This window comes from Chlorocebus sabaeus, chromosome 20, assembly GCF_047675955.1.
Source record: "Chlorocebus sabaeus isolate Y175 chromosome 20, mChlSab1.0.hap1, whole genome shotgun sequence".
Taxonomy (NCBI): Eukaryota; Metazoa; Chordata; class Mammalia; order Primates; family Cercopithecidae; genus Chlorocebus; species Chlorocebus sabaeus.
The window spans coordinates 124,775,583-124,836,630 of record NC_132923.1 but is presented as its reverse complement, the minus strand read 5'-3'; the positions used below and the strand labels follow the sequence as shown (position 1 = coordinate 124,836,630).

The 61,048-nt window shown below is 51.0% G+C and overlaps 2 protein-coding genes and 1 pseudogene across 7 annotated transcripts; 2 read left to right on the top strand and 1 right to left on the bottom strand.

The window, feature by feature from the left end:
* The first annotated feature begins 992 nt into the window (after nt 1–992).
* On the top strand, nt 993–32,572 carry MFN2 (mitofusin 2). Of its 2 annotated transcripts, XM_007980521.3 has the most exons (19): nt 993–1,102; nt 2,580–2,724; nt 9,480–9,658; nt 13,164–13,299; nt 16,485–16,647; nt 17,615–17,739; nt 19,386–19,494; nt 19,603–19,710; nt 21,694–21,847; nt 22,063–22,130; nt 22,276–22,397; nt 24,613–24,739; nt 25,107–25,211; nt 25,426–25,528; nt 26,291–26,511; nt 27,112–27,267; nt 27,643–27,839; nt 28,653–28,787; nt 30,585–32,572. In XM_007980521.3, exons 3-19 carry the CDS (start codon nt 9,484–9,486, stop codon nt 30,652–30,654), a joined length of 2,274 nt encoding a protein of 757 aa, XP_007978712.1. In that variant the 5' UTR covers nt 993–1,102; nt 2,580–2,724; nt 9,480–9,483; the 3' UTR covers nt 30,655–32,572. The 2 variants fall into 2 exon arrangements, with proteins under 2 accessions (XP_007978712.1, XP_007978714.1); XM_007980523.3 differs by lacking the exon at nt 2,580–2,724 and having other exon boundaries at nt 1,016–1,102.
* Nucleotides 32,573–36,901: 4,329 nt separating this feature from the next.
* Nucleotides 36,902–37,631, bottom strand: LOC103225591 (inositol monophosphatase 1-like; annotated as a pseudogene).
* Nucleotides 37,632–38,182: 551 nt separating this feature from the next.
* On the top strand, nt 38,183–55,225 carry MIIP (migration and invasion inhibitory protein). 5 transcript variants are annotated; one of them, XM_037985025.2, is made up of 11 exons: nt 38,183–38,277; nt 40,099–40,457; nt 42,263–42,458; nt 42,712–43,056; nt 43,443–43,527; nt 52,000–52,108; nt 52,190–52,248; nt 52,739–52,868; nt 53,009–53,113; nt 54,243–54,377; nt 54,712–55,225. In XM_037985025.2, exons 3-11 carry the CDS (start codon nt 42,345–42,347, stop codon nt 55,208–55,210), a joined length of 1,581 nt encoding a protein of 526 aa, XP_037840953.2. In that variant the 5' UTR covers nt 38,183–38,277; nt 40,099–40,457; nt 42,263–42,344; the 3' UTR covers nt 55,211–55,225. The 5 variants fall into 5 exon arrangements, with proteins under 5 accessions (XP_037840953.2, XP_037840954.2, XP_007978710.3 ...); XM_037985026.2 differs by lacking the exon at nt 38,183–38,277 and having other exon boundaries at nt 38,778–40,457; XM_007980519.3 differs by lacking the exon at nt 38,183–38,277 and having other exon boundaries at nt 38,778–40,457; nt 53,009–53,105; nt 54,712–55,017.
* Nucleotides 55,226–61,048: the final 5,823 nt, after the last annotated feature.

The window sequence follows — 61,048 nt, the reverse complement described above, 5'->3', positions numbered from 1 at the left end:
TCCTGAGTGCACCATCACACTTGGCTAATTTTTGTATTTTTAGTACAGACGGGGTTTCACCGTGTTGGCCAGGCTGGTCTTGAACTCCCGACCTCAAGCGATCCACCCGCCTCGCCCTCCCAAAATTCTGGAATTACAGGCATGAGCCACCGCGCGCGGTCGATATTTTTTTTTCCTAAAAATTGAGATAGTTTAACAGTCTTTTTTGTCCTAAGTCTTATAGCGCATCTTCGTTTGCACTGGCTCAGGACTCGAGAGCCACATGTGGCTAGTGGCTACTGTTCTGGCGCCCTCAGGCTTGGAGCCTTCCCTGCGGAGGCCAAGTCCTGCAGGGGACCTGTTTGCTGCGGTTTCCTAGTGTCTGGCGCATCACTGGGGCCGAGTGATCTGGGTAACCATGTGAGCTTGGGTGCCCTCCCCTCTCCGTCTCCTGGGACTGCCGTGGAGATTAAACACAGCGGTGGATGTTAGAGACGCAGTTCAGTCACTAGCATTGATTCGCCGTTGTTGCTGCTGTTCTTTGCTCAAAGGCGACTGAAGGGCAGCAGGTCCAAGCTCGCTTCTGTCTGCCCGATGAGTCACTTCACCCTAGGCCTGGCCCTCCAGAGAGCACTCCTCTAAGATTACAGAATGCAGATCTGGATTCCAGAGCTGGCAGAAGTCCCAGGGTCAGACTCTAGGACAACCGGCGAAAGAGCGGGAACCTCTACTCCACGCCCTTGGTTTTTCAAAGCCGCTTGACAGCTTGAGGCTCCGCCCCGCTCTGCCCCGCCCCCCAGCTCCGGCCGACGCCCACCGGAACTACAGCCCCCATGATGCAGCGGGAGTCCGAGCCGCTGCGTCATCGGCTTAGGACGCGCCGGCGGAGGCGTCGCGCGCTGAGGCGCCGCTCGAAGTGTCCAGTCGCGGGGCCGCAGAGGCGTAAGGAGTAGGCGGGGCGAGCCAGCTGGGCTCAGGGTCCACCAGCTCACCCGGGTCGAGGGGCAATCCTGAGGCGACTGGTGACGCGCGCGTCCCTTTCCCTCCTCCCGGCTCCCCCCGCGGTGGCGCTTGCTGGTGACGTAGTGAGTGTGATGGCCACCGCGAGGCCGGGAAGGTGAAGGTGAGAGGGCGAGCAAGCCGGGGTGGCGGGGACTGGCCCGGCCCGGCCGGGCAAGTCCTGAGGAGCTCGGTGTAGGCCGACGGGATTGTGGGGCCACGGAGGTCTGAGATGCAGTCAAGTGGGGGTCCCCACTCTCCGGCCTCGCCGCAGGCCTGGAGAGGAGGGGGCGGGCCACGGGACCTGGGACTGGGAGGTGGGCTCCCCTGTAGCTTCTCACTGTCCCCGCCTTTCCACCCTTCACGGCAACGTTCTACCCCTGCCCCTTTTCTGTTTTTCATCGAGTCTTCGTTTTGCCAGCATTTACTCAGCACCTGATAGGTGTACACGTTCACCGCGGGAGCGCCCTGCCCTCCCCACTTTGGACACTTACTACCCTCTCGTTCAACCCTGTTTACTTGTATGACTTCTCACTGGACTCTAAGGCCCTGGAGGGCAGGACTATTTCTTATCCATTCCTAACGTGGCGCCTGACACACATCCAGAAGGCACACAGAAAATGTTGAATAAATAGCTGTTTAGACGCACGAAGGCAGAACTGCCCGTTACCCCCTCTCGTACTCCTTCATTGCCCTCTTGCTTTAAATTCTCAATCATCTCTCTCTCTTCTACCCAGAAAAAGGCTCTGGTTATCCGCCTCTGGTGTCCCAAGGTTTAGGGCTTGGGGGAGGAAGGCAGCTTAATGTAATTATAAAAGGAAGGAGGCCGGTCGCAGTGGATCACACCTGTAATCCCAGCACTTTGGAAGGCGGAGGCGGGTGGATCACCTGAGGTCAGGAGTTCGAGACCAGCCTGGTCAACATGGTGAAACCCGGTCTGTACTGAAAACAAAAATTAGCCAGGCTTGCTGGCACACGCCTGTAATCCCAGCTACTCAGGAGGCTGAGGCAGGAGAATCGCTTGAACCCGGGAAGTGGAGGTTGAGCTGAGATCGCACCACTGCACTCCAGGAGCTTTGGAGTCAAAGGGAGCTAATATTTCAAATCCCAGCTTAGACAATCGACTAACAGTCTATAAATCTTCAAGTATTCTAGCCTTGTGTTTGCCTCATAGAATTGAGAATTAAGTGAGATACTTTACAGTAGCTGAACACATTGGCTTTCAGTCAGTTCTTCTGTTGCTCAGTAGTCAGCTGTTCCACAATCCTCAAGCCCAGTTTTTTTCCTGGTTTTGCTCTGTCCTCCTCTCCCCTCTCTAGATGTACCTTTCCCAGGGCTCCTGCAGGGACCTCCTTGGTGCCTCAAACCCGCACATGGCAGAACACATGTTTGTGCATAGCCAGGATTGGTCCCACACCTCTGTGTTTTTTTCCCCAGGGCACTTCCTCACATGCCAGTGCAACTCCACAATACCTCAATGAGTAAGCTTCCCTCAGGGATGAGTTTGTTTGGCTTGAAACCTGATTAGACATGTTTTGTACACCAGTGTTTTTTTTGCGGGGGAGGACACCTGATCTATCTCCCTTTTCTTTTCTAATAAGTCAGGACTGGTGGAGTCAACACAGTCAATCAATAACCAACCTCAACCTGAGACAAGACAGAAGAGAACTCAGAATCTTTTTGTCTTTTGGACTCCAGCCATGTCCATGATGCCTACCTTGTGAAGATCTCTCACCATCCAAAAAAGTGAGTAGTAGTTGTGACTTCTGGCACCCTGGATTTGAGTTGACTGGACAGGGGCATGTTCTCCTGGACCTCTGGTGGCAAGTCTCTTGGATGGCATCCTCTTTATATAGAGCCACAGCTTTCTAACTTCTGTTGAAAAACTGCTGTATCTCTTTTCTGCTTCCGTGAAGGATTTCGCTGGTTGCTTAGAGAGGCTGTTTAAAAGTTGACAGTTCAGGAAGTGGCTGGGATCTCTTGGGCTCCCCGAAGAATTAGTCTGTGTCTCCCTCATTTGGTCTTCTCTGCAGTGCTGGCTCTTCCCCGTCTCTGCCCAGCACAGATTGGCTCCTTGTCACTGCTCTTCTGAGATTCTGCTCTGTCCCCTTTACCCTGTATCCTCTTTTGTTTCGATTTCTCAGCTTCTCCTCTTTTCCAGTTGTGCCAGCAGACGATCCGTGGATCCATTTTATTTTCCCTGCTAGGAGTTGCTGTACATAACACTGGGTAAGGAGGTGGTGTGGATTCAGGGACTGTGCTTGGGATCCAAACACACCTTGCAGTGAATTTTGCTACTGTTGTCTCTACTCCCAAGATACCTAATACTCCGTGACTGATAGCCTAGGTTGAGGCAAAACTTTGGACCACCTTGGAGGGCTAATAGCAGTTTCCATTTAGAACTAGGTTCATTTCTGGTCTTAGGTTAATATTTGTCAATACCGTGCCCCTGGCGCACTTTTTGGGGGTAGGGGTGAGAGAGTACCAGAAAGAATGGGCCTTTCCCTAAAGCGTTATCCTCGGGATTTTTATTTTATTTTATTTTTTATTTTTATTTTTTATTTATTTTATTTTATTTTATTTTATTTATTTTATTTTATTTTATTTTATATTTTATTTTATTTTATATTTTATTTTATTTTATTTTATTTTATTTTATTTTATAATTTTATTTTATTTTATTTTATATTTTATTTTTTTTGAGACGGAGTCTCGCTCTGCCGCCCAGGCTGGAGTGCAGTGGCCGGATCTCAGCTCACTGCAAGCTCCGCCTCCCGGGTTTACGCCATTCTCCTGCCTCAGCCTCCCGAGTAGCTGGGACTACAGGCGCCCGCCACCTCGCCCGGCTAGTTTTTTGTATTTTTTAGTAGAGACGGGGTTTCACCATGTTAACCAGGATGGTCTCGATCTCCTGACTCGTGACCCGCCCGTCTCGGCCTCCCAAAGTGCTGGGATTACAGGCTTGAGCCACCGCGCCCGGCCTATTTTATTTTATTTTTGAGATGAAGTCTCGCTCTGTCGCCCAGGCTGGAGTGCCGTGGCACAATCTCGGCTCACTGCAAGCTCCACCTCCCGGGTTCACGCCATTCTCCTGCCTCAGCCTCCCGAGTAGCTGGGACTATAGGCGCCCACCACCACGCCCGGCTAATTTTTTGTGTTTTTAGTGGAAACAGGGTTTCACTGTGTTAGCCAGGATGGTCTCGATCTCCTGACCTCGTGATCCGCCCACCTCGGCCTCCCAAAGTTCTGGGATTATAGGCGTGAGCTACTGCACCCGGCCCGGGATTTTAAAAACTATTACACAGAAGGGTTTTTTAATTGAATATATTTGTGAAATGCTGAATTCAATACAGTTAAACTAGTGTCTTTACAACAAGCCTTCCTTCACAAACTCTTTGCTGTGCTGGTGTGCTCCACTGAGGGGAATAGTAGCGTATGGTGTTTTACAAACTGATTCTACTATTGAACCTTCTTTAGGTGGAATATTGGGTGCAAGTAGAGTTCTGTGGACCACACTTTGGGAAGTGCTGCCAGAGACTATCCAAAACTGTAATCTCCAGAGCACTTATGAGGCAGTCACAGCTTGAGGTGTGACGCTTAGTGTGTAACTGATACTGGAGCCAGGCTCTCAGGCTATGCTTGTGGGATGGTCCCCGCGTGCCTGTGGCGAGCTCTGTGGTGAAGCAGAGATTATCAAGGCTTTCCAGAGGAGGAGCAGGAACCCAGCTGCCCCGCATCACTCCGGAGGAGTAGGGAGTCAGCAGTCAAAGCCTTGAGATAATTGGGGGACACAGGATGTGATAAAAACCGGGTCTGTGATGTTGTTTGTTCTCTATGAGGCATCAGAGGAGGCTTCATGGAGGGAGTGACACTTGAGTTGGGTGTAGAAGGACAGTAGGAGTATGCCAAATGGGTGGAAAAGGAAGGAGGACTCCAGGCAGAAAGCAGCTCATGCAACACAAATGTGGAATCTTAGCTTTGCAAGTTAGCAGAGCCCGATAAATCAGGCAGAGTTTGGAGGGGTTGACGGTAGGTTTTACGCCAGGGGTTTGGAGGCTGCTGCAGGCTGGTTATTGGTGAGAGCAGGGAGGCTCCTGGATCGGCTGTGCTCCTAGCAGACCTTGTAACCTGGAGCTCCCAAGCTTCTACTGGTGTACACGCTGTTAAGTCTTGCAGTTAGTGAGCACTAATGCTTTTGGTTTTATATCCCCTGGGCTTGCAAACATTGACCAGAACTTAAAGGCATCTGCTTCTGATAGTGGGGAACTTGCTTCCTGCAGCAAGTCACTTCTGGGGTGGGGTATCGCTGATCCTTCCCCAGCTGACCTGTGTATTTGATCTCCGTGGTAGCGGATAAGGGAGTGGTGTGTGTGGGGTGAGTTGGCAGACTTGCCTCTGCCCTCCCTGAAGGCTGGATTTTCATGGAAAGAGTCTTGTGATCTTGCTGGTAGAGTTTGTTGTTATTGCTTTATAACATGTAAAGCTGCTTTTAGCTCTTACTGTATATGAAGCACGTTGCTTGCATCATCAGCTTTAGTCTTCTCACAGTTGAGATGGTATTATGGTATGAGGATATGGGTTTCATCCACGGACCCAGGCCTGTAACTCCTATCTATAGCCCTTGTTCTGGTTTCATGTTATAATGTTAGATGTGGTAGGCCTCAGGGGCAGGCCTCTGACCTTCTCCTGCTCTCCTTCCACCCTAATTTTCCCCACCTTTCTGTGGGGCCTTAAAACCCTTCCCTGAGACTGTGGGCCTTAAAACCCTCCCCTGAGAGGGTTGGATCCTGTATCCTGGGGGAAGGAATGCTGATGTCATGAAGCTTCCATAAAAATCCAAGAGGACAGAGTTCAGGGAGCTTGCAAATACCTGAACACGCGGAGGTTCCTGGAGAGAGGCCTGCTTAGGGAGGGCACAGAAGCTACACGCCTCTTCCCCCGTACCTCGCCCTAAGTATTTCTTTATCTGTATCCTTTGCGATAGCCCTCATAACCCAGTAAACATAAGTAAGTGTTTCCCTGGGTTAGGTAAGCTGCTCCATCAAATTAATCGAACTCAAAGAGGGGGTCATGGGAACCCCAGCCTAAAGCCAGTCGGTCAGAAGTTCTGGAGGCCCAGACTTGTGACTGGTATGTTTGAGGCGTGGTGGTGGAGAGGTGGGGCAGTCCTGGGGACTGAGCCTTCACCCCGTGGGATCTGACACTCTCTCCGGGTAGACAGTGTGAGAACTGAGTGAGAGGACACCCAGCTGGTGTCCGGTGCTTGGGGTGGGGAAGAAACCCCCTCACATTTGGTCACAGAAGTCTCTTGTGTTGATGATTATGGTGTGAGAGTAGAGAAAAAAGACAGTTTGAGACAGTTTTTCTCTCCAATAGGTGTCTTGTTTGTTGTACACATGAAGAAACCAAGGTTCTGTGATGAAATAACTTGCTTAAGTTTCAGCAGCCCAGAAATAATATAGTCACAATTTGAACCCAGCTCTGCCTGATTACAAAACCTGTCATAGGTAGTACTATACCATGCCCCATCCCTGATCCCTTTTTTTTTTCTTTTTTTTTTCTTTTTCTTTTTTTTTTTTAAGAGAGAGACTCTCGCTCTGTCGCCCAGGCTGGAGCACAGTGGTGAGGTCTTAGCTCACTGCAACTTCCACCTCCCAGGTTCAAGTGGTTCTCCTGCCTCGGCCTCTGGAGTGGCTGGGACTACAGGCATGCACCACCACACCCAGCTAATTTTTTGTATTTTTAGTAGAGATGGGGTTTCACCATGTTGGCCAGGCTGGTCTTGAACTCCTGACCTTAGGTGAGCTGCCTGCCTCAGCTTCCCAAAGTGCTGGAATTACAGACATGAGCCACCGTGCCTGGCCCCTGATCTCTTTTCTTTTCCTTTTGGGTGGCTTTCCTCTTGTGCCTGCCACATCCCCTCTTTCTCGAACAGTCTGATCTGCCAGGCCATGGCAAGCCTGATTTCAGTACACTTTTCCTTTGCTGCTTTGGAAGAGTGAAAGTAGCATTTTCTTTGCAGTTTCCTTCCTCAGAGCTGTATTGTCTTTAAGCCCTGCACATATGGCTTCCATGCTGAGAAAACATCTCTCATAGCTGTGGCGTCATGCTGAGGAGGAATGTAGAAATGGAAGTGGGGTCACTTCCTTCCCTCGTCTCCAGAGGAATCATTAACATTGCACAAAAACTTGTTGGTTTAGGCACACATGTGGGTCCCTATCCCACTTTGGGTCGGTCTGTCTTCTGCCCACTCTTTGGGATGGTTAGTTCCTAAACGTCCGTTTTGGCATTTGGTCTTCATGTACCTTTTCTGGGTGTTCTTTCTGCTTTTCAGGACCTTCTGCCGCATACTTTGGTCCCATTTGGAAGTTTCTCGTGTGCTTGCTCGGGAGCAACACCTCATTTCTCGTCTAGAGAGAGTGAGCTTGCTGCTGGGTGGAGAACTGAGGGCCCTAAGATTAGGGTGACTGGGGACGCAGTGACAGACCTAGGCACGGTCAGCTGTGCACACGCCCCCTCATCCAGGAGGGCCTTTGCCCTTTGACTTCCTAGGATCGGTGGGCTCTGCTCAAGAAGTACCTTTCGCCATGGTGGGAACTCTGAGGGACCTGGCAGGGATCCACTTTTGGGGTCAGAATTCCCAGTCTTACCCTGGACACTACCTTCTGGTGTGTCTGCCTCTTTTTGAGCTTTTTTTTTTTTTTTGAGATAGAGTCTTGCTCTATCACTCAGGCTGGAGTGCAATGGCGCAATCTTAGCTCACTGCAACTTCCACCTCCCTGGTTCAAGCAATTCTCATGCCTCGACCTCCTGAGTAGCTGGTATTACAGGTGCCTGCCACCATGCCTGGCTAATTTTTGTATTTTTAGTCGAGGTGGGGTTTCACCATGTTGGTCAGGCTGGTCTTGAACTCCTGACCTCAAATGATTCACCCACCTCATCCTCCCAGAGTGCTGGGATTACAGGCATGAGCCACCGCGCCCGGCCCAACACTTTGTTTATTGTAAGTCTTTTTTTTTTTTTTTTTGAGACAGAGTCTCACTCTGTCACCCAGGCTGGAGTGCAGTGGTGCAGTCTCAGCTCACTACAACCTCCACCTCCCAGGTTCAAGCGATTCTTCTGTCTTACTCAGCCTCCTGAGTAGCCAAGATTACGGGCATGCACCACCACACCCGACTAATTTTTGTATTTTTTGTAGAGACAGGGCTTCACCATGTTGGCCAGGCTGGGCTTAAACTCCTGACCTCAAGTGATCCACCCACTTCAGCCTCCCAAAGTGCTGGGATTACAGGTGTGAGCCACTGCACCCGGCCATATTATCACAGTCTATTTTTATGTGACTATCTCTTGCTCTCACTCAATCCCACACATCTTTGTAGCTTATCTTTCCATATAAGAATAACATTTTAGAGGTCATGAGACTTGACTCCAAAGTCCTAGAGGTCTTTGGTCAAAGGTCAAAAGAGGTGGGGCATAGTGGGAGGGCTGGGCTGGGAGGGCTCCGCCTCTCAGGTTCAAGCAATTCTCTACTTCAGCTTCCCAAGTAACTGGGATTATACATGGCCGCCACCACAACCGGCTAAATTTTTTTGTATTTTTAGTAGAGACGGGGTTTCATCATGTTGGCCAGGCTGGTCTTGAACTCCTGACCTTGTGATCCACCTGTCTTAGCCTCCCAAAGTGCTGGGATTACAGGCATGATCCACCATGCCCGGCTGGTTTTTTTTTTTTTTTTTTTTTTTTTTTAAATAGAGACGGGATCCTGTGTTGCCTAGGCTGGTCTCAAACTCCTAAGGTCAAGCGATCTGCCTGCCTTGGCCTCTCAAAGTGCTGGGATTACAGGTATAAGCCACTGAACCCGCCCCCTAACCAGTCGTGTTTTTATGTGGTCTTGCTCTGTCTCCCAGGCTAGAGTGCAGTGGACCAATCATAGGTCACTACAGCCCAAACTCCTGGGCTCAAGTGACCCTCCCGCCTCAGACTCTCAAGTAGCTAGGACTGCAGATGCATGCCACTGTGTCAGGCTAATTTTATTTTATTTTATTTTACTTCATGTTTTGAGACAAAGTTTCACCCTGTCACCCAGGCTGGAGTACAATGACATGATCTCAGTTCATTGCAGCCTCCATCTCCCAGGTTCAAGCGATTCTCCTGCCTCAGTCTCCCGAGTAGCTGGGATTACAGGTGTGTGCCACCAGGCCTGGCTAATTATTGTATTTTTAGTAGAGACGGGGTTTCACCATGTTGGCCAGGCTGGTCTTGAACTCCTGACCTCAGGTGATCCACATGCCTCGGCCTCCCAAAGTTCTGAGAAACAGGGGTGAGCCACCGTGCCCAGCCTGAGACACTTCTTATCTCACCATCCTTTGTTCTAGTCCTGGAGGTTGCAGTGACCTGAGATCCCCATATTCTTGATTCTCCCCCAAGCATTCCACCATCCTTCCAGCAGGATGTCCCGAGGTAGGTATCACCGTGTTCGCTCACATTGGCTTCTCTTGCAGCGCAATGTCCCTGCTCTTCTCTCGATGCAACACTATCGTCACAGTCAAGAAAGATAAGAGACACATGGCTGAAGTGAATGCTTCCCCACTCAAGCACTTTGTCACTGCCAAGAAGAAGATCAATGGCATTTTTGAGCAGCTGGGGGCCTACATCCAGGAGAGCGCCACCTTCCTTGAAGGTAAGGGGGCACCTGCTCAGCCAGGCCCACTCTTACCTGTTCAGATGTTTAGCTAGTGGGATTTATGGGTGGGGAAGTATAGCTCTGCTTTTAGGGAACTCATGCCCAGATAGCCTCAGAAATGCTCTGCTCTTGAAATCATGTGGAATTGGAGTCTGGGGAGATTAGGCCAGGAAGACAAGGGAACTGCCATTTAGTAATTACTTTAGAAGTCCACAGGTTTCGTTTCATTTAATCATGAAAGATAGGTGAATCTTATCCCCATCTACAAGGCAAGCAAATTGAGGTTTAAGAGTTGTCGGATACCTTGTAAGTAATAGATCAGGGCTTTGCTCAGGTGTCTCCAACTCCAGAGCCCACGTGTTTTCCTTTGCCTAGTTCTGGCTGCCATTAATACCAGGCACTGTTTGGGTGTCAGTGATCCCTGACCGGGGCGCCCTGTCTTTTATATTTTTAGATTGGTGACAGAACTATAGGAAACTCGTGTCACTTGTGCCTTTTCTACTAGTTACTAATTTGAGCCTAACCTCTAGTTCCTTGTTTATCAGCAGAGAAGGACTGGTTCCCGGGGCCCCGCTCGTCTGAGTGACAACTCCAGCGCCTGCTTCCTCAGGCTCCCTCTTTAGAAGGGCACTTTGGCGCCAGGTCCTGAAATTGTCTGTGGAGACCCAGTAGCCGAGTCTTATCTGCCCTTGGTTTCCTCGCTTGTGAAAGGGGGCTCAGGTGTGAACAGTGGTTTCGGATTCTAGTCTGCAGAACCCTAGAAGTTCAGTGGTGGGGCTTCCGGGGTTGGCCCCTGGCTCAGGGGGGCCACCTTCTTTCCATTCTGCTTTCAACGAGAGCAGCTTGGCTTCTCGTTGTTTTACATGCCAGGCTGCTGCACAAGGCTCCCTTTGAAGAAAGAGACTGTCCAATTTCATGCCCTCATCTGTGCCCTGCCCTTTGCATGGCACTTGATGTAACAGAAGGTATTTCCTAAATACTTGTGGAACTAAAATCTGAATTTTAAAGTAGTATGATTGGTAGTTGAAATAATCCCAACTCATTGCCTGTTTATCAGTGGCTGTGGTGTGCCAGCCCTGTGGCAGGTGCTGGGCATGCAGAGATGGGGTAGATCAGGCCACTGCCCTCTGGGAGCCCAGAGTAACCCTCTTGGAAGCTCTGAGTCACCTACTCAGATGACGTTGTGGACAGACACATGCTTAATGCAGATGTTTATGTGATGCATGCTTTGATTTCTCTCTGTGTGAAAACACGAGGCCTTGCCGGGCGCGGTGGCTCAAGCCTGTAATCCCAGCACTTTGGGAGGCCGAGACGGGTGGATCACGAGGTCAGGAGATCAAGACCATCCTGGCGAACACAGTGAAACCCCGTCTCTACTAAAAATACAAAAAATTAGCCGGGCGAGGTGGCGGGCGCCTGTAGTCCCAGCTACTCGGGAGGCTGAGGCAGGAGAATGGCGTAAACCCAGGAGGCGGAGCTTGCAGTGAGCTGAGATCCGGCCACTGCACTCCAGCCTGGGCGACAGAGCGAGACTCCGTCTCAAAAAAAAAAAAAAAAAAAAAAAACAAAACATGAGGCCTCCCTGTTGTTTAAATGGAAGGGAAAGAGCTGGAGTGATCCTGAGCTGTGCTGGGTCAGGGAGGGGATGGTTCCTGCCAGGGGACTGTTTCTAACAGGCAGGTAACAAGAGCTTGTCGGCCTGCTGGCTCCCACTTTTAAGTGTAGTCACATGCTTGAGAACCAGCTTCCTCTGAGGGACATTCCAAAGGCCATGCCCAGTTGCCCATATAAGGGAAGAATATTGATGCCTCTGGGGCAGAGGTGACCGGTGGACATTGCGGGCGGGGAGATGGGGGTGTTGTTGACTTGGTCACTTCCTTTCATGGCGCTGGCTGTGGGGGAAACTCACTGGGCGGGCCCTTGTCATGCTTCGCATGCTTTGGGAGTGTTCTCAGGGCTGGGGCCTGTCAGCCTGGTAGTTCCCAGGAGTGTGCAGGGGGGGCTAAACACCTGGCTGTGTTCCAGCTTGTCTAGTGCGAGTCCTAGACAGGACAGTGGTGGGATCTCACTCAGTTGCTCCTGTATGGAGTAATTTGTTGGCCATCTTCCTCTTAAGGGCACTGGAAAAAAGCAGTGCTGTAATCCAAAGGTCTGCTCACGTAGCAAACATTTGTGCACCTGCTGGGTGCTGGGATCAGATAGTGTGGCCCTCATGAGGTAGATGACACAGACAAGTGAGCTGGACAGTTAACTTATGGTGGGGTGAGAGCTGAGATGGGAGAAGTGCAGGGTGCTGGGGCACACAGAGAAGGGGTAAGGAGGGCGGGCGCGGTGGCTCAAGCCTGTAATCCCAGCACTTTGGGAGGCCGAGACGGGCGGATCACGAGGTCAGGAGATCGAGACCATCCTGGCTAACACGGTGAAACCCCGTCTCTACTAAAAAATACAAAAAACTAGCCGGGTGAGGTGGCAGGCGCCTGTAGTCCTGGCTACTCGGGAGGCTGAGGCAGGAGAATGGCGTAAACCTGGGAGATGGAGCTTGCAGGGAGCTGAGATCCGGCCACTGCACCCAGCCTGGGCGACAAAGCGAGACTCTGTCTCAAAAAAAAAAAAAAAAAAAAGAAGGGGTCCAGGGTCCTGACTCAGGTTGCAGGGGTGGTCAGAGAAGACTTCCTGGGGGCAGTGCTGTCTAAGCTAGACTTGAGGTCAAGTCAGAATGAGTCAGGCTGCCCCAAGGCAGTGTAGTGTGTCAGTTCTTCAGAGAGTGGGAAGGGGTTTGGGCAGCAGGGAGCAGAGCCAGAGTGCCGAGGAAGCTGGTGAGTTTGGGGATATGGTGAGGGAGGACTGTGAGGCAGCGGGGGGCAAGAGGCCAGCAGGGCCAGGGCAGGGAGGGCCTCGAGAAGTGACACAGAGTGGTTAAGAGCCTGGACTCCAGAGCCAGGCTGCCTAATTCAAATCCTAGCTCTGCCTTTTACTACCTCTGGAGCCACGTTAATAAAGAGGACCAAAGGAGAGAATGAATTTGAAAAGTGAAAGGAACAGTGCCTGGCATGGGGTAAGAACTTCGTAAATATTTGTTAAGAAAAAATAAACAAGGATGGCAGTTAACATTCAGGTATTCATCTTACACCAACCGCCATTGACAGCATTTGTATTTTAATTCATTTGATTCTCACAGTGGTCTCATGAAGTAGATATTGTCATTATCTCCATTTTGTGCCTAAGGAAACTAAGACCCAGAAAGGTTCTTTTGCTTGAGGCCACAGAGCTAGAAAGTGGTAAGAACCCAGCTTCAAAACCAGGCAGTGTTGCTTCTTAGCCATGTTCTTAACCACCACACCATGGGGCCACCATAGAGGATCTGGAACTCAGCCTGTCGGCTGCAGGGAGCCAGAGGTAGACTCATTTAGGGTAAGCAGGGCCGTTGCTCTGGCCCTTCCAGACTTATGACTGTGAAACTCCTCTGACCACGTGGTGACCCATGTTCCATCCCCACCTCCAGACACCTACAGGAATGCAGAACTGGACCCCGTTACCACAGAAGAACAGGTTCTGGACGTCAAAGGTTACCTATCCAAAGTGAGAGGCATCAGCGAGGTGCTGGCTCGGCGGCACATGAAAGTGGCTTTTTTTGGCCGGTATGTCCTTGTGGCACCCACCCTTTCTTTCTTCCTGGCTAGGAGGGAGGGAGGCACTTTGTGCAAGGCCACAGAACGTTCCAGGGCAGGGACACGCTTCAGAATTCATTGCTTTCCTTTTCATTTATATTTTATTTATTTGATTTTTGAGACAGCATTCTCTGTCACCCAGGCTGGAAGCTCGTTACAGCCTTGACCTCCCTGGGCTCAGGTGATCCTCCCACCTGAACCTCCTGAGTAGCTGGGACTGCAGGTGCATGCCATCAAGCCTGACTACTTTTGATTTTCTGATTGTGGTTAAAAGGATATAAAATAAAATTCACCCCCTTAACCGTTTTAAGCATATAGTTCACTAGTAGGTATATTTGCAACCAGTCTCCAGAGCTTCTTCATCTTGCAAAATTGAAGCTTGTATTATACTCATTAAACAATAACTCCCTGTCCCCACATGTCCCTCGCCCTGGCCACCACCATTCTACTTTCTGTCCCAATGAATTTGACTATGCTAGGTATCTCACATAAGTGGAATCATACAATACTTGGTTTTTTTTTTTTCTCCATTCATAAAACTTTTATTCCACTTACATGAATTTAATACACATGTTCTAAACAATTATGCTTGTATTGTTCATGAAAATTTCGTAAGACATTAAACAAAGCTAGCCATCATCTCAAGTTATTTCCCTGTTAACTATTTTTACAGCACATGCATGTTAGGCAAGCATCAAAAAAAAAAAAATTCACAAAAGCATAAAACCTAAAAATAAGTTAAATACATGTTTTTTTGTTTTGTTTTAGTGCTATGCTTGTTGATACACATGAAGTAATGAATATCAAGCAATTCATTTTTATTACATCTTTACTTTTACATTTGTTCTTAGGTTGCCTAAAGCATTTTAAATACAAATAAAATGAGTGTAGCAAAAATAATGAAAGCTAACAGAAGATAACTTTACAAATAATGGAATGTGAACCGTTTCTGTCCTTATCCAGAGTAAAATGGGCCACAGCTTTGTCTAAAGGAACGCTTCCACAGCGGTAGTCAAAGGTGTTCACATTGAGATTGAGTATTCCACAGATACACATGGTTTAACATGTGATATCCATGGGGTATCTGTTTCTACCACAGCCTTGTAAGTGCCCCAAACCTTAAGGTACCCACAGTTACTACTCCTGTGACTGGAACCAGTGATCCTTTTTATTCCCCACCAGGACAAACCAATATATAGGCAGTTTTCTTTGCTTTGACATGGAAGCAGTTTTAACACTGGCCCTTATGAAGCCACAATGTACCCAAAGTACTATGCCAAACATTTATAACTGGTATAATGGCCAAGTGCGGCGGCTCACGCCTGTAATCCCAGCACTTTGGGAGGCTGAGGCAGGTGGATCACAAGGTCAGGAGGTCAAGACCATCCTGGCTAACGGTGAAACCCCGTCTCTAAAAATCCAAAAAAATTACCCAGGCATGGTGGCAGGTGCCTGTAGTCCCAGCTACTTGGGAGGCTGAGGCAGGAGAATGGCATGAACCCAGGAGGCAGAGGTTGCAGTGAGCTGAGATCATACCTCACTGTACTCCAGCCTGGACAACAGAGCGAGACTCTGTCTCCAAAAAAAAAAAAGTGTATATACACACACACACACACACACACACACACACACACACACATCTAATACAGGAAAAAAGACATCTAGACAGATTGTATGCTAGGCACCTAGTGGTAGCCTGGGGAATAGGCACTGTGCCTAGAGTCTTGTTCCTGATGACCTGTAACCTCAGGTGTGGTCCTCAACTCTGAACTATCATTTCTTCATCCTCACCTGGGAGGTATGACCCCTACTTAGGTGAGCTAGTGGGCTGCCTGTCTCAGTGGGTGCAGGTAAGTTCATTGTAGTTCTGCTCTAGTGATGTGGCTGGGAAACTTTAACTCAGAAACACTGTATTTAGCACAGGTTGAAAGCTCTGAGACTCAGAGCAGATGAGTCTGCTGAGTGGAGCTATTTTCAGGAAGCAGAAATGGCCGGGTGCAGTGGTTCACACCTGTAATCCCAGCACTGGGAGGCTGAGGCAGGAGAATTGCTTGAACCCAGAAGTTTGAGACGAGCCCAAGCAACATGGCAAGACCCCATCTCTACAAAAAATTTAAAAATTAGCTGGGCGTGGTTGCACGTACTTACAGTGTAAGCTACTTGGGAGGCTGAGGTGGGAGGATCATTGAACCCTGATGGTCGAGGCTTCAGTGAGCTCTATTCATGCCACACGCCACTGCACTCCAGCTTGGGCGACAAAGCAAGACCCTGTATCAAAAAAACCCAAAAAAACCCCACCAGATTACATGAAAGGAGTGTGATAGGTAAGAATGAGAAAGTAGGCTGGGCATGGTGGCTCACATCTGCAATCCCAGCACTTTAGGAGGTTGAAGCAGGAGGATCACCTGAGGTCAGGAGTTCGAGACCAGCCTGGCCAACATGGTGAAACCCTGTCTCTACTAAAAATACAAAAGTTAGTTGGGCATGGTGGTGCACGCCTGTAATCCCAGCTACTTGGGAGGCTGAGGCAGGAGAATCGCTTAAACTCAGGAGGCAGAGGTTGCAATGAGCTGAGATCATGCCACTGCACTCCAGCCTGGGCAACAGAGCAAGACTCCATGTCAAATAATAATAAAAACAAAGAATGAGAAAGTAATCTTCCCTTTAGCCTAGCAGTTGTCAGCTGGGACTGACAAGGTAAAGCTTCATGTGTAAGGAGGAGCGTGATGGGAGAAAAGCAGTGAAACATGCCCTGTGTGGGAAACACTGGGGTCATTTAGACTGAGAAAGACGCTTTGGGGGTGGTGAGTCGGTGTTTCAGGTAGGCCTGAGTTAAACTTTGGAGACTGTCTGACTGTCTCAGACAGTCTCTATAAGTGATGCTGAGGGTGGCTGTATGATTCAAGGGGCAGACAGTGCGCAGTGAGCCTCTTGCAGATTAATCTGAAATGATGAACCAGGGGTATGTCACAGGTTTGGGCCTGTGGGTGTTTATTCATTTTAATAAACAGTGCCTACTCTGTGTCTCAGCACTGTCTGGGCACTGGCAACGTTGCAATGAATAGGGCTTTGGCCTTCCAGTCTGGTGTCTGCATTGTGAAAGTAATTCAGGTCAGATATTGGTGGCTTTGCTGACAGCTGTTACTTCCTTCTAGGACAAGCAATGGGAAGAGCACCGTGATCAATGCCATGCTCTGGGACAAAGTTCTGCCCTCTGGGATTGGCCACACCACCAATTGCTTCCTGCGGGTAGAGGGCACAGATGGCCATGAGGCCTTTCTCCTTACCGAGGGCTCAGAGGAGAAGAGGAGCGCCAAGGTGAGGGTGCCAGGCTGGCTGTCAGCCCTGTGCCTGCTGGCAGAGCAAGTCCTCCATTGTGACATGGCTGACCTCACCTCTAGGGAGAGGGCAGCACTGCCCTGTGGAGGTGAATGGGAGACCCTATTTTAGACAAGCTTTTTGAAGGATGTGAGAGCTTCTGGGGGCTGGCGGGGGCGGTTTTCAGAAATGTGGATCACCAAGAATGAGGACCCTGCTGTTCCTCATACAGCTCTGAGCGGCCACTAGCCTCTCTTCACTAGTTAAGGAAGACAGTATGTGCTGTGTTCTTCCTTGGGGTATTGCCAGAGAGGGATTCCTGCATTTGCTCTGTGTCTCTGACCTATCATTCAGGGGCCAACACTCTTGAGTTTTCTGAGAGGCAGCTGTATTCTTGTTTGGGGCCAGATGCTCAATTTGCTTCATAAAGGATCAATCGGCCAGGCACGGTGGCTCACGCCTGTAATCCCAGCACTTTGGGAGACCGAGGCAGGTAGATCATTTGAGGTCAGGAGATCAAACCAGCCTGGTCAACATGGTGAAACGCTGTCTCTACTAAAAATACAAAAATTAGCTGGGCATGGTGGCAGGTGCCTGTAATCCCAGCTAGTCGGGAGGCTGAGGCAGGAGGACTGCTTGAACCCGGAAGGTGGAGGTTGCGGTGAGCCAAGATCACGCCACTACTCCAGCCTGGGCGACAGAGCGAGACTCTGTCTCAAAAAAAAAAAAAGAATCAATCAGTGCAGAACAGACAACTTTAGCGTGATATCCAGGAAAGAAGCTCAAAAGAGCAGTGAAGAAAGTAGGTTCTTAACTGACAACTCCCAGCTGTTAACTTTTTCTATGTGGAAGAAGAAAGGGTAGCAGATGGGCAGCAGTCCCAGCCACTGTGCTGTGATGCAGCGGCACAGGAAATCTGGCTTGGTGTTTCCTCCTCAGCCTCTTTCTTTCCTTCCTCTGCCATCAGACTGTGAACCAGCTGGCTCATGCCCTCCATCAGGACAAGCAGCTCCATGCCGGCAGCCTAGTGAGTGTGATGTGGCCCAACTCTAAGTGCCCACTTCTAAAAGATGACCTCGTTTTGATGGACAGGTAAGAGGGAGGTACCCTCCTAGGAGGTCCAAACCGGGAGGCGCCAGGTTTCCATTTCTGGGTAATCCGGGCCAGAGTCCCTGGGCCCCATCCATGCTCTGCTTAAGTACTACTGCCTTTCATATGGGCTCAACCAAATCCTCTGGCCTCTTGGCTTTCCTCTAGAGTCTGGTACCTATACCTGTTTACCAGTACCCTGCAGATGTCCCAGGGATGGTCTATAAGAGATAGGAGGGATGCTTAAAAGTTGGGGAGGTTCTCAACCTCAGCCCAGTGCCAGCACGTGTACTGGGGGTGGGGAGTTGTGGCGGAGTCAGGGGTGTATTTTATCTCCCTTGAAGAAACACTTTGCCCTGGCTTGGTGGACAGGTTATAACTATACCAAGAAGTGCAGTATTGTAGCATTTACCTGGACTCACATCAAGTCACACCTTCACCTTAATTATATATTGTATATTGTATGTCATCTTTTTTTTTTTTTTTTTTTTTTTTAGATGGAGTCTCACTCTGTCGCCCAGGCTGAAGTACAGTCTCGACTCGCTGCAACCTCCACCTCCTGGGTTCAAGCAATTCTCCTGCCTCAGCCTCTGGAGTAGCTGGGATTACAGGCACCCTCCACCATGCCTGGCTAATTTTTGTTTTTTTAATAGAGACCGGGTTTCACCGTATTGGCCAGGCTGGTCTCGAACTGCTGACTTCTTGATCCACCTGCCTCGACCTCCCAAAGTGTTGGGATTACAGGCGTGAGCCATTGCGCCCGTCCTGGTATATCATCTTTAAAGTAGAATTACAAGTAATTCTGTTTTTAAAAAAGCAATAGATGTATGTGTTTTTTAAAAACACTCATTTCCTCCACGCGTGGTGGTTCATACCTGTAATCCTAGCGCTTTGAGAGGCTGAGGTGGACAGATCAGGAGGTCAAGTGATTGAGACCAGCCTGATCAACGTGGTGGAACCCCGTCTCTATAAAAATACAAAAAAATTAGCTGGGCATGGTGGTGCATGCCTGTAGTACTAGCTACTTGGGAGGCTGAGGCAGGAGGATCGCTTGAACCCGGGAGGTGGGGGTTGCAGTGAGCCGAGATCTTGCCATTGCACTGCAGCCTGGGCGACAGAGCAAGACTCCATCTCAAAAAACAAAACAAGGCCGGGCGCAGTGGCTCACGCCTGTAATCCCAGCACTTTAGAAGACCGAGGCGGGCGGATCACGAGATCAGGAGATCGAGACCATCCTGGCTAACACGGTGAAACCCCGTCTCTACTAAAAATGCAAAAAATTACCGGGCGTGGTGGTGGGCGCCTGTAGTCCCAGCTACTTGGTAGGCTGAGGCAGGAGAATGGTATGAACCCGGGAGGCGGAGCTTGCAGTCAGCCAAGATTGCGCTACTGCACTCCAGCCTGGGCGACTGAGCGAGACTCCATCTCAAAAAACAAACAAACAAACCAAAACTCTAATTTCCAGGCAATCTGGAAGGATAGGAAATGGAAAGTAAAAATTGGTTAATGAGGGCCAGGCCTGATTTCTCTCCCCTCACTGACTTTCTCCTCCATGACCTGCCTGCCTCACAAGTCTCAGGTCTGTTCTCAGCAAGAAGAATAGGGCTCCTGCTCTGCCTGATGATTTGGTTTACTCCTGTCACCTTTAGCCCTGGTATTGATGTCACCACAGAGCTGGACAGCTGGATTGACAAGTTTTGTCTGGATGCTGATGTGTTTGTGCTGGTGGCCAACTCAGAGTCCACCCTGATGCAGACGGTAACTCCTCCTCTGCCTTCTCCCAAGCTCCCACACCCCCTGGGCAGGCAGCTGATGGGGCCTTGGCTGTCAGGCTCCCGCTCCACCGAGGTCTTACCCTTTGTCTAGGAAAAGCACTTCTTCCACAAGGTGAGTGAGCGTCTCTCCCGGCCGAACATCTTCATCCTGAACAACCGCTGGGATGCATCCGCCTCAGAGCCTGAGTACATGGAGGAGGTTAGTGCCTCTGTTTGGCAGTTGGGGAATGCCACCCCGAGGGAGCACTGCCTGCCACTAGGGCCACTTCATGCCCTCCTGGATCTAGTGACTTCCCTGAATTAACTTTATTGCCAAATAATTGTCCAAATACTCTTCTATGGTATCTTCTGGTGGCTTTTCCCCTCTGCCATCCACTTTGCTGGACGCACCCCCTCTTCAAGCCACTCTCCCCTAGGCTTAAAAAGGATCCCTGTAGCATTAGTGCATCTTCGGGACCAGTGCTCAGTTTGGTTTCTGAGGAATTAGTATGGAACAGGCTCAGCTCTAGGGAGGCCTCTGTGAAAGAGGCTGGAAAGAGGAATGGAGAATACTGATTCTAACCGGTGACTCACAACTCTTAGCTGTTTACTTATTTATTTAGAGACTGGGTTATGAGGCTGCCTAATTTTTGTATTTTTGGTAGAGACGGGGTTTTGCCATGTTGCCCACTCTGGTTTTGAACTCCACGGCTCAAGTGATCCACCCGCCTCAGTCCCCCAAAGTTCTGGGATTACAGGCATGAGCCACTGCACCTGGCCTCACAACTCTAAATATGTGAAATGAAAGACAAACTGGGCATGGTGGTGCACACCTATAGGCTGAGAGAGGATCCCTTGAGACCGGGAATTTGAAACCACCCTGGGCGACATAGTACAACGCTGTCTCCAAAAAAAATAAAGGGTCATAAGATTGATAATATGGGATGATAAAACATGCAGTTGCAGTCAATAGGCCGGAGTCCAAAACCTTTTTTTTTTTTGAGATGGAGTTTTGCTTGTCACCCAGGCTGGAGTGCAGTGGCGCAATCTCGGCTCACTGCAACCTCCGCCTCCTGGGTTCAAGCAATTCTCCTGCCTCAGCCTCCCAAGTAGCTGGGATTACAGGCACCTGCCATCACGCCTGGCTAATGTTTGTATTTTTAATAGAGATGGGATTTCACCATGTTGACCAGGCTGGTCTCAAACTCCTGACGTTAGATAATTCGCCCGCCTTGGCCTCCCAAAGTGCCAGGATTACAGGCATGAATGAGCCACTGTGCCTGGCCCAGAGTCCAAATTCTGACTGACACTAGGCAGGCAGTGTGACTTTGGCAGATCCCTTGACCCTTCTGGTAAATCCAATTTCCTCAGCAGTGTGATAAATAGACTTGTTGAGAGGATGAAATCTGTCAAAAACACCTAACACATGGTAGGTGTCTACAAGAAGCTGTTGTCACATTTTATCGGTAGAACCCCAGGTGTCAGAGCCAGGAGGGATTTTCTAGTGATGCCCACTCTTTTTGTAAACAATGCCCCAGGAGGACACGGCTTGTCAGAGTACAGCTCCCAGATTTAGGTTACTTGACCCCAGGGTTCCTCTCCTTCCAGGGCACAAAAGTGAGGCACTATATAAGCTTAACAAGAGGCAGTCTAGGGCACGTTTAAGCATTTCTGCTTGTATATGCATAAAATACCTTTGGCAGGCTCTACGCCAAGTCACCCCCACACATTGGTCTGGGAAACTTGGTGGTTGGAGAGCAGAATAGTGGGAGACATTGCCCTGTGTATGTGTCTGTGCCTTTGGCTGTTGAGCTATGTGAATATATTGCCTATTCTTTTTTTTCTCACTCTGTTGCCCAGGCTGGAGTGCAGTGGTGCTATCTTTGGCTCACTGCAACCTCCGTCTCCAAGTTCAAGCGATTCTCCTGCCTCAGCCTCCTGAGTAGCTGGGGTTACAGGCGCCCGCCACCATGTGTGGCTGATTTTTTGTGTTTTTAGTAGAGACGGGGTTTCACCGTGTTGGCCAGGCTGGTCTTGAACTCCTGACCTCAATGATCCACCAGCTGTGGCCTCCCGAAGTGCTGGGATTACAGGCGTGAGCCACCGTGCCCAGCCTCTTATGACCTATTCTTTTAATGAAAGAGGCAGGTGGGGGCTGTGGGGCCACCTGCACCCACTCTGGACACATTTGTTTGGGCTCCAGGTGCGGCGGCAGCACATGGAGCGTTGTACCAGCTTCCTAGTGGATGAGCTGGGTGTGGTGGATCGATCCCAGGCCGGGGACCGCATCTTCTTTGTGTCTGCTAAGGAGGTGCTCAACGCCAGGATTCAGAAAGCCCAGGGCATGCCCGAAGGAGGTAATGATGAGAACAGATGTCCTTCTTTTCCCTGATGTTTGAGACATTTTGTCTCGTGCTGAGTCTGTCAGTAGAAAATCCTTCTGAGAAGAGGCTGCTGAGAAGAGCAGAGTGAGAGGCTCTTGCTCTTCAGCCAGTGGCTTGGTTTCTGGGGATTTCAGCCTTTTCCTCTGCCGCCAAGTTGTTTCTGGGCTAATGCAGTACAATTCTCCTAGGGGGCGCTCTCGCAGAAGGCTTTCAAGTGAGGATGTTTGAGTTTCAGAATTTTGAGAGGAGGTTTGAGGTGAGTCCTTTGATTCTGGTACATGGTGATTCTGTGCCTTCCCAGCTCCCACTGGCTGTATCCCTGGCAGTGAAAGCCAGAGTCTGGCCCTTGGCCATAGGCCCCTGGTGGCCCCCACCTCCCTCTGTGCCTTTGTGTGTTCCAGGAGTGCATCTCCCAGTCTGCAGTGAAGACCAAGTTTGAGCAGCACACGGTCCGGGCCAAGCAGATTGCAGAGGCGGTTCGACTCATCATGGACTCATTGCACGTGGCAGCTCGGGAGCAGCAGTAAGAGTCCAAGACTGCAGATAGGTGGAGAGGGCTGCCGAGATGAGGTTGTTCCTCCCCTGCCTTGGGCAGTTAGGACATGCCTTGATGGCAGGGCTGAGTCTCTGGGCTCCCATCCAGGGCCCTTTCCCTGGCCACCAGACCATGTTAGAGCCACATAGACAGCCTGGTAAGGAGGGCGGCTGGGTGCTTCATCACCCCACCTGGTCTGTGCAGCACGATTCCCTGTGTTGGAGGCCTTGGCCCGTACCCTGCTGAGCTCTGCAGCCATTCTCAGAGCCTGAACACATTTTTAAAAACAACATTCCAGCCTGGAGCAGTGGCTCACACCTGTGATCTCAACACTTTGAGAGACCAAGGCAGGAGGACTGCTTGAGGCCAGGAGTTTTGAGTCCAGCCCAGATAACATAGTAAGACCCCATCTCTACAAAAATTTTAAAAACCAGCTGGGCGTGGTGGCCGCGCACCTATAGTTCCAGCTACTTTGGGAGGCTGAGGCAGGAGGATCACTTGAGCCCAGGAGTTCAAGGTTCCAGTGAGCTGTGATTACACCATTGCACTCCAGCCTGGGCAACAGAGTGAGACCCTGTCACTAAAGAATGATATGAAAACACCTTGCTTCTGTCACACAGAATTGACTTTCTTGATTGTTTATTTTATTTATTTATTTATTTTTGAGACGGAGTCTCGCTCTGTCGCCCAGGCTGGAGTGCAGGGGCGCGATCTCGGCTCACTGCAAGCTCTGCCTCCCGGATGCACACCATTCTCCTGCCTCAACCTCCCGAGTAGCTGGGACTACAGGTGTCCACCACCACGCTCAGCTAATTTTTTGTATTTTTTTAGTAGAGACGGGGTTTCACCGTGTTAGCCAGGATGGTCTGTTGACCTTGTGATCCACCCACCTCGGCCTCCCAAAGTGCTGGGATTATAGGTGTGAGCCACTGCACTGGGCCTCAATTGTTTATATTAAGTTAAAATTTTAAAAAGTTAAGTTCCCTTTTGATTCTTTTGCACTTGTCCCAGTGTCACTCTGCCCAGAGGCACCATAATCATGAATTTACATTGTTCCATCACCCATTCAAACAGTACTTTCACATAAATGCTGAAGAATATGTCAGGTTTTTACATGCTTCAGACGTACAGATGTGGCATCACATTGTCACTGTACCTGGCTTTACTTTCTACTCAACATCGTTTTTCCCTTTATCCTTGTTAGTATGTGTAGTTTGAGTTTATGAATAGGAACTGCTGTAGTATATTCCATTGTGAATATGCCTCATTTTCCTATGGAGGGAATTTTAGATTTCTTTTTTGCTATTGGAAACCTTACTGCAGTGGACATGTGTTTATGTGTCCCCTTGTGCACCTTTGTAAGAGTCTTCCTGGGGTGAATTCCTAGGGGTGTGGCGATTCTGTTTTAGGGTATACGCGTTTCCAGTTTTAGTCAGTTTTACTTGATTGCTCTCCAGAACAGCCGTACCCATTCGTTGCATGACCAGTACTGTCCATAGGCCTTCCATTTCCTCAGCTCTCACCAGAACTTCAGGCCTGGTCATTTTTGCCAGGCTTTGGTAGAAAATTGTGCCTTTAAAAATTTCATTTCCGACTGGGCATGGTGGCTCACGCCTGTAATCCCAACACTGTGGGAGGCCAAGGCGGATGGATCACCTGAGGTCAGGAGTTCAAGACCAGCCTGACCAACATGGAGAAACCCTGTCTCTGCTAAAATTACAGAATTAGCTGGGTGTGGTGGCACATGCCTGTAATCCCAGCCGCTCGGGAGGCTGAAGCAGGAGAATTGCTTGAACCTGGGAGGCGGAGGTTGCAGTGAGCGGAGATCGCGCCGTTGCACTCCAGCCTGGGCAACAAGAGTGAAACTCCCATCTCAAAAAAAATAATAAATTCATTTCCGTGATTACTAGTGAGGTTGAGCTTTTTTCCCTATATTAATTGGCAGAATTTGTTTAAACCCCCTTACAACACCCTCCCTGCTCTGTCCCCACCGCCTGTCCCACATGGAAGACTGAGGAGTGCATGGTTGGCTGCGGGGCTCCCTTCTTACCTGGGAAGGGGAAAGCTCATGCCCCTGGGTGCGTGTGTGCAGCCCTGCCAGGCAAGAGAGTGGGCGGGGCAGCCTGGGACTTCTGGTATCCCCTCTTGCTCCTCTGCTTAGTCAGACAGGAACATGGATTTCTCACCAGTACTCTGCTTTCAGGGTTTACTGCGAGGAAATGCGTGAAGAGCGGCAAGACCGACTGAAATTTATTGACAAACAGCTGGAGCTCTTGGCTCAAGACTATAAGCTGCGAATTAAGCAGATTACGGAGGAAGTGGAGAGGCAGGTGAGAAATGAGGAGGACGCATTCTGGGGAGATTTGGACTCCCGAGTAGAGTCCAGAAGAAAGCAGACCTCCTCTTAGGGACTTCCCAGCCTTCCAGAAGGAAGTTGTGGCCCTGCTTCAAGAATACAGAGCTGCCCTTTGGGTTCTGTTATTGGGTTGTGTGATGCTGGGCATGTTCCCCTTCCTCTGGACCTCCACAGATCACGTGAGCGTTTGATCAGCCAGTTTCCCAGACCCTCTCACCTCAGAGGCTTTAACTCCATAGAGGAGCTGAGGAGGCTGCTGGTTTGAGAGGAAAGATATGCCATCTGCTGGACTGAACTTTGGTCTTCCTTGATACTTAACAGTGTGCTTCCTTTTGCCGTAGGTGTCAACTGCGATGGCCGAGGAGATCAGGCGCCTCTCTGTGCTGGTGGATGATTACCAGATGGACTTCCACCCTTCTCCAGTAGTCCTCAAGGTTTATAAGAATGTGAGTCATGGAGCAACAGGTCCTCTTGGCAGGAGGCCCCCAAAAGTGATTCAGTCCCTGCTGGTCTGGGTCAGGGCCCCCCAGCAGTGAAAGTGGAAGCCACAGAGACGAGGCCCAGGCTTCCATCAGCCTTCTGGGGTCACCTGGTGGATGTGGCCTGAAGGGAATTTTGATGGACGTGCTGCTTCTTTTAACCTCCCTCTTCTGGTGGCAGGAACTGCACCGCCACATAGAGGAAGGACTGGGCCGAAACATGTCAGACCGCTGCTCCACGGCCATCACCAACTCCCTGCAGACCATGCAGCAGGACATGATAGGTCAGTGCCCATAGGGAACTGGGGAGCTGTGGCCTGGGCTGCCCGAAGATCAGATACAGAGGCCAAGCTAAAGAAATCAGGACTTTCCTTATCTGTCACTTTTCATGATGATTCAACTCAATACCTTCAGGTTCTGGGTACGTGTTTGGTTTTTGAGACAGAGTCTCATTCTGTAACCCAGGCTGGAGTGCAGTGGCATGATCTTGACTCACTGCAGCCTCCACCACCTAGGTTCAAGCGATTCTTCTGCTTCAGCCTCCTGAGTAGCTGGGACTATAGGCATGACCATCACACCTGGCTAAATTTTTTGTATTTTTAGTAGAGATGGGGTTTTGCCATGTTGGCTGGGCTGGTCTCAAATTCCTGACCTGAAGTGATCTATCTACCTTGGCCTCCCAAAGTGCTGGGATTACAGGCGTGAGCCACCAGGCCTGGCCTTGTGAACTCATTCTGTGCGCAGGGTTGGGGAGCCCATCTGGTGCTACTACATGGGTCTATCCTAGGCTGAGAATTGGGCCTGCTCCTATAAGTCCATGTGAGGCAGAAGTGTTATCAGTATGGCATCTGGGTCCACACTTGCCTGGGGGAGCTGGCCTCAAGTGAGGCATGCTCAGTCTCATGGGCCAACTTGACCGGGGTGTGGTTCCCAGGCAGAGCTATTCAGCATGCCTGGCAGTAGCTGGTGGAGCCGTCTCCAAAGCTTGGTGCTGCTGTGGTGCAGGGCTGAGCTGATAAGCTTTTCCTCCATTTCTCCCCCGATAGATGGCTTGAAACCCCTCCTTCCCGTGTCTGTGCGGAGTCAGATAGACATGCTGGTCCCGCGCCAGTGCTTCTCCCTCAACTACGACCTGAACTGTGACAAGCTGTGTGCTGACTTTCAGGAAGACATTGAGTTCCATTTCTCTCTCGGATGGACCATGCTGGTGAACAGGTTCCTGGGCCCCAAGAACAGCCGTCGGGCCTTGATGGGCTACAATGACCAGGCAAGCAAAGCTCCTCACCTCAGGGGCATCGTGGGGGATCAGTCTGTACCCCGCCTCCAGACACAGGAACCATTCTGAAACAAGGTAAAGGTCGGCAGCTGTGGTGGTGTGCCCCACCACACACTACACCACAGCCAGAATTTCTGCTGCTGATTGAGCTGATCTGTTCTAAGCAGTGATATTTGTGAAATGACAGATGCTAGTATTTTTCTCTAATACATATTAAAGTAAGTATGTAACTATTAAAAATAGATGACTTTAAAAATAACCACCTACATACAACTATTTTAAAGTTCAGATTTTAAAAACATTCATCTCTAAACCACTTGAGTTGTCACACGTACTGCCCTCTGTACACATCCCACGCTCGGGGAAGCTGCCAGGCGGGCCAGGATGACTCCTGCTCACATTTTGCACATCCTGTGGTGTTCACCTGAGGGTCTCCTCTGCTACATCCGAAGCTAGTTGTCCTCTTTTTGCCTTTCGGAAATTGAAAAGCCACTCTACGTCCCTGTTCCCCAGACTAGGGCGACACTGAGGGTTCACGTGAATGAAAGACTCACCACGTCCCTGTCACCCCTCTCATCTTTCTCTCCTCAGGTTCAGCGTCCTATCCCTCTGACGCCAGCCAACCCCAGCATGCCCCCGCTGCCACAGGGCTCGCTCACCCAGGAGGAGTTCATGGTTTCCATGGTTACCGGCCTGGCCTCCCTGACATCCAGGACCTCCATGGGCATTCTTGTTGTTGGAGGAGTGGTCAGTGACCAGTTCAGCTTGGGAAGGTGGGGGTGGAGGGCAGGTGGGTGGGGCCTGAGGGCTAGGTTCCTGTGGTGGCCCCTGCGTTGGGCCACACTCTACAGACCACTGTATACTTTCTCCTTTCAGTGACTCTTCACTGTGATGGCATGGAGAGTGCTTACTCCTTCACCAAGTTTCCCTCACTTCCCGCTGGAGATGGTCCCAGCCTTTCTGGCCTCAGTGGGATCAAAGGAGACATAGAAAGAGGAACTTAAGAGTAGAAACATGAGGGCTCGTTGGCTGGGGCCCTTCGGACGGCCCTGGTAGTGACGGACCCTAAAGGAGGGTGGGCAACAGAGAGGCTGTCCTCCAGGCTGACTATGTGCTTTGCAGGTGTGGAAGGCAGTGGGCTGGCGGCTCATTGCCCTCTCCTTTGGGCTCTATGGCCTCCTCTACGTCTATGAGCGTCTGACCTGGACCACCAAGGCCAAGGAGAGGGCCTTCAAGCGCCAGTTTGTGGAGCATGCCAGTGAGAAGCTGCAGCTCGTCATCAGCTATACTGGCTCCAACTGCAGCCACCAAGTCCAGCAGTGAGTGGCCCCATCGGACCCCAGCAGGAGACTTTCTTTAGGCAGCGTCAGCCCCATCTCCCTTCCCCATCTCCCTTCCAACCTGGCCTGGAAGCCACTGGGTCCTGAGCATCATAGACCCTGGGCCTTCAGGTGTGCAGGGCCAGCTTTGAGGCCAGTGATGGGAAGGGACACTTTGTGTCTTGGGCTGGGACTGGGTAGGCCTCTGGGCCCCTTGGTGAGGAAGAAATGGGAAGGCAAGAGATATTCCTAGTAGGAGTTTTAGAGGTTGCCTTGAAGAGCTTGGGCTGTGGATGTAGCTTTGAAGTTTTGAACCCAGCCTGATCTTCATGCACATCTTAGGTCAGGTGGGAATCGATTGCTTAATCTGTGGTGGTCTGGACGAATAGGCTGGCTTCCTTTTTTTGGTTGTGTGTGGCAGACCCTTTGCTCTAGACATTTGGCATCGAATTTATGTATTTCTCTGATTCTTTGAGGTAGATGTTGTCTTATAGGCATCTCCTTTTTCAAACTGAAGAAACTGAGATTTGAAAAACAGTCACGTGTTCCCTGCTACTCGGCTGATGAGCAGCAGATCAGGATCTCTGCGTGCTGTTGCTTTTCAGGCCGTGGTGATGCCAAGTGTGTTTGGTGGTTATGATTATTCACAGTCTCAGCAGGATGTAGGAGATTCTGCCAAACCAGGGCTGGCTCAGGGCAGAGCTGCTGGCAGGGATATCGACGGGCCCAGCTGCTTCCCACTCTGGGCGGGTTAAGCCACCAGTGGCATCTTGCTCCACACACCCCAACTGATCCCTTCTCTGTCCTCCCCAGGGAACTGTCTGGGACCTTTGCTCACCTGTGCCAGCAAGTTGACGTCACCCGAGAGAACCTGGAGCAGGAAATTGCTGCCATGAACAAGAAAATTGAGGTTCTTGACTCACTTCAGAGCAAAGCAAAGCTGCTCAGGTGAGGCTGGCCTGGGTGGCCAAAGGAGGGTTCCAGGGTGCAGCACAGGTGCACTGGGGCTCAGCTGCTGGGCTTGTGTCTTGGGTGTGGACACAAACTTCTCTGGTGGGGATTTAATTTATTCGTGTTAGATGTGTACCACAGGCCAGGCACAGTGGCCAACACCTGTAATCCCAGCACTTTGGGAGGCCAAGGCAGGTAGATCACCTAAGGTCAGGAGTTTGAGACCAGCCTGGCCAACATGGTGAAACCCTGTGTGTACTAAAAATGCAGAAATTAGCTGGGTGTGGTGGCGTGCACCTGTAATCCCAGCCACTTGGGAGGCTGAGGCTGGAAAATGGCTTGAACCTGGGAGGCGGAGGTTGCAGTGAGCAGAGATCGCGCCATTGCACTCTAGCCTGGGCGACAAGAGCAAAACTCTGTCTCAAAAAAAAAAAAAAAAAAAAATATGATGTGTACCACGTACCTCATGCGTGCCAGATGGTGCTGGTGCTGGAGGCTCAACAAGACAGCATCACTGCCTTCAAGGCACTTGCAGCTGAAGGCATGATGGCATCACAGTACTGCGAGACTGCAGTTCACAGCGCCCTGTGCCGAACCGCAGGGCCTACAGTGCTTTACATGTGCTGTTTCACTCAGTCTTCCCTATCCCTCCATTTTCTACGTACAAAAATTGGGGAACTTGTCTGGCATCTCAGAAAATGGCCAGGCTAGGAGGGGAGCCCAGGTGTACTTGGCTCCAGCAGCCCTTGCACTCTGATTCTCCTTACACCTGCCGCTCTTTGGACCCATGAAGAGGGCATAGCCCCCCGCTTGTCCACAGAGAAGCTGGTTACTTGGCTGGGGACTCGCAGAACTGGGATTGGAACTCAGATCTCCAGGGAGTCTCTGTGGAGCTTTCATTAACAGTTTGCTGGAAAGAGCATCAGTCTGATGAATCTGGAGTCCTGGGTTCTCTCCAGCTACTCATGTTTGGCTCAAGCTCTTAACTCTGCTATGTCTCATTATTTTCATCTGTAAAATGGGAGTAAGATTTCATGACACAGCTGCACGACTGAATGTAAAAGTGCCCTGCAAAAATCCTTGGCCTGCCCGGCTCATGATAGCATCAGCACACGGGGACCCTGCAGAAGTCCTCGGCCTGCCCAGCCCGTGATAACATCAGCACGTGGGGACCCTCCACTTCCTGCCCTCACCCCCTGACGTCAGAGCCTGCAGGGTGGCAGAGCCAGAGGGGAGATGCATCAGAGGGTGTCAGCTCCAACTGTCACCAGATCAGTGGGCTTTCCCTGCCCTCGACTGTGCGGATGTGCCCCCCCCGCCCCGCACCCACCTGGGGACAGCTGCTTCCTAGGGACACACTGCTTGCCCTCTGGGGACTCTCAAAAAGGGGGAATGTGGTTGGGGGGGGAACTGCTGCTTGTCAGCCACAGTGACATGGTTGAACCTGGAAAGGGTCTCCTGCCAAGGAAGCACCTCAACCCCTTCCTTGACAGGCAGGGAAACTGAGTTCCTGACAGCTCAGGGACTTGCACATAGTCCTGGTGAAGCAAACACAGGTCTTGAGAATCAGAAAAGCCTGACTTGCAGCTCCCTGGCTTATTAACCGTGTGACCTTGGGAGGTTACTTAACCCCTCTGGGCCTCCTTGTCCCCATCTGTGAAACAGGAATAAATATGATTGTTGGAGGATTACGTAAGGGTGTGTATCAAGTGTCCTTAGGATGGTGCCTGGTGGGTAGTCCTAATACTGCCTGTCATCAGCTGTCATGGTTACTAAAGAAACATTTCTTTGCAGGAATAAAGCCGGTTGGTTGGACAGTGAGCTCAACATGTTCACACACCAGTACCTGCAGCCCAGCAGATAGTGGGCACCTGAGGCGGAGCCTGCGTGGAGAGGGGTGGTGCTGCCAGCCCTGAGTGCCGTGTGGGCTCCCCCAGGGGCACGTGTGGCTCCTGCCCCTGGCCACCGCCAAGAGAATGAAGCACCCAGTCTCGTACCATTTTGAGCCCTCCAGCACTAGTTATTTTCCCCCTCCTTTGCCTGCTGTTGCAGGAAGATCTGGCTCATACCCCTAAAGGACACTTTCAATGACAGTTATGGACAGCATGGTACCAAGGAGTTGAGGCTTTTTCCAGCTTTCTCGGGTTCATCTGAGTGCTTGATAAGACCTCGGGATCTCAGCATTGCACAATGCCTCATGGAAGCCTTTGAGGGTATCACGCAGACACCCCCACCTTTCTCCAGCCTGTGCGCACCTGCCCTCCTTGCAGCCCAGCACACCTACAGGTGTAAGGGATGATTGGAGTTTCTTCCCAGAGAGTCTGTCCCAGAAGGACTGTGGCTTGTGTGTGTTCGTCTCGCCTGTTGGCTCAGTGCTTTATCCCATTTGCAGAGCCTCTCAGACACGTCTTGGTGTTGAGGCTCAGTTACCCCTGGGCTTAGGCTGAGGTGGGCCCTGTGCTGTGGCCGAGGCAGCTGGAGGAGTGGGAGTAGCTCAGAGGAGAGGGCTGTTGGACGTATGGGGAGCTGGCAGAGCAGGTGGTGGTCACTGGGACAAGGAGGGACTTGCCTCTCTTCTCATTATTGTGCCCCCTGCTTTAGTGTCAGTCCTGGACTTGTGCAGGCCTGTTTTGTGTAGATGTGTTTTGGAAGATGGCTTGGTCTAGGTGGTTGAAGGATGTAGTAGAAGGAAGGATGGTGGAAGGTGGGGACCTTGGTAGCTGAGGAGCGTGGGCCCCACACAAGACAGCTGGAGAATGGGCCGTCCATTTGACCTCGTTCTCAAGGGGCTCATGGGTCTGAGAGACCCCACCCACTAGGCTTGATTGCATCCCTGTTGTGCCCTTTAAGACACATGTCTCCACCCCACCCCCCAACCTTGCCCCAAGTGCCCTGGACTAAATTTCCTGCGCCAGTGACTGCAGTTGGCCAAGGGACAATGTGGAAAATCCAGTGCCCATCCTTCCACCCTCCCTGATCCCCAGAAACTTCGACTGACCCCTTTGTCCTTATGCTGATGTTGAGTTTTGGGATTGTTGCTGGTTGAAGTGGGGGCAGATACCTGTCACCAAGGTGTTGACTGTGTGAGAAAAGCAGTTTGGGTGACAAATCCTGTGTGGCACAAGTTGGATCGCTTCCTAGAAATAAGCAACACCTCTCCCAAAAAGCAGCCCAGAGGGCAGGGGCCCAGCAGCCCAGCCATCACTCATCTTTGAGGAAATTAGTTGGTGGCCTCTGTGCACTGGTTGGTGGCCACATCACAGGTGATGTCCTGTTCACATACCTGCTTGTACTTAAAACCCTCAGTCCTGTTGTGTGGGGCAAAGTGATGGACTCTGCCAGCTGGACGTGCTGTGGGTGGGTGTTCCCGGTGTGTGCTGGGCCTGAATGGATAGGCGCCACTTCACAGCATGTCAGGGAAAATCAGTGTCACACAATTCCAATGGATTTTATGCTCTTTTTGGGGAAAAACAAATTCTTTAGCATAAACATGAATTTTTTTTCAATGTAGCCCCTGGGGAATGAATGAAATTTTGAGCTTCTTCAATAAGTAAAATTAAATTAAGACCACTGAGGGAGAGACCCTTTCTGAAAGAAGTCTGGCCAAAAGCACTTGGAATGCTGCTGACATTGTTCTGTTTTTACGTTCATTTGCTGGAGCGCAAGACGTGCTGACACAGTGAGTTTTCTCTGATGTATTTAAGGTGATGTATTTGCCTGAGTTACTCCTGTATCATTCTCATAATATTGGAAACTAAAATAAAACCTAGTTGGAAATCCTCTGTGAGATCTCCACCATGTTTTCGGGTTCTTGTACAAACTCCTCTTTGACATGGCCAGCTGTGTTCTGAAGTGACCACAACTATAGTTCCCACTATAATGTGGCTCCTTATTCTTGGAAGGAATTTGATACTCTCAAAAGAACAAATGGTGTAACTGATCTTTAAGGATCAGGAAATCGAGACTGATTTCTTTATAGATTTCTCTATAACTCCAGACCATTTTTTCACTTAAAAAGTAAATGACTCACTGTTCCATCCTGCTTTGCCTTCTGAGAATTTGGTTGTGACCATTTTTTTTTTTTTTTTTTTTTTTTTTTTTTTGAGATGGAGTCACGCTCTACCGCCCAGGCTGGAGTACTGGAGTGCGGTGGCATGATCTCAGCTCACTGCAATCTCCACCTCCTGGGTTCAGGCAGTTCTCTGCCTCAGCCTCCCAAGTGGCTGGGATGACAGGCGCCCGCCACCACACCCGGCTAATTTTGGTATTTTAGTAGACGGGGTTTCACCATCTTGGCCGTGCTGGTCTGGAACTCCTGACCTTGTGATCTACCTGCCTCGGCCTCCCAAAGTGCTGGGATTACAGGCATGAGCCGTCGCGCCCAGCCCTTTTCTTTTGTTTAAGGGTCCTCAGGAGTAGATTCGGGGGTGGCTAGTCAGTTTCCCCACCCCTACAGCTGTCCTCTCGGCTCTGGTGCCGCCCAGTGGCCGCCCTGCTCTCCCACAGAGGCCACAGCTCAGCTGATAGCAACCTCATCCTTCCAGATTCCCAGGTCACACACTTGGGGCATCACCCATGAGTCCGCGGTCACACGTGCTGCACCTAATCTGTCACCTGCTGTCTTCCAAGTCTATCAACCCTGCCCAGTTCCTCACCTCCATCACAACCATCAGCCCGGATCCGGGTTCCTGCTTCTGCCTTGTCCCTGCCTATCCTTGCCATCCTGTGGCTGTTTCAAGGCAGCAGCCAATGACTTTCTTAGGTAACAAAAAAAATGAATCATTATCCTTTTTTTTTTTTTGCAATCCACAAAACAAGTAGTTTCTGTCATCAACAAGATGTTATGTACAACCCACTAAATTATTCACACCACCATCATCCTGGGTGATGAGCCATAGTTTGAAAAAGGGTCTTTTTGCCTTATGCAAATGCTGCTTAGTTATTCCCAGTCAAGGCTAGCCTCATTCTTGTGCTTTCTCTGACTACCTCATGTCCACTGGGGAATCTGAGAGGCTGGTAGTTTTAACCCTCTAGTAACAATGTCCCCATTTAATCACAAAAAGTAGGTAGTCAGGAATGTATCACTGTGTCCCAAGCACTGGGGTGACAGCCGAGGCAGCTCTCTCAGAGAGCATCTGGCTCATACATGGCTTCAGAAGCAGGGCCCTCCTCGCAGATGACAGCTAAGTTGTTCACTGGGTCCTCAAGTGGATGGATGGTTTCCTGTCTCTAAGCGGGACTCAGGCTTGAGATAAGAACAGCCAACTTTTTTGAGTTTAGCATGTGTCAGACATTCATATGCATGAGTCCTAATCTCAAAATCCAATGGTCTATTTTCCCTAATTTCCTCAAATGAGGAAGTTCATGATTTCAGCAAAGTATTTGTGCACCTACTCTGGGCTAAGCATGGTTCTAGGCATTGGGAATATAGCAGTAACTAAGGTAGATAAAAATCTGCCTCTGGGGCTGGGCGTGGTGGCTGATGCCTGTAATCCCAGCACTTTTGGGAGGCCAAGGTGGGCAGATCACAAGGTCAGGAATTAAAGACTAGCCTGGCCAACATGGTGGAACCCCATCTCTACTAAAAATACAAAAATTAGCCAGGCTTGGTGGCGTGCGCCTGTAATCCCAGCTGCTAGGGAGGCTGAGGCAGGAGAATTGCTTAAACCTGGGAGGAGGAGGTTGCAGTGAGCCGAGGTCGCGCCATTGCCCTCTAGCCTGGGCAACAGAGGGAGGCAGCCTCTCAAAACAACAACAACAACAGAAATCTCACTCACTGATTAATAACCTTTTTCAGTTACAAAGAAAACAACATATTCGCAAAACTCCCTAACATCAGGAGCCATCAGGCAAATGATCCCAAGTCTTGATTTACAAACCAAACCCTTATGCCTCTGATCACATAGAGGACTGGTTCTTACAAACATTTTTTTTTTTTTTTTGAGATAGATTTTTGTTGGCTGGAGTGCAGTGGCTCTATCATGGCTCACTGCAGCCTTGACCTCCCAGCCTCAAGTGATCCTCTCACCTTAGCCTCCCGAATAGCTGGGATTAAAAGTGTGCGCCGCCCATGCCCGGATAAGTTTTTTGTTTTTTGTAGAGACGAGGGGTCTCACTATGTTACCCAGGCTGGTTTCGAACTCCTGATCTCAAGTGATCCTCACATCTAGGCTCCCCAAAGTGCTGTGATTATAGGCGTGAGCCACCATGCCTGGACACAAACATTCTTTTTCTTTTTAAAATTTAATTTAATTTTTAAAATAGAGAATGTATGTTGGCTGGGCATGGTGCCTCATGCCTGTAATCCCAGCACTTTGGGAGGCTGAGGCGAGACGATCGCTTGAGTTCATGAGTTTGAGACCAGCCTGGGCAATCTGGCAAAACCCTGTCTCTGCAAAAAATACAAAAATGAGCCCAGCATGATGGTGTGCACTGGTAGTCCTAGCTACTCCAGAGGCTGAGGTAGGAGGATCACTTGAACCTAGGAGGTGGAGGCTGCAGTGAGCTGAGATTGCATCACTGCACTCTAACCTGGGCAACAGGGAGATGCTGTCTCAAAAAAAAAAAAAAGAGAGATGGGATCTCACTGTGTTGCCCAGGCTGGCCTCGAATTCCTAAGCGCAAGTGATCCTCCCGCCTCAGCCTCCCAGAGTGCTGGAGCTACAGGCATGAGCCACCACACCCAGCCAACAAACATTCTTTTCTGATAAGCAACTGCAGAACTTAAGCTAGTTTCAGCCAGCTTACGGAAGCTGTGAACAAACTATTTCGCCATTGCACATGAGCTCACCTCTTCTCATAAATATGTATACAGCTTTTCCCTCAAACCTGCTAAATATGTATGAATACGGACCCTGTGAGGCATAAAACCCAACCTGTCTCTCCTCTCTTGGAAGAGAGCACCTTCCGTGCATGCTGCAGACTGTCTCTTCCTGGTTTGCAAACAAGTATCAACAAGAAAGTGCTCCTTTCTACTATTTAGCCATCTTGGTGATCTTTTAGACAACATTGTGAGTATTTCTGCTAGGAACATTAGTGTTCAAATCTCTGTGTAGGCAGATGTTTTCATTTTTTGCAGGTAGATATCTCAGGCTGGACTTGGGCCATATAGTAAATCTATGTTTAACTTTACAGATTTTGCGAAGTGGTTATACTGTTTTATATCCCCACCAGTAATGCACATGGGTTCATATATATATATATATATATATATATTTTTTTTTTTTTTTCTTCTTTCTTCTTTTTTTTTTTTTTTGAGACAGTCTTACTCTGTCATCCAGGCTGGAGTGCCGTGGCGCAATTGTGGATCACTGCAACCTCTGCCTCCCAGGTTCAAGCCATTCTCCTGCCTCAGCCTCTCGAGTAGCTGGGATTACAGGCGCCTGCCACCACGCCTGGCTAATTTTTTTGTATTTTTAATAGAGACAGGGTTTCACCATGTTAGCCAGGCTGGTTTCGAATTTCTGACCTCAAATGATCCACCCGCCTCAGCCTCCCAAAGTGCTAGGATTACAGGTGTGAGACATTGTGCCCGGCCTACAGTGAATCTTTTAACTTTACACACCATCACTTTAGATATATAAATCGATATGTAGTGGTATCTCATTGTGGGTTTAATTTACACTTGCCTAGTGAATGGATCCCAGAGCAGGAGAAAACTTAGAAAGGCCTAGTGAATGGATCCCAGAGCAGGAGAAAACTTAGGCAGACTGGGATGGAAGCTGGAACTAGAGGCATTTGTGGTGGATAAGGATGCTGTATGGAGTCTCTGGCAAGCCTCAGTTTTTATGATGTTCAGCATCTTTTTATGTGCTTGTCATCTGTGCATTTCACCTTTGGTGAAATGTCTGTTCAATTATTTTGCCCATTTTAAAAACTGGGCTGTTTTATGAGTTTTGAGAGCTCTTTATGTAATCTGGATATAAATATTTTCTCCAATCTTGTGGTTTGACTTTTCACTTATTTTTTTCTAAAAATGGAACAAGTTCCAAATTTTTAATCTGGACAAAGAGAATTAAAACCAAGCATATCATACTTCCAAAACACATATCCATCGGCAAGTCAGCAAATCTGGGGAAAAGCAACTGGAATTGACTATGAGGCTGCTGTAATTAATCTTCATCGTCTCATTGCAAAGGTACTACCTGAATTCCTTTGGCTATCCTTTCTGTTAATATCATTTGCAGTAATTACTCTTAGTAACATCAAATCAAATGGTCCACCTGTAACATCCATTAGCATGCCACCAGCTTCAGTAACAATAATGCTAACTCCTGCAAGAGCCCAGCAGTGAATTCCCATTTCATAATATACATCTGCTCCTCCAGTTGCCACAAGGCAAACAGCTGCCGTTCCAATACTCCGGATCCCATGAACAGGAATGCAAAAAAACTTTTGCATGTTAGAAAGAACAATTCTTACAGTCTCTGGTGTTCTGGAAGAGCCCAATTCAGTCACTAAGAGTGGTTTGGTAATATCTTCTTGTTGTGAAACCTGTAGTTTTTGACCATTACAAAAGGCACCTTTTTCTTTCCTGGAAGTGTACATCTTATCTCCCGCATAACTGTATACTACTCCAAATTATATCTTTTTATTTACAGCAAAGCCGATTGAAACAGCTACAAAAGGAAATCTATGTACAAAGTTAGTTGTTCCATCAATAGGGTCAATGATCCATGTGGGGTTGTTAGTTAAGGCACTTTTCTCCCCGTTGCCACAGATTCCTCACCAATGAAACGGAGATGGATACTTTTCTTTTACGGAAGAGATAAGCATTTCTTCAACTTTTTGGTCCGTAGCAGTTACCAAATCAACTGGAGAACCTTTCGGTATAACATTCATTTCATTTCTTTTTTTTTTTTTTGAGACGGAGTCTTGCTCTGTCACTCAGGCTGCAGTGCAGTGGTGTAGTCTCGGCTCACTGCAAGCTCTGTCTCCTGGGTTCAGGCCATTCTCCTGCCTCAGTCTCCCGAGTAGCTGGGACTACAGGCGCCAGCCACCATGCCTGGCTAATTTTTTTTGTATTTTTAGTAGAGATGGGGTTTCACCATGTTAGCTAGGATGGTCTCGATCTCCTGACCTCGTGATCCGCCTGCCTCGGTCTCCCAAAGTGCTGGGATTACAGGTGTGAGCCACGGCGCCCAGCCTGATTTCATTTTTTAGAGCATCACAAACTACTTCTCCAGCTCATCTTGCTAGAGTTACTGCATAATCCGTGCATTCCTGCCAAGGATCAGAGCCATCTTCTTGAGTCGGAGGGGTTCCTGCTAGTTCAGTGCCTGGTGTTATCACTCTCAGCTCTTCTGGAGGTAGAGGGGCTACCTATCTTCTTTTCATTCTGTTTTTTTGTTTGTTTTAATTTCAGACGGAGTTTCCCTCTCGTTGCCCTTACTGGAGTGCAATGGTGTGATCTCGGCTCACCACAACCTCCACCTCCTGGGTTCAAGCGATTCTCCTGCCTCAGCCTCCCAAGTAGCTGGGATTACAGGTATGTGCCACCATGCCCAACTAATTTTGTATTTTTATTAGAGATGGGTTTCTCCATGTTGGTCAGGCTGGTCTCGAGCTCCCAACCTCAGGTGATCCCCCTGCCTTGGCCTCCCAAAGTGCTGGGATTACAGGCGTGAGCCACTGTGCCCGGCCAATTTTTATATTTTTAGTAGAGACGGGGTTGCACCATGTTGCCCAGGCTGGCCACCACGCCCGACCCATTTTTCTGAGTTTTATAGTTTAGGTTCACAACTAGATCTATGATTCATTCTAGGTTAATTTTTGCATATGGGTTTGTTTTGTTTGTTTGTTTTGTTTGGATGAGTGTGTGGATATCCAATTATACCTGCAACATTTGTTGAAGACACCATCTTTTCCTGTTTTTCCAAGTTTCCACACACATTATTGATAAAATACATATTTTGCGGGGGGAGGGGGGCGGGGCGCTGGGTGTCGCTGGTCTGTAACTCCTTACCTCAAGCGATCCACCCACCTCAGCCTCCCAAAGCGCTGAGATTACAGGCATGAGCCACCGCCCTGGGCCAAAGGCGTTATCCTTTCTCCACTGAATTGCGCTTTCATTTTTGTCAAAAATTAATTGCCCACATATCGGAACTCTTTATTCTGCTGCATTCATCTATTCGTCTATCTGGACACCAATACTATACTTTCTTTTTTAATTTATTTATTTATTGAGACAGGGTCTCTCTCTTAGTCAGGCTGGAGTGCAGTGGTGCAATCTCAGCTCACTGCGGCCTCAGCCTTTTTGGCTCAGGTGATCCTCCCATCTCAGCCTCCCGAGTAGCTGGGACTACAGGCAAGTGCCTGGTTCATTTTTTGTAGAGACGGGGTTTTGCCATGTTGCCCAGGCTGGATACCTTTTTTTTTTTTTTCTCTTTTTCGAGATGGAGTCTTGCTCTGTCATCCAGGCTGGAGTGCAGTGGCGTGATCTCGGTTTACTGCAACCTCCACCTCCCTAGTAGCTGGGTTTAAGCGATTATCGTGTCTCAGCCTCTGCCAGCCACCTTGCCCAGCTAATTTTTTTTTTTTTTTTTTAATTCAGAGTCTCGCTCTGTCGCCCAGGCTGGAGTGCAGTGGCGCAGTCTTGGCTCACTGCAACCTCCGCCTCCCGGGTTCACGCCATTCTCCTGCCTCAGCCTCCCCAGTAGCTGGGACTACAGGCGCCCGTCACTACGCCCGGCTAATTTTTTGTATTTTTAGTAGAGAACGGGTTTCACCGTGTTAGCCAGGATGGTCTCGATCTCCTGACCTCATGATCCGCCCGCCTTGGCCTCCCAAAGTGCTGGGATTACAGGCGTGAACCACCGCGCCCGGTCTCGCCCGGTTAATTTTTGTGTTTTTAGGTTTACAGGCGTGAGCAACCGCACCCGGCCCCAATACTACATTTTCTTGTTTACTGTGTAGTCCTTATCTTCTGGCACAAAGCAGGCACTCTCTAAAAACCTGAATGAAAGTATGAAGCAGGCCGGCCGCGGTGGCTCATGCCTGTAATCTCAGCACTTTGGGAGGCCGAGGCGGGCGGATCACGAGGCCATGAGTTCGAGACCAGCCTGGCCAACATAGTGAAACCCTGTCTCTACTTGAAAAAAAAAAGCCTGTAGTCCCACCTACTCGGGAGGCTGAGGTAGGAGAATCGCTTGAACCCGGGAGGCAGAGATTGTGGTGAGCGGAGATCGCGCCACTGCACTCCAGCCTGGGCAACAGAGAGAGACTCCGTCTCCAAAAGAAAAAAAAAAGAGTATGAAACGATGAGTACAATGCAATGAGTCGCCCGCCGCCTGCCACACCTACCCCGCAGCTCCAGACTGCCGCCTGCGCCGAGCCTAGGCCACCGAGCCTGACGGAAACTGCCGCTCCTGAACGCGTATCCCAGTCCCGCAGCTGACCAATCGGAGCCCGCCCTTCCGGGGCCCGCCCCCTTCCAGGAATCGACCTCCGGACCGGCCTCGAAAATTGACCAACCGGTTATGTAGTTCCGCTCTTGGTCCCGCCCCCATGTTGAAACTGCCGCTTCGGATCGCGGAGTAACGCTTGCCAGGCGTCCCGGCCCTGCCCCTCAGCTGACCAATCAGGACGGCGGGCGGAGGCCCAGCCCCTAGCCGGCGACCCGGGGCGGTTCAGGCGGCTGCTGCGGCGCGGATCGGAGGATTCTGCCGGGTGAGTGCGGGGAGGCAGCACTGAGGTGGAGCGGAAGGGCTCTGCAGCAGGCCCCACGTGCATTCCCGCGAGGGACTCGGGGGCTGCAGTGGAAAAGAAGGGGAGGCTGCGTCTGCCTCTGCCGGGGTCCCGCCTCGGCGTCCGCCCGCTGGGCCTCTGTTACTTCTGCGGCCCTGGTGTTTCTGGAGCGTCGCTTTCCCGGTGCCTCTGCTCAGTGTTTCCCTTTCCAAAGCGCGACCGGGGCCAGGGGAAGGCAAGGCCAGCTGTGCCCTTTGACCCCGTGCGAAAGCGGCGACCCTCTGATACAGGGGTGTGGCCCAGAGCTACTTGGTCAGTTAGGGGTGGGGGCCGGGATCTTCGTCCTGCGAATCAAGCAGTTGGCCCCCCTTGACTGCATCTCCGTGCCCCCCAGCCCTGTGGGGTCATATACGTGTGGGAGGGTCCCTGGGTAGTAGGCTTCTTTCTGCTCCAGACCTTGCACCCGATCCTGAGGATACTTGGAGGTGGGGGGCAAGGGCTGGGAGGAGGAGGCGGAGTTTTCCCAGGCTCCCCCACACTTCCAGGGAAAGGCTTTCCAGGAAACCTGAACTCATCTACTCTGGAGTCAAATTTGGTTCAGATCTTGCCTCTTGCTAGCTGTGTGACTTGAGGCAAATTGCTTAACTTCTCTGAGCTTTGGTTTCTTCATTTGTAAAAAGAAAGTGAAGGAGGAAGGGAGGGCAGGAAAGGAGGAAGAATCCCTTTTGAAGCCTGGTTTGTATTGGGTTCACCAGTTATAAAGCACGGTTGTCCAAACCACTGCTCAGGAGGTGGAGGCTGCAGTGAGCCCGGAGAAAAAGGAAGCATGACCTTGCCCCAGCCATTTTGGTAATAATAGACTTTTACTGAATGCTTACTGTGTACCACTGTAAGCACTGTATTAAGTAAGCACTCTGCTAAGTACTTTATTTTTTGTATTTTGTGTGTGTGTCAGTCTTGCTTTCACCCAGGCTGGAGTGCAATAGTGTGATCTCTGCTCACTGCAACCTCCGCCTCCCAGGTTCAAGCGATTCTCCTGCCTCAGCAGCCTCCTGAGTAGCTGAGATTACAGACGCCCACCACCATGCCTGGTTAATTGTTTTGTTGTTGTTGTTGTTGTTGTTTTTGAGATGGAGTCTCACCCCATCACCCAGGCTGGAGTGCAATGGCGCGATCTCGGTTCACCACAACCTCCGCCTCCCAGGTTCAGGTGATTCTCCTGCCTCAGCCTCCCGAGTAGCTGGGATTACAGGCGCACGTCACCATGCCCGGCTAATTTTTGTATTTTTAGTAGCAACAGGGCCTCTCGCCATGTTGGCTAGGCTTGCCTCAAACTCCTGACCTCAAGTGATCTTCTGCCTCAGCCTCCCAAAGTGCTGGGATTACAGACGTGAGCCACTTGGCCTGTTTTTTGTGTTTTTGTTTTTGTTTTTTTTTACAGTGATGCGACCATGGCTCACTGCAGCCTGGGCCTTCTGGGCTAAAGCGATCCTGGAGTAGCTGGGGCCACAGACGAGTGCCACCATGGCTAGCTAGTTAAAAAAAAATTTTTTTTTTTGTAGAAAAAAAATGTTTCTACAAATGTTGCCCAGGCTTTAACATGCTTTCTTTAATTCCAACAACAATCATATGAGGTAGGTACTGTTGTCTTCCAGCAGATGAGGAAACTGAGGCACAGAGAAGTTAAATAACTTGCCTGAGGCAGTACAGTTAAAGAGTGTCAAATGGGGGTCTCTGGCACCACAGGGCACCCTACTGAGCCCTGTGTCCTGCTCTCTTGACTTCAGGTAGAAGAGCTGGGGCTGGAACCGAGCCCTGAGGACATCCTGTGGCCCAGGGGCAAGTGACACCTGCTGCAGGAGGCCCAGGATGGTGGAGGCTGAGGACCTGGCGCAGCTGCGGCTGCTCAACCTGGAGCTCCTGAGGCAGCTGTGGGTGGGGCAGGATGCTGTGCGGCGGTCAGTGACCAGGGCAGCCTTAGAGGTACGTGCCTGCCTTGGGAACCCCAGAGGAAGTGGCTACCTGACCTCAGGCCAGCATCCAGGCTTCTGGGATCATCTTGTTCCACACCCCCGTTTTACTGATGATGGGATATTGAGGGCTGGGGAGGGAAGAGACTGGCCTTGGTCACTGCTGAGGCCAGAGCAGGATGAGGACACAGGCCTTGGTACCTGGCGTAGGACCCGTGGCTATGTTCTGGCAGCCACTCCCTGGGTGACCCCACCCCTCTCTCCAGTCAAGCCTGGAATCCAGCAGCTACAATTCAGAGACTCCATTGACCCTAGAGACGTCCTCAACTTCCTTGAGCACCTCCTGCCCACGGGGCCGGTGTCCTGTGTGGAGCTCACCAGATGCCTGCCGAGGGGACCCCCGTGATGTGGCCAGATCGGGGGTGGCCTCTCTCCCACCTGCCAAATGCCAGCACCAGGAGTCCCTGGGCCGACCGAGACCCCACTCAGCACCCTCCCTGGGCACCTCAAGCCTGAGGGACCCAGAGCCCTCAGTGGGGCTAGGTGATCCAGGACCCCAGGAGGCACAGGCCCCGAGGTCCATCCTGGCTCAACAGAGCAAGCAGTCCAAGGTAATGTGGGAGAGCGGGACATCTGCTGATGGGAGGAGCTTCCTTGGGCCTCAGTTTCCCTATCTGACACATGTGCTTGTGGGCAGCCTCCCTTGCAGAACAAGAGGCTCCTGGGAGATACTGTGAGTTGGGTCTGGCTCAGCCTAAATGCTCGCTAAGCAGTAGCTGTGAGTTTCTCAGCACTTTGAGAAGAGGCCAGGCTTTGTTCACAGCCACACATAAAGTGGGGTCAAACATTTCCCTTCTTGCTCTTGTGCCCTTGGCTGAGCCCTGGGCTCCAAGTCAGGGTGTAAGTTGAGACACAGTCTCTCTGTCCCTCGAGGTGTGGCTTCCTCTGGGCCAGGCCTCCTGGCTTAGTCCTTGCCCCTCTGTGCTTCCCTCCTCAGCCCAGGGTGACCTTCTCTGAGGAGTCTGCAGTTCCTGAGAGGAGCTGGCGCCTCAGGCCATACCTGGGCTATGACTGGATTGCAGGTAAGGCCTGCTGCTGCCCGGCACACACTTGGCCTAGGAGTGGGAGGTAGAGGCCTGGGCTCCTCCATGCTCCTATCTCAGCCTCCACCCGGTGCTGTTGCTTGTTTCTCTGACGACCGTGCCATCCTCCTTGGGGAGCACCCAATTTTTCTTTTTTCTTTTTTTTTTTTTTTTTGAGACGGAGTCTTACTCTGTTACCCAGGCTGGAGTGCAGTAGTGCGATGTTGGCTCACAGCAACCTCCACCTCCCAGGTTCAAGTGATTCTCGTCCCTCGGCCTCCCGAGTAGCTGGGATTATAGGCGAGCACCACCACGCCTGGCTAATTTTTTGTGTTTTTAGTAGAGATGGTGTTTCCCCATCTTGGCCAGGCTGGTCTCAAACTACAGAGCTCAAGATATCCACCTACGCTGGACTCCCAAAGTGCTGGGATTACAGGAGTGAGCCACCGCCCCCCACAGCCACCTTTTTTGTTTTGTTTTGTTTTGTTTTATTATTTATTTATTTATGTATTTATTTTTGAGATAGAGTTTTGCTCTGTCGCTGAGGCTGGAGTGCAATGGCGTGATCTCGGCTCACTGCAAGCTCTGCCTCCCGGATTCATGCCATTCTCCTGCCCCAACCTCCTAAGTAGCTGGGACTACAGGCACCCGCCACCATGCCCGGCTAATTTTTTTGTATTTTTTTTTTTTTAGTAGAGACGGGGTTTGACCGTGTTAGCCAGGATTGTCTCATCTCCTGACCTCGTGATCTGCCTGCCTCAGCCTCCTGACCTCATGATCTGCCCACCTCAGCCTCCCAAAGTGCTAAGATTACAGGCATGAGCCACTGGGCTGGTCTATTTATTTATTTATTTATTTTGAGACAGAGTTTTACTCTTGTTGCCCAGGCTGGAGTGCAATGGTGTGATCTTGGCTCACTGCAACCTCTGCCTCCCAGGTTCAAGCGATTCTCCTGCCTCAGCCTCCCAAGTAGCTGGGATTACAGGTATGCGCCACCACGCCCAGCTCATTTGTGTATCTGTAATAGAGATGGGGTTTTACCATGTTGGCCAGGCTGCTCTTGAACTTCTGACCTCAGGTGATCTGCCCACTTCAGCCTTCCAAAGTGCTGGGATTACAGGCATGAACCACCATGCCTGGCCTTTTTTTTTTTTTTTTTTTTTTTTTTTTGCTTTTTAAGAGAAGACAGGCCAGGCACAGAGAAGTTAAATAAGTTGCCTGAGGCAGTACAGTTAAAGAGTGTCAAATGGGGTTCTCTGGCACCACAGGGCACCCGGTAATCCCAGCACTTTGGGAGGCTGAGGCAGGTGGATCACGAGGTCAGGAGTTTGAGACCAGCTTGACCAACATGGTCAAACCCTGTATCTACTAAAAATACAATAATTAACTGGGCGTGGTGGTCTGGGCCTGTAATCCCAGCTGCTTGGGAGGCTGAGGCAAGAGAATCGCTTAAACCCGGGAGGCGGAGGTTGCAGTGAGCCGAGATTGCGCCATTGCACTCCAGCTAGGGTGACAGAGCGAGACTCCGTCTCCAAAAAACAAACAAACAAAAAAAAAATGAGACGAGCAGTAGTGAGAAGAAGGGGGAAAGAGTAGAACAAAGAGTTTGGTCTGTCACTGACTGTGAGTAATCAATTGCGATAACTCACTACCTTCACACCAGCCTCTGAGCACCTTCTGAGCCATGTCTGCTCTCTCAACCTCCAGCACAGAGACGGTGCATCTGTTGAATAATTGAATGAGTCTCAGCTGCCCTATGTTTGAACATTGGTTATGTGCCAGGCCCCTGCACAACTCCATACCAATGCCAGCTCTTTTCACGCTACTGTCCAGCTGTCCCCAACAGCAACTTCAGCTGCCTTCTGTCTGGTTTCCTCCTGGCCTATGTCCCATTGTTGTCCTTTGCGCTTGTGCGTGCGTGTGTGTTTGTGTGTGTGTGTGTGTGTTTGTGTAAATACATAACATAAAATTTACCACTGTAGCATTTTTTTTTTTTTTTTGAGGTGGAGTTTCACTCTTGTTGCCCAGGCTGGAGTGCAGTGGCACGATCTCGGTTCACCACAACCTCCGCCTCCCAGGTTCAAGCAGTTCTCCTGCCTCAGCCTCCCTAGTAGCTGGGATTATAGGCATGTGCCACCAGGCCCAGAGACGGGGTTTCTCCATGTTGGTCAGGCTGGTCTCGAGCTCCCGACCTCAGGTGATCCACCCGCCTCGGCCTCCCAAAGTGCTGGGATTACAGGCGTGAGCCACTGCGCCCGGCCTAGCTTTTTTTTTTTTTTTTTTTTTTGAGACGAGGTCTCACTCTTGTTGCCCAGGCTAGAGTGCAATGGCGTGGTCTCCGCTCACTGCAACCTCCGCCTCCTGGATTCAGGCGATTCTCCTGTCTCAGCCTCTGAGTAGCTGGGATTACAGGCACCTGCCACCACGCCTGGCTAATTTTTTTTTTTTTTTTTTTTGGTTTGAGACAGAGTCTTGCTCTGTCACCCAGGCTGGAGTGCAGTGGCCAGATCTCGGCTCACTGCAAGCTCCGCCTCCCGGGTTTACGCCATTCTCCTGCCTCAGCCTCCCGAGTAGCTGGGATTACAGGCGTCCGCCACCACGTCCGGCTAATATTTTGTATTTTTAGTAGAGATGGGGTTTCACTGTGTTAGCCAGGATGGTCTCGATCTCCTGACCTTGTGACCCGCCTGCCTCGGCCTCCCAAAGTGCTGGGATTACAGGCGTGAGCCACCGTGTGCTGCCTAATTTTTGTATTTTTAATAGAGACAGGGTTTCACCATGTTGGCCAGGTTGGTCTCGAACTGACCTCAGGCGATCTACCCACCTCAGCCTCCCAAAGTGCTGGAATTACAGGTGTGAGCCACCACGCCCAGCCACCTGTAGCATTTTTTAAGTGGACTGTTAAGTGGCATCAAGTATGTCCACACTGTTGAGCTATCATTACTACCATCCATCTCCACAATTTTTCATCTTCCCAAAAACTTCTCTCCCCATTAAATAATTACTCCTATTCCCCCTCCCTCCAGCCCTGGACAGTCACCATTCTACTTTCTGTCCGTATGAATTTGACTCCTCTAGGGACCTTATATAAGTGAAATCATACAGCATTTGTTCTTTTGTACTGGCTTTTTTAATTTAACATAATGGCCTCAAGATTTATTCATGTTGTAGTGTGTGTCAGAATTCCCTTCCTTTTATTTATTTATTTTTTTGTTTTGTTTTGAGACAGAGTCGCACTGTATCGCCCAGGCTAGAGTGCAGTGGTGTGATCTCGGCTCACTGCAACCTTCACCTCCTGGGTTGGAATGGTTCTTGTGCCTCAGCCTCCCGAGTAGCAGGGATTACAGGTGTGCGCCACCACACCCAGCTAATTTTTGTATTTTCAGTAGAGATGGAGTTTCACTATGTTGGCCAGGCTGGTCTCGAACTGCTGCACTCAAGTGATTCTCCTGCCTCGGCCTCCCAAAGTGCGGGGATTACAGGTGTGAGCTGCTGTGCCTGGCTGGAATTCCCTTCCTTTTTAGGGCTGAGTGACATTCTGTTGTGTGTAGATACCACATGTTGTTTATCCATTCATTCATGGATGGACACTTGGGTGGTTTCCATCTCTTGACTGTTGGGAATAATGCTGCCAGGGACATGGTTGTGCACTGTCATTTTTGACATAGCAGCCAAAGGATATTTTTAAACGTGGAAATCAGATCATGTCACTCCCCTGCTCAAAACTCCCCATGGACTTTTCCCAGCACTTACTGTAAAATCCAAAATCCCATTCTAGACTTACGAGGCATGATCTGGCCTCTACTGGCCCCATGATGATGTGACCTCCCGTCTTTCTTTCTTCCAGCCTCGCGGCCTCCTCTTTTTTTTTTTTGAGATGTAGTCTTGCTCTGTTGCCCAGAGTCCAGTCCAGCGGTGTGATTTCTGCTCACTGCAACCTGCGCTTCCTTGGTTTAAGCGATTCTCCTTCCTCAGCCTCCCAGGTAGCTGAGATTACAGGCATCTACTACCATGCTCGGCTAATTTTTGTGTTTTTAGTAGAGACGGGGTTTCACCATGTTGGCCAGGCTGGTCTTGAACTCTTGACCTCAGGTGATCCATCCACCGCGGCCTCCCAAAGTGCTGGGATTACACGAATAATGGGGTGACCACAGGTGTGGCAGGACTAGAAAGGAGGCCACAGCCAGGCATGGTGGCTCACGCCTGTAATCCCAGCAATTTGGGAGGCTGAGGTGGGCGAATCACTTGAGGTCAGGAGTTCGAGACCAGCCTGGCCATCACGGCAAAACCCTGTCTCTACTAAAAATACAAAAACTAGCTGGGTGTGGTGGTGGGCACCTGTAATCCCAGCTACTCAGGAGGCCAAGGCAGGAGAATTGTTTGAATCCAGGAAGTGGAGGTTGCAGTGAGCAGAGATCAAGCCACTGCACTCCAGCCTGGGTGACAAAGTGAGATTCTGTCTCAAAAAACAAAGACAGGTGCATTGTGGAGTTGCTGGGAGCAAGTGGTGGCGGGGACACAGGCCCTGCGCTTGAGTACTTCCTGAACTCTCAGCTCACTGCCCTCCTTCCTGGTTCTGGGAAAATGGAGGCGTCTGTCCCAATGCCTGCTCTTGGTCCATGCGCTCTGCTTCCCTGCCTTTCCCAAGGTGACCGTCCACGCTGCCACCTGGGCCCTGGCCCTGCTGCAGCGCTCTGCCCCTCTGCTTCTGGCTCCTCCGGGGTTTGCTTCCTGTGATCCTCTCTCTCTCTGTCCCGCATCCTCATCCTGCCCCTCAGCATGAACATGAACGTGCAGGAAGCATTCTGGGAGCTGGTTGTATCTCATGCTCCCTGCACCACGCACCGCTCCGAGCTGTGCTCCCTGTTCCTCCCACTGACTCCTTTGCCCTTCACAATAAGCTTATTAGATAGGCGCCACCATGGTGCCCATTCACAGATGGGAAGGCTGAGGCCAGGTGAGACAGAATCTTACCAGCAGCTCACATCCAGTCGGGGTAAAGCCGCGCCTGTTATTTCTTATCCCGATGCCACATTTCTACCTTTAGCCCACATTTGCTTCCAGTGACTGCCTATTGTCTCAATAACAAAACTTCCTCTTCAAAAGGGCTGTCTAGCCTCATTGCCTTCAATTTCTCTCCACTACTATTTTTTTTTTTTTTTTTTTTGAGATGGAGTCTCACTTTTTCACCCAGGCTGGAGTGCAGTGGAGTGATCTCGGCCCACTGCAACCTCCGCCTCCCAGGTTCAAGTGATTCTTTTGTCTCAGCCACCTAAGTAGCTGGGAGTACAGGCATGTGCCACTACGCTCAGCTAATTTTTGTATTTTTAGCCAGAGACAGGGTTTTGCCATCTTGGCCAGTCTGGTCTGGAACTCCCGATGTCAAGTGATCTGCCCGCCTTGGCCTCCCAAAGTGCTGGGATTACAGGCATGAGCCACTGTGTCTGGCCTCCACTACTGTTTCTTAAATCAGGCTTCAGCTCCCAGCATTTCATCAACGTGGCCCTCAGTTGGGTCATCAGTGGCCTCCGTGGTGCCAACTCCCCAGCTGAGCCCTCATCCACACCTTCCTTACCTTTGAGCAGCAGGGGACACAGTAGTCACTCCCTCCCTGAAGCACTTTCTCCCCTAGACTTCTAGCCCCATGCTTCCTGGTTCTACCCCATCTCTGTTGGTGCTCCTTCCCAGGCTCCCGGGGAAGGAAAGGTCCTTGTTCTGACCACTACACCCCTAGGCCTGGGACTCAGTCTTCTGACTCCTCTCTGTCTTCCCTCTTCCCTCTATGATCTCCCAAGTGCTGAGGCATTTGACACTTTCTCTACTTCTCCATTTTGTATCTCTAGCTCACATCTCTCCTCCGAATTCCAGACTTATATATCCCGCCGTCTTCTCCACATCACCATGAAGTTATTAACCTTCTGTCCGAAATCAAGGTCCTGATTTCCATGCCATCTGCTGTGCTCCCCCTGCAGTCTTTCCTGTCTCCACAAATGGCAACTCCACATACTAAATAGCTCAGGCCATAACCTTGGGATCGACCCTAATTCCCCCCTCTTTTTCACACCATCCTCATCTAGTCCATTAGCACATCTTGTTGACCCTGCCTTCAACATACTTTTAGAATCCGATTATAGATGCTGCTGGATTTACCATATAGCTACATCCTGACACACCCAACGTAAGTTGAAAATACCGTTTAGTCAAAAAGGCATATAAGGCCAGGTGCGGTGGCTCACACCTGTAATCCCAGCACTTTGGGAGGCTGAGGCGGGCGGATCACTTGAGGTCAGGAGTTCAAGACCACCCTGGCCAGCATACTGAAATCCCATCTCCACTGAAAGTACAAAAATTAATTGAGTGTGGTAGCACCCACCTGTAATCCCAGTTGCTCGGGAGACTGAGGCAGGAGAATCACTGCAACCCCGGAGGCGGAGGTTGCAGTGAGCCGAGATCACGCTACCACACTCCAGCCTGGGCAACAGAGTGAGACTCTGTCTCCAAAAAAAATAAATAAATAACCAAACCAAAACAAAAAGGCATTTGATACACCTAACCTACCAAACATTCTAGCTTAGCTGAGCCTACCTTAAATGTGCGCAGAATACTGACATTAGCCTACAGTTGGGCAAAATGATCTAACACAGGCCTTTTTTATAATGAAGTGTTGAATGTCTCATGTAACTTACTGATGTTCTGAATGTGATCACTTTTGTGCCATTGTAAAGTTGATAAATCATAACTTGAAAAATTCTGGCCAGGTGTGGCAGTGGCTCATGCCTGTAATCCCAGCACTTTTGGAGGCCAAGGCAGGTGGATCAGGCCAGGAGTTTGAGAACAGCCTGGCCAAGATGGTGAAACCCCTTCTCCACTAAAAGTACAAAAATTAGCTGGGCGTGGTGGCGCATGCCTGTAATTCCAGCTACGTAGGTGGCTGAGACATGAGAATCTCTTGAACCTGGGAGGCAGAGGTTGCAGTGAGGTGAGATCGCTCCACTACACTCCAGCCTGGGCAACACAGTGAGATTCTCTCTCAAAAAAGTAAGAAAAGAAACATCCTAAGTCAAATCATGCTGAGTTGGGGGCTGCCCCTGCCTGTCCCCAGCTGAATCCTAACTGATGCCTCTACTTCCCCTCACCTTGAAGCAGCCAGAGGAGGAGTCCTGTAAAATTATGTGGCCTATGTGATTGGGTCCCTCCCGGTCCCCAAACCCTCCTTGGGCTTCTTTTTTTTTTTTTTTTTTTTTTTTTGAGACGGAGTCTGGCTCTGTCGCCCAGGCTGGGGTGCAGTGGCCGGATCTCAGCTCACTGCAAGCTCCGCCTCCCGGGTTTACGCCATTCTCCTGCCTCAGCCTGCCGAATAGCTGGGTCTACAGGCGCCCACCACCTCGCCCGGCTAGTTTTTTGTATTTTTTAGTAGAGACGGGGTTTCACCATGTTAGCCAGGATGGTCTCGATCTCCTGACATCGTGATCCGCCCGTCTCGGCCTCCCAAAGTGCTGGGATTACAGGCTTGAGCCACCGCGCCCGGCCTCCTTGGGCTTCTTAACCTCATCTCCTCCACCCTTACTCCCTTCCTGCCACTTTCCCCTCCTGGCTGTTCCTCAGCTGAACCACACACGCGCCCACCCTTTGCGCTTGCTCTTTCATCTGCCTGTGATGTCCTTCCTGGGAGGTCTCTGTGGCTCTTCCATGTCTCTGCTCAGGGTCGTCTCACTTGGAGAGGCCTTCCCTGGCATGGCTGCCCTGCCATACTAGGCTCTGACCCTGCTCTCTTGCTTTCTGGCAGGTGTCACCATTCAGTCTTGTCTCACGGATTTTTTTTGGTGGCTAGTTCATCTCTTGCCACCTTACGGTGTAAGCCTCATTAAGGCCGGGGGCTTTGTCTATCTAGTTCCTGGCACATGAAACAGCATCTAGCCCTGTCATAAGGTCTCTGTCAGCCGGGCGCGGTGGCTCACGCCTGTAATCCCAGCACTTTGGGAGGCCGAGACAGGCGGATCACGAGGTCGGGAGATCGAGGCCATCCTGGCTAACACGGTGAAACCCCGTCTCTACTAAAAAATACAAAAAACTAGCCGGGCGAGGTGGCGGGCGCCTGTAGTCCCAGCTACTCGGGAGGCTGAGGCGGGAGAATGGCATGAACCCGGGAGGCGGAGCTTGCAGTGAGCTGAGATCTGGCCACTGTACTCCAGCCTGGGCGACAGAGCGAGACTCCATCTCAAAAAAAAAAAAAAAGGTCTCTGTCGATATTTTTTCCATGGATGGTTGGCTATGCATCAGGGTAGAGAGACACTGAAACCAACCAACAGTCCCAGTGACTGGAGGGGCCCTCCTCGCCTGTTTGAGGCACAGTAGGGGTGAAGCAGGTGGCCTGGGGTGCTGGGCTGATCGTCTCTCCAAGCCTTGGCCGGTGGCCACACAGCAGCCCCCAGCCCCTCTCCCATCAGCTGCCTGGTGCTTTGCCCACACCAGGGTCTCTGGACAGCCGCTCTTCAGTCGCCAGCCAGCCTGAGGCCTTCTTCTCGAAGCTGCAGGAGTTTCGGGAAACCAACAAGGAGGAGTGTATCTGTAGCCATCCTGAGTGAGCAGGGGTGGGCAAGGGTGGGTGAGGGTGGCTGAGCGGCTCTATCCCCCGGCCTGCTCATCCCCCTCACCCTCTCAGACCCCAGGTCCTAGGTCTGCATGACAGCAGTGGCAGCGGCGTGGAGGAAGACCATGAATGTGAGTGTGGGCCCTCGGCTAGGTCACTGAGTAGTCCAGCCTCGCGCTGCCCTGGCCTTCCCTGCCGCAGAGCGGTTCCATTTGAGGTTTGGGGCCTGGGGAGGCCCCTGAGGTGTTGAGACTCATGGAGGGAGGCTTGCAGTCTGGACAGGGTGGCCAAGCCCTGGTAGGGGTGGGGTGAGCTAAGACCTGGCCTCCGGATTAGGGGCTGCCCTGTGTGGCCCCATCCCAACCTTCCCAGCAGCGCCTCTGTGCTGGTGGGACTCCATCCCAGCTCCTGAGAGCCCCAGGAGGATGTCCCTCCCCACCCCTTAGGGCGTGGGCCCCAGGTTCTGGGAGGAAAGGGCTTAGGAGGAAATGGGCCGACTTGTTTCCCAGAGGATTGGCAGCCTGTGTGGTTGGGGGCCACTGGGGGCAGCACTGGGCCTGGGGACCTGGGGATCTGGGTTCCTGGCTCAGGGGGAGCTGCGGCTTCTCATGGGCCTCGCAGGCGTGTACTGTTACCGTGTCAACCGGCGCCTGTTCCCCGTGCCTGTGGATCCTGGCACCCCCTGCCGCCTGTGTAGGACACCACGAGACCAGCAGGGCCCTGGGACCCTGGCACAGCCAGCGCAGGTCAGGTGAGTGACCAGAGAGTATTAGGACACCTGTGGGGACAGAGCCTGAACCACTGGTTTTAAGGGGAGTAAAGATGAGCCTGGGCGTGGGCCCCCAACCACCGGGAGGCTCCTCAGGGGTCCCCCACTGCACCCCTGCGCAGGGTGAGCATCCCGCTGTCGATCCTGGAACCTCCGCACCGGTACCGCATCCACCGGCGGAAGAGCTTTGACGCCTCCGACACACTGGCCCTGCCCCGGGTGAGCAGGCACGTGGGGCTGGATGGTGATGAGGGCGGGGCTGGCTCAGACTGGCCCAGGTCCCCAGGGAGGGTCACAGAGCGAGGCTGGGCTCGTCAGTGGTGAGCACCCAAGTCTCTGGAGCACAGGCTGGGCCTCTTCCATCACCCACAGCTGTTCCTAAGGGAGATAGGACCCCCGCTCCACGTACCCCAGGGCTTCCAGGATGCTTTGCCTGTAGGCTGGCATGAAATGAACGGGCCCTGTTTATTGCGCTCTTGTGTACTGCAGGCACAGTCCTTAGGGGGCTTCTCTCAGGGAGCCCCCACAGCAGCCAGGAGGGCAGGCACTGCTGTACCCCCACCCTGCAGGTGGGGAGACCGAAGCGGAGTGGCAGGTGCCTTGCTGGAGGAGCTAGGATTTGAACCTAGGTCTCTGTGCTTCTTTTTTTTTTTTTTTTTTTGAGACCGAGTTTTGTTCTTACTGCCCAGGCTGGAGTGCAGTGGCACAATCTTGGCTCACTGCAACCTCCACCTGTAGTCCCAGCTACTTGGGAGGCTGAGGTGGGAGGATCACTTGAACCCGGGAGGCAGAGGCTTCAGTGAGCCGAGATCTCGCCACTGCACTGCAGCATGGATGACAGAGTGAGACTCCATCTCAAAAAAAAAAAAAAAGAAAAAAAGTCCTTTCCTGTGTCTCCAGGTCAGGATGGGGGCCCAGTGGCAACTCCGCCTGACTCCTAAATTGAGAGTAGGGCAGCTGGGGTCAGAGGAGGAGAAGGATGCAGAGGAAAGTCAGTTTGCTGGTCCATGAAATGGACATAAGAGCGCCATCCTCAGGGATGTTGGTGGCGAGGTGGGGCTGTTCAGTGAAGCAATCCATGCAGGCGCTTGGAGAGCCCACAGCAAGAAGCGCCCTGTGAGTGTCACTGTCACCATCCTGTCCTCCTCCTATTCCAGCTCTTAGGGCCCCAGGGATGGCTGGATGTGCCAGGATAAGGAAGGAGAGACCTGGGGTAATCTTGTGGGTAGACACAGGCCCTGCCCTGGTGGGGGCCTCCTTCCTAATGGGGGACACAGTCCCTCCCTGATGGGGGTCTGCCCAGTCAGCGGGGAGCCTGTCCCAGGCCAGGCACCTTTAACCCCTTGCCTTCCACAGCACTGCCTGCTGGGCTGGGACATTTTCCCTCCGAAGTCTGAGAAAAGCTCAGCCCCCAAGAACCTGGACCTCTGGTCCTCTGTCTCCACTGAGGTCCAGCACCAGAAGCTGTCAGGCACCAGCCCTTTTCGCCTGGTATGGCCCAGATCACATCCTAGCCTGGGGTGCCCCCCGGAGGGACAGAGACCTTGGAGCAGGCCTGGGGACTGCAGAGCCCCCTGGGGGGTAGGATTGGGGTGGGGAGGATGGAGCCTGGGGGTATCTCTCTGCAGGGGTCCAGCCCTCTGGCCCTGACCCTAGCCATCCCTCGGAACTCCTCCGCTCCCTGCCGCCTGCCCTGCTCCACCCAGGAAGGCCACCCTGACTGCAAGATCCAGGAGGGAATGTGGCTGGAACTGGAGATGACCTGTCCCTTTCAAGTGGCCCCCCTGAAACTTCCCTCTTCCCCATCCACGCCTTGCCAATGCAGGTGCCACCCCCTACCCCGATCTGGTCAGTGCCCCAGGTCCCTCGGCCCCACGTCCCACGGCAGAAGCCTCGAGGACCGACTCCTGGAGGACAGCATTCCCGCCGCCTCCAGCCTCTCACCTCCAGCAGGCGCACCCAGGAGATGGAAGCCCCTGCCCGCCCCGCTCAGGCCCGGCTGTCCTAGGTTGGGCAGGTGGGCGGGCCCAGGCTTGTCTGCTGCCTGGGTTCCAGAGAGGAAGGACCCTGGGGTGGAGGGTGAGGGATTCTGTGGAAATTTTAAAATAAAGCTCAGTGCTCTGCAGCTCAAGTCCCACGTGTGCTGGTTCCATCCTGCTCATGCACTTGGGGCCCAGAAGGCACTCTGGCCTCTCAACCTGCCGTCCTGGCACCTGCAGAAGGAAGACATTGTGACCACCGGGACTGGGCAGTGTGTGTGCGTCACCATGAGGATGGCTCCTTCCGCACATCCCCAGCTCTGGGTAGTGGCCTCCACCAGATAGGGGAGGGGGGTCCCCAAGGCAGGCTGGGCCAAGGTTATTAAAAAGTCATTTCAGGCCGGGCGTGGTGGCCCACGCCTGTAATCCCAGCACTTTGGGAGGCCGAGGCGGGTAGACCATGAGGTCAGGAGATCGAGACCACGGTAAAACCCCATCGCTACTAAAAATACAAAAAATTAGCCGGGCGCGGTGGCGGGTGCCATAGTCCCAGCTACTCGGGAGGCTGAGATGTGAACCCGCGAGGTGGAGCTTGCAGTGAGCTGAGATCACACCACTGAACTCCAGGTGACAGAGCGAGACTCCATCTCAAAAAAAAAAAAAAAAAAAAAAAAGTCATTTCAGCGAGAGCCTCTGCTGAAGCCGTGAGTCGTGTTGAGTGACTCAGCTCTGTCCTTCCTGGTCCCAGAACTGGGATCCGTTGATAGAAGTGCTCTCTGGAAGTCCCTGGGGTCACGTGGCTCCTCCACCCAGCCCCGGGAGCCGTGGGTCATTCAGAGCCCCAGCAGGGACAGATGAGGAAACTGAGGGCTGGGCAGTGAGTCGGAGGCAAGGTTAGCAGAGCGCCCAGATGTCCAGTCTGGGAGAGTGGGCAGCGCCGTCTTTCACCTCTTGTATGTGTTGGTTGCATAGTATGAAATTTCTGTTTTTATAAATGGAATAAATGGAAACGAGGCATGAACTTTCTCTAAGGTTTCTCGGCTTAGAGATGAAACTGGGCTGTGCTGTCCTGGGGCTTTTTCCTGGAGTTTATGAAGCTATAAAAACATTTCCTTCTCTCTGGAGAAACAAAGTCTCTTTAAGTCCCTGCTTTCAATTATTTTGGGTATACAGAAGTGGAATTGCAGGATCAGAAGGTGATTCTGTGGTTTTTTTATTTTTGAGATAGGATCTCACTTTGTCACTCAGGCTGGAGTGCAGTGGCGCCATCTCTGCCCACTGCAGCCTCGACCTCTTAAACTCAAGTGATTCTCTTGCCTCAGCTGCCCCGGTAGCTGGACTACAGGCGCATGCTACCACGCCTGGCTAGTTTTTTTGTACTTTTTGTGGAGAAGGGGTTTCACTGTGTTGCCCAGGCTGGTCTTGAACTCCTGAGATCAAGTGATCCTCCACCTTAGCCTCCCAAAGTGCTGAGATTACAGGTGTGAGCTACCACCTCCGGCCAATAATTCTATTTTTAGTGTTTAGAGGAACTGCTGTACTATTTTACTTTCCGACCAGTGATGCACAAGAGTTCCAATTTCCCCGCATCCTCAACAGCACTTGCTGTTTTCTGGTTTTTCTATAGTAGCTGTCCTAATGGCTGTGAAGTGTATTTCATTGTGGTTTTTATTTGCGTTTCCCTAAGGATTAGTGAAGTTGAGCATGTTTTAATGTGCTTATTGGTCATTTGTATATCTTTTAAACAATAATTAATAGTCTTTAACTTTTAAGTTCAGGAGTACTTGTTTATTAGTTTATTTATTTTTAATAGAGACAGGGTCTTGCTATGTTGTCCAGGCCTCAGGCTATTCCTACCTGGGCCTCCCAAAACACTGGGATTATAGGCGCAAGCCACTGCACGCGGTCTGTTTGCGTATCTTCTTTGGAGAAGTCAAGTCCTTTGTCCCATATTTTAGTTGGATTTGCTTTGTTGTTGTTCCACGTGTAATTTTGAGTCAGAGAACTTGTGGGAGACAGCGGTTTCTTTAGAAATTCTTTGGCCAGAGGGAGAAGAGAATTCAAAGCCTTTCTGTCAAACGAAAGTTACAAAATTAGGCTGGGCGCGGTGGCTTACTTCTGTAATCCCAGCATTTTGGGAGGCCGAGGCAGGAGGATCACTTGAGGTCAGGAGTTTGTGACGAGCCTGGCCAACATGGTGAAACCCCATCTCTACTAAAAATACAAAAATTAGCTGGCGATGGTGATGCACACCTGTAATCCCAGGTACTCGGGAGGCTGAAGTGGGAGAATGACTTGAACCTGGGAGGTAGAGGTTGCAGTGAGCCGGATCGTGCCACTGCACTCCAGCCTGGGTGACAGTGATACTCTGTCTCAAAAAAAAAAAAAAAAAAAGTTACAAAATTTAGGCCAGGTGCCGTGGCTCACGCCTATAATCCCAGCACTTTGGGAGGCCAAGGCAGGCAGATCACTTGAGGTCAGGAGTTTGAGACCAGCCTGGCCAACATGGCAAAACCCCATCTCTACTAAAAATAAAAAAATTAGCCAGACATGGTGGTACACGGCTGTAATCCCAGCTACTTGGGAGGCTGAGGCATGAGAATCACTTGAATCCAGGAGGTGGAGGTTGCAGTGAGCCGAGATAGTGCCATTGCACTCCAGCTTGGGGGACAGAGCAAGACTCTGTCTCAAAAAAAAAAAAAAAAAAAAGTTACAAAGTTTACAAAGCTGAGATCGGCTTACAGATTTAGCCGTGTATAACAATAACAGAAGTCCAAAACATTAACAGCCTAACCCAGAGAGAAATGCTTCTTTCCCATCACCATACAGGCTGGAATGCTGCCATGGGGCCCGTAATGCATCAGGGTGAGTGGTTTCTCTGGAAAAACAGTTCTTTTGAAACTCTGAAAGACTTCCAGCTTGCTTGCTTCCAGTCAGTTCCATGCACAAGAACCACAGCCCAAAGTCTGTAGACGCTGTGCTGGATGAAACCTGGCGCTATAGCCTGAAAGGCTCTTTGTGTGGCAACAAATAACTCCTGTTTTCCCACGTACTGACCTCTGTGCTCTGCCTGTTCCCGGCTCTCTCTTCAGAAGGCAGCCTCCTTGGGGCCATCTGGAGCAATCGGCAGGGGTAGGAAGATCACAGCCTGAACCAGATCCTTCCTGCTGGTCGCTTGAGAACTCTTTTTCTTTTTAATACTTGAGACAGGGTCTGTCGCTTAGGCTAGAGTGCAGTGGTGCAATCTTAGCTCACTGCAACGTCCACCTCGCGAGTTAAAGCGATTCTCATGCCTCAGCCTCCCAAGTAGCTGGGATTACAGGCGCCCGCCACCATGCCCGGCTAATTTTTGTAATTTAATAGAGAAGGGGTTTCCTTCTCTATTTCCTTCTCATGTTGGCCAGGCTGGTCTTGAACTCCTGGTCTCAAGTGCTCCACCCGCCTTGACTTCCCAAAGTGCTAGGATCACAGGCGTGAGCCACTGCCCCTGGACTCCTGAGAACTGCAGGAAGCTGCTTGAGAAAGCCCTGGGCCTGGGGCTGCCTCTCCGGTCACTTCTTAGGACTGATTTCAGCCTGGGATACAGGCTTATTTGGGCCAAAAGAGGACCCAAGAAAGAGGGTTCCAGGCAAGAGGCCCCTAGAGCAGAGCCCATGTCTTGCAGCTCTCCGGGTTACCCACACAATTCCACTTTGTGAATGTCCCCACCACCCTCCCAGGTGCCTGCACGCTGTTCTTAATTCTCCTGGGCCTTTCACCCCTACAACTTGGGGACACCCTGGATGCTCATCTTGTCTCCTGCCCTTGCCCCATCCACGTCTCAGCTTGGGTGTCTCTTCTTTCAAGAGATCCTCCCTGAACCTCTGGGTTCTCAGATCTGCCCCCGCCATCACACAACCTGCCTCCCTGCTCTTCCCCAAGGCCCCTGAGTGGTATTAGAAGTAACTAACGGTGAGATGCATTGCCTAAGCTCTCTCCCCTGTGAGAACTGTAGCTTCCTGAAAACAGAGCTGGCATTGTTTTTCTTCATTGAAATATTTTTGTATTGTGCTTTTGCAAAAGTACTGGCTAAACTGTGTTCCAGAACTTGGCTTTTCCCTCTAGCCTGGTTTCTTTTTTTTTTTTTTTTTTTTTTTTTGAGATGGAGTCTGGCTCTGTCACCCGGGCTGGAGTGCAGTGGCCGGATCTCAGCTCACTGCAAGCTCCACCTCCGGGGTTTACACCATTCTCCTGCCTCAGCCTCCCGAGTAGCTGGGACTACAAGACGCCCACCACCTCACCCGGCTAGTTTTTTGTACTTTTTAGTAAAGACGGGGTTTCACCATGTTAGCCAGGATGGTCCCGATCTCCTGACCTCGTGATCCGCCCGTCTCGGCCTCCCAAAGTGCTGGGATTACAGGCTTGAGCCACCGCACCCGGCCTAGCCTGGTTTCTTAGCTGCATTGTGAAGGTTACTGGATAAATGCTTTCATTTCTCTACATGCAAGGACCCTGGTGGCTGGGCACACTCCTGATAACACCTTACATGCACCCCCTCTCCCAAATTGATAGCGTTCTTTTCTTTTTTTTTTTCGTGCCTTCTGAGTAGGTACTGTAAGTCCCAAAGGAAAAAGGCAACATCACCTACCTCTCCCAAAACTAGTGTCTTGTGTTGGTCATTTAGAAATAAGAACAAAATGCCTGGGCGTGGTGGCTCACGCCTGTAATCCCAGCACTTTGGGAGGCTGAGGCGGGCGGGTCATGAGGCAGGAAATCGAGACCATCCTGGCTCAGCCTCCTGAATAGCTGAGACAACAGGCGAGCACCACCACACCTAACGAGGCAGGGAGCTGGATTCCTCAACAGAAAGGTGTGGAGCTGGTCAGGTGCAGTGGCTCACGCCTGTAATTCCAGCACTTTGGGAGGCCGAGGTGGGCTGATCACGAGGTCATGAGATCGAGACCATCTTGGCCAACATGGTAAAACCCCGCCTCTACTAAAAATACAAAAATTAGCTGGGCGTGGTGGTGTGTGTCTATAGTTCCAGCTATTCAGGAGACTGAGGCAGGAGAATCGCTTGAACCCAGGAGGTGGAGGTTACAGTGAGCTGAGATTGCGCCACTGCACCTGGGCGACAGAGTGAGACTCAATCTCAAAAAAAAAAAAGGTGTAGAGCTGATGAATACTCTCTAAATGGAACCCAACTCCTTGATACAGTCTGTAATGCCTCCACCATTCCCCTACTCACTCATTCATTCACCAGCCACGTGTTCGACTCCTACTGTATGCGAGGCACCATTCTAGGCTCTGCAGATGCAGCAGTGAAGCAGACAACGCTAGCACCCACAGCCACAGGAGCCTGCCCCCTGAGCTTCCCTGCTGCTGGGTGGGGGGACGCAGTCTGAAATAAGCCAGTAAACAGAAAATGTGTCAGGTGGTGGGAAGTGCTGGGAAGAAAACCAGAGCGGCCCGACCACACTTCCCCGACCCACATCTCACACCTCCCACACCCCTCCCAGGCGAGTCTCCAGCTCTGCTGAAGCTTTTTTCTGGGTCTTAAGCCTGCAGGCTCCCCCAGCCTCTGGGTCTTTATCCACTCCATTGCCTCTGCCCAAAGCTCTCTTCCTCCCAAAGAACCCCTACTCAGGCCTCAGCTTCTATTTCCATCCTCAGAGCCCTTCCCTAATCCTACTGAACTGGCCAAGGCGCCTGGAGTTACGTTCTGCAGCATCCCCATTGTAGACTTTGTGACCCTTGACTGTAAGCTCCTCGAGAGCAGGAACCAAGCCTGTCCTGTCCTCGGCGCTATCCCCAGGGCCTAGTACAGCATGCGGCATATGATAGACGTTCAACAAATAAATGTTGAACGAACGACGGAGTAAATGAGCTCACAGGTCTTGGGAAGGCAGGCCTGGCAGCCCTGAGATCCGAGGTTCGTGTTTCCTGGGAATCCGGCACTGGGGTTGAGCTGCTGCTGTTCTAGCTTGCGCTGGTTTCTGTGCATCTGTTGCCCTAGGCCTCAGGCAGATTGTGGGGTCTCGGCTCAGCACCAGTCTCCCAGGAGAGTCTAGACCCCTGGGGTGGATGGTAGGGAGTGACTGGGGGCAGCTGAAACATATTCATCTGGGAAACTCTATGTCTGTCATCCATTGGCAGCTGCAGGGCCCAGTCCCTTGACGTGCAGATGGGAGTATATGGAAATAA

What these genes read in the sequence shown, in the direction of transcription:
- MFN2 (XM_007980521.3), top strand. Translation starts at nt 9,484, where the DNA reads ATGTCCCTGCTCTTCTCTCGATGCAACACTATCGTCACAGTCAAGAAA. An exon ending in AGGAGAAGAGGAGCGCCAAG is followed by an intron (nt 16,648 to 17,614) that starts GTGAGGGTGCCA and finishes CTCTGCCATCAG; the next exon opens with ACTGTGAACCAGCTGGCTCA. An exon ending in AGCAAAGCAAAGCTGCTCAG is followed by an intron (nt 28,788 to 30,584) that starts GTGAGGCTGGCC and finishes ATTTCTTTGCAG; the next exon opens with GAATAAAGCCGGTTGGTTGG.
- MIIP (XM_037985025.2), top strand. Translation starts at nt 42,345, where the DNA reads ATGGTGGAGGCTGAGGACCTGGCGCAGCTGCGGCTGCTCAACCTGGAG. An exon ending in GCACAGCCAGCGCAGGTCAG is followed by an intron (nt 52,869 to 53,008) that starts GTGAGTGACCAG and finishes ACCCCTGCGCAG; the next exon opens with GGTGAGCATCCCGCTGTCGA. An exon ending in GCACCAGCCCTTTTCGCCTG is followed by an intron (nt 54,378 to 54,711) that starts GTATGGCCCAGA and finishes TTGCCAATGCAG; the next exon opens with GTGCCACCCCCTACCCCGAT.